Source organism: Alnus glutinosa, chromosome 13, assembly GCF_958979055.1.
Source record: "Alnus glutinosa chromosome 13, dhAlnGlut1.1, whole genome shotgun sequence".
Classification (NCBI taxonomy): domain Eukaryota; kingdom Viridiplantae; phylum Streptophyta; class Magnoliopsida; order Fagales; family Betulaceae; genus Alnus; species Alnus glutinosa.
Window position 1 is genome coordinate 4,753,294 of NC_084898.1, and position 70,248 is coordinate 4,823,541.

The 70,248-nt window shown below is 36.5% G+C and overlaps 7 protein-coding genes, 1 long non-coding RNA gene and 1 other non-coding gene across 14 annotated transcripts; 6 read left to right on the top strand and 3 right to left on the bottom strand.

Moving 5' to 3' along the window:
* Positions 1-4,484: 4,484 nt before the first annotated feature.
* Positions 4,485-7,514, top strand: LOC133854630 (receptor-like protein EIX2). Its single transcript, XM_062290874.1, has one exon. The coding sequence runs from the start codon at positions 4,485-4,487 to the stop codon at positions 7,512-7,514; it is 3,030 nt and encodes a 1,009-aa protein (XP_062146858.1).
* A 4,682-nt stretch (positions 7,515-12,196) lies between these two features.
* LOC133854712 (uncharacterized) lies at positions 12,197-13,169 on the bottom strand. The gene is made up of 2 exons (XR_009896844.1): positions 12,830-13,169; positions 12,197-12,681 (listed from the first exon to the last, which is right to left on the bottom strand). It is a non-coding gene; the product is annotated as an uncharacterized LOC133854712 (long non-coding RNA).
* Positions 13,170-15,067: 1,898 nt separating this feature from the next.
* Positions 15,068-17,471, top strand: LOC133854057 (ASI1-immunoprecipitated protein 3-like). The gene is made up of 3 exons (XM_062290088.1): positions 15,068-15,589; positions 16,299-16,361; positions 16,986-17,471. Exons 1-3 carry the CDS (start codon positions 15,197-15,199, stop codon positions 17,331-17,333), a joined length of 804 nt encoding a protein of 267 aa, XP_062146072.1. The 5' UTR covers positions 15,068-15,196; the 3' UTR covers positions 17,334-17,471.
* A 432-nt stretch (positions 17,472-17,903) lies between these two features.
* LOC133854056 (ASI1-immunoprecipitated protein 3-like) lies at positions 17,904-26,479 on the top strand. 2 transcript variants are annotated; one of them, XM_062290087.1, is made up of 8 exons: positions 17,904-18,503; positions 19,146-19,208; positions 20,476-21,345; positions 22,297-22,380; positions 24,963-25,022; positions 25,125-25,211; positions 25,795-26,032; positions 26,261-26,479. In XM_062290087.1, the coding sequence occupies exons 1-8, from the start codon at positions 18,150-18,152 to the stop codon at positions 26,329-26,331; spliced, it is 1,827 nt and encodes a 608-aa protein (XP_062146071.1). In that variant the 5' UTR covers positions 17,904-18,149; the 3' UTR covers positions 26,332-26,479. The 2 variants fall into 2 exon arrangements, 1 of the variants encoding a protein (XP_062146071.1); XR_009896763.1 differs by having other exon boundaries at positions 17,905-18,503; positions 25,795-26,166.
* A 3,868-nt stretch (positions 26,480-30,347) lies between these two features.
* On the top strand, positions 30,348-34,655 carry LOC133853632 (uncharacterized). 4 transcript variants are annotated; one of them, XM_062289623.1, is made up of 4 exons: positions 30,348-30,365; positions 30,618-30,718; positions 31,354-33,208; positions 33,784-34,655. In XM_062289623.1, the coding sequence occupies exons 3-4, from the start codon at positions 31,370-31,372 to the stop codon at positions 34,111-34,113; spliced, it is 2,169 nt and encodes a 722-aa protein (XP_062145607.1). In that variant the 5' UTR covers positions 30,348-30,365; positions 30,618-30,718; positions 31,354-31,369; the 3' UTR covers positions 34,114-34,655. The 4 variants fall into 4 exon arrangements, with proteins under 4 accessions (XP_062145607.1, XP_062145608.1, XP_062145604.1 ...); XM_062289624.1 differs by lacking the exon at positions 30,348-30,365 and adding an exon at positions 30,889-30,984 and having other exon boundaries at positions 30,407-30,718; XM_062289620.1 differs by lacking the exon at positions 30,348-30,365 and adding an exon at positions 30,889-30,962 and having other exon boundaries at positions 30,407-30,718.
* A 2,533-nt stretch (positions 34,656-37,188) lies between these two features.
* LOC133853659 (uncharacterized) lies at positions 37,189-43,804 on the bottom strand. Of its 2 annotated transcripts, none has more exons than XM_062289656.1 (10): positions 43,647-43,804; positions 43,034-43,142; positions 39,986-41,310; positions 39,718-39,836; positions 39,415-39,539; positions 39,005-39,104; positions 38,671-38,748; positions 38,412-38,495; positions 37,879-37,964; positions 37,189-37,675 (listed from the first exon to the last, which is right to left on the bottom strand). In XM_062289656.1, exons 3-10 carry the CDS (start codon positions 41,241-41,243, stop codon positions 37,438-37,440), a joined length of 2,088 nt encoding a protein of 695 aa, XP_062145640.1. In that variant the 5' UTR covers positions 41,244-41,310; positions 43,034-43,142; positions 43,647-43,804; the 3' UTR covers positions 37,189-37,437. The 2 variants fall into 2 exon arrangements, with proteins under 2 accessions (XP_062145640.1, XP_062145641.1); XM_062289657.1 differs by lacking the exon at positions 43,647-43,804 and adding an exon at positions 43,458-43,618.
* Positions 43,805-47,413: 3,609 nt separating this feature from the next.
* LOC133855098 (small nucleolar RNA Z247) lies at positions 47,414-47,552 on the top strand. Its single transcript, XR_009896936.1, has one exon. It is a non-coding gene; the product is annotated as a small nucleolar RNA Z247 (small nucleolar RNA).
* A 7,117-nt stretch (positions 47,553-54,669) lies between these two features.
* On the top strand, positions 54,670-59,785 carry LOC133854095 (mitogen-activated protein kinase homolog MMK2-like). The gene is made up of 6 exons (XM_062290125.1): positions 54,670-55,057; positions 56,458-56,587; positions 57,208-57,345; positions 57,470-57,802; positions 58,875-59,058; positions 59,201-59,785. Exons 1-6 carry the CDS (start codon positions 54,888-54,890, stop codon positions 59,371-59,373), a joined length of 1,128 nt encoding a protein of 375 aa, XP_062146109.1. The 5' UTR covers positions 54,670-54,887; the 3' UTR covers positions 59,374-59,785.
* Positions 59,786-59,984: 199 nt separating this feature from the next.
* On the bottom strand, positions 59,985-60,715 carry LOC133854096 (probable polygalacturonase). Its single transcript, XM_062290126.1, has one exon. The coding sequence runs from the start codon at positions 60,685-60,687 to the stop codon at positions 60,079-60,081; it is 609 nt and encodes a 202-aa protein (XP_062146110.1). The 5' UTR covers positions 60,688-60,715; the 3' UTR covers positions 59,985-60,078.
* Positions 60,716-70,248: the final 9,533 nt, after the last annotated feature.

Sequence of the window (70,248 nt, forward strand, 5' to 3'; positions counted from 1 at the left end):
CCAAAAAAAAAAAAAAAAAATGTGAAGGTTTTGGCCGTTGGGGTGGCCAAACCAAAGGCCAAAACATGATATTAGAGCCATAAATTTTCACTATCACATTATTAAGTTGTATAACAGTCATCTATCAAATATCATTACTCTTTTTTGGAATAAGTTGTACATCTTTTAACATGATATTAGAGCCAGATTTTGATTTGTTACTCATTTAAATAATTTATTTCTGTTTAGGTTTTTTTTTTTTAATAATTAATAATTTAGCAGCTCTTTTATATATATATAATTTTGTCCATACTTTTCTAACGTGCTAACCCCGCCTCTAATTATGACACCAACTACTTTGTTGAATATTCTTTAATATTTTTCCAAGATGCAATAGAGCCCAGAAATCTTCTGTTATTTAGTTGCATTTTGCACAAATGAAAAGTAAACCCGAATATCCTCAATATTATTATTATTATTTTTTTATAGCAAGAGATGAAGACTTAAAATTTAAAGTGCAGAAGATATCATAAAAAAGAACAGAAGATGAAAAAAAATTGTCCTGTATATTTAATAATTGGACTGCATTTACTTTTATATTGTGTTAAATATCAGTTATTTTCATAGATAAAAATCAACTCTTCTCTTGAACTGATACTGAAGAGTGTTGCATGTGGTATGGAATTGACCGTGACGTATTATCTAGATCCATGAAACTTTTGATAATCATTTCCCAAGTCATTCATACATACAACTCCAACTCCAAAGACTTCAAAAGGGGCGGCTACTAAAGGGGACAAAGTATTTATACATTGACTTCGCTTTTCCAAGTCATGCATAGGAAGTCACGGATTACACCAATCTTATTGGGTAATGGATATTAATGGCAGTGGGTCCCTCGATTTGCAATTGAGACCTCTAACTTTATGCATAGAGATTTTGACAAGCGTTGACTTCACTTTTCCAAGTCAAGCATAACAAAGTCTGTGTGATAAAAGTAAGGAAAAAAAATCTGAAATGCTCCGGAGGTGCAACATAACATTTTGTTTTTTTTTTTTAAGATATTATTTGCTCCCACCAGAAATGGTAGGTAAAGAATTATAGTAAATTTTTTTTTCAAGCTATAATGGAGCCCAATTTTTTTTTGTTATTTAGTTGCATTTTGCACAAAAGAAAACTAAACCCGAATATCCTCAGATTTTTCTATTGTAGCAAGAGACAAAGACTTAAAATTTAAAGTGCATAAGATATCAGAAAAGATGATAGAAGATGAAAGAAAATTGTGATGTATATATATTTTATAACTGAATTACTGTTACTTCTATATTGTGTTGAATATCAATTATTTAATAACTGCTAATCTAACCATCATAAACTGCTATTTTAGTAGTTATAAATTGCTATTTTAATGGACACTTAATTCTGACAACAAGATCAAATATCTATTAATGATTATTTAATAATGACCATTAGATCATAATTATTTAAAATAAAAAAAAATAAAAAAGAGAAAGAGAAAAGAACAAGAAAGTTAGCTGAAAAGATATAGACAACAAAAGTCATGGAAAATGGCGATCGGAAATTATTATAATATTAATTAAATAATTAAATTAATAATTCCTTATCGGTTTAAGTTTTTGAAATTAATAATGCTATTTACTAGACACTTTTACGACTGTCATACAATTGAGATGACTTGATAATGAAAACTAATCTTTTATTTTTTATTTTTACAAGTGTTAATATAATAGCTAATTTTTATTATCACATCATTAAATTGTATGACAGTCGATTATTAAATATCATTACTCTTTTTTGGAAAAAATAGTGCATATTTTAAAATGATATTAAAGACATAGATTTTGATTCGTTACTCATTTAAATAATTTATTTCTGCTTATGTTTTTTTTTTTTTATAAAATCATATATATATATATATATATATATATATATATATATATATATATATATATGTCTCTAATTTTGTCCATACTTTTCTAGCGCGCTAGCCCCACCTTTTATGACCACAACTACTTTGTTGAATATTCTTTAATCTTTCTTTATTTTATTAAAAAAAAAGACTATTAAAAATTCAAAACTACTACAACAAAGACACACATTGACTTCACTTTTCCAAGTCAAGCATATATATGGCTCCAAGTGCTTTTTGGCACCATTTCCATTTTTTCAAAGGTGGACAAATTTTCTGAAAAAGTACAATTCATATTATTGAAAAAAAAAATTTAGTGTTCTAGATTTGTAAACATTATTACATTTACATAATAGGAGACGGGAAGCAATTTCACCCATCTGACAATGGATTCTGCTCTTCTGTTGAGCCACCCCCTTGGCTGCCTGCAGTGTGGGGGGTGGTTCGGCCACCCTTTATGGTTAAAGAGAAGAAAAAAAAAATGATGAAAATTTTAGCCCTTGGGGTGGCCGAACCACTAAGTTTTTTATATATATTTTTTAAGTTTTATTAATTTTAATTTTTTAATTAATTTTTAAAGATTTTTAATTTTTAATTTTTTTTTTTTTTTTTTTTTTTTTTTTTAATTTTTTTTTTTTTTTATATTGTGCCATGGTCAACACTCAAGGGTTGAAATGTGGCAAGTCATTAAATATTGGATGGAAAAATATATGGAGGTACCAAATTCGTATTTTTCCAAACCACAAGTATCATCTGCTATATGAATGAAAACACAGGGGATAAATCAAGTTTCCAAATCACAAGTACCAATAAGGTGTTTAACCCTAAAAGAAAACACAAGAACGAAATGTTTCTACAGTGCGTTACAACGTTTCTTTCCTTAAGAAATTATTTGTCCCTACCAGAAATAGTATGCATAGGATTAAAGTAAATATTTCTCTAAGATGCAATAGAGCTAAAAAATCTTCTGTTATTTAGTTGCGTTTTGCATAAATGAAAACTAAACCCGAATATTCTCATTTTTTATTTTATTTTTTTTATAGCAAGAGATGAAGACTTAAAATTTAAAGTGCAAAAGATATCATAAAAGAGAACAGAAGATGAGAGAAAATTTCTCTATATATTTTAATAATTGGACTGCATTTACTTTTATATTGTATATATTGAGTATCAATTATTTTATCTTCTCCCAACCCCAAAGACTTCAAAAGAGGCGGCTACTAAAGAGGATAAAGTATTTATGCATTGACTTCACTTTTCCAAGTCATGCATAGGAAGTCACGGTTTACACCAATCTTATTGGGCGATGCATATTAGTGGCCCTGGGTCCCTCAATTTGCAATTGAGACCTCCACCTTTATGCATAGAGACCTTGACACGCATTGATTTCATTTTTCCAAGTCAAGCATAACAAAAGTCTGTGAGATAAAAGTAGGAAGAAAAAAAAATCCAAAATGCTCCAGAGGTGCGTACGATATAACATTGTGTCTTTTTTTTTTTAAGAAATTATTTGCTCCCACCAGAAATAGCAGGTAAAGAATTATAGTAAATATTTTTTCAAGATATAATGGAGTCCAAAAATCCTTTGTTGTTTAGTTGCGTTTTGCACAAAAAAAAAAAAAAAAAAAAAAAAACTAAACCCGAATATCCTCAGATTTTTCTATTGTAGCAAGAGACAAAGACTTAAAATTTAAAGAGCATAAAATATTAGAAAAGAGAATAGAAGATTAAAGAAAATTGTGATGTATATATATTTTATAATTGGATTGCAGTTACTTCTATATTGTGTTGAATATAAATTATTTAATAACTGCTAATCTAACCATCATAAACTGCTATTTTAATAATTATAAATTGCTATTTTAATGGACACTTAATTCTGACAATCAGATCAAATATCTATTAATGATTATTTAATAATAACCATTAGATCATAATTATTTAATCTCAACCGTACGTTAGATCAAAGTTTGTTTGACCTTACAATTTACTCTAGTGATGATCCAGTAAATTCAAAGACTGGATCTATCTAAGAAGCATCTTGTGGTATAAATTAAACTACCAAATCGAATGATCATAACTGTCCAAAATTGAATAGTTATGATTAGATTGCTACATGCTCCAATGCTTCGTGCCAATTGCTCCATTAATTAAGGAGCTATTAACGCCCTACCGCGCGCGTGTGCGTCCGGTGTGTACTAAATTATACACATAACTGCATACACCCAAACTTTACTTTAAATGCTTAAAGTTTAATTGAGTCTTATAAATACCAACTACACTTTCCCTTTTTTCCTAGTGACTCTCTTAATTTTGTGCTTTATACCTTCCATTTAAAACATTCTTAAAACACAAAATAAATATATATATTCATATTAATTTTGAAAATGCTTTAACACAGTCATGGTTGGGACATGCAGCTGGCCAAATTAATAACATTGACTTGAAGAACCTAATTTTATGTTTGTTACGTCAAGCGGAATCCTCACGTCATTTACTTATATATATGGACTGTGGTCTCACGTTTTGAGGTACCAACTCATTTTTGTAAAATTTCCTCTTTCAATATTGTACTATGGCAACGGTTATGGACAGGAATACCACTTTTGTGGTCCTCCTTGTGCATTGCTTTCTTTCCTTGGCTACTCTAACATGCATGTTTGCATATGCGGGTGGCAATCCAAATGTGCTTTGCAAAAGCGGAGAAAGAGATGCCCTCCTCACCTTCAAAAAGGGTATCGTTGATCCTTACAATCTACTCTCATCTTGGATTGGCCAGGAGTGTTGCACGTGGAAAGGAATTGCCTGTGACAACATAACTGGGCATGTCATCCACCTAAATCTCAGAAATCCATATGATTATTATGACGACTTTGCAATTGATGATTTTTACCAGTCAATGCTGCGTGGGCGGATAAGCGATTCCCTACTGGAATTAAAGCATCTTCACTATTTGGATCTAAGTTCGAATAATTTTGAAGATAATCATTTTCCAAGCTTCTTTGGTTATCTTCGGAATTTGAGATATCTAAATTTATCAAGTACGGGTTTCGTGGGTACAATTCCTCATCAGCTGGCAAATCTCTCCAACTTGCAAACTCTTGACATTCATCAAGATTTTTACTATATGCAACTGCAAGTTGACAATCTTGAATGGTTATCTCATCTTTCTCTGTTGGAATTCCTCGACATGAGTTCAGTCAATCTTAGTGAAGCATCTAACTGGTTACAGGTGATGAACATGCTCCCTTCTCTATCAGAGTTACACTTGTCTAATTGTGGACTTGATAAATATGATCCAATTCCTTATGTTAACTTTTCATCTCTCACTGTGCTCGATCTTTCGGGCAACAACTTTGTTAATTCAACGTTTGATTGGATTAATAGTCTTACATCTCTTGTTACACTTGATTTACAATACACGGAGATCAAGGTTCCACTACTTGGAGTTGCTGTCCAGAACATGTCTAGTCTTAGAAATCTACATCTGAGTGGTAACAACTTCTCTTACACAATACCTAAATGGTTATATAATATGACCGCTCTTGAAAGACTTTATCTTTCAGGAAATAAGATTCAAGGTGTACTTCCTAAAGCTATTGGATGTCTTTCACAACTGATGCTTCTTGACCTGTCACACAATAGACTTGAAGGAAAAATACCAAGATTTTTGGGAAATCTGTGTAATCTGCAACATTTAGATTTATCTTGGAACAACCTTGGGGGAGGTTTGTATGACCTTTTAGGAAATTCTTCTTCATGCAGAACAAAAAATTTAGAATTTTTAGATTTAAGTGGGAATCGACTTTCAGGTACTTTGCCTGATCAACTAGGGAAGCATAAAAAACTCTATGTTCTTTCACTTGACGATAATATGCTTTCTGGTCCGATTCCCGTGTCTCTAGGAAAACTGTCTTCATTGAGGATGCTTTTGGTCGGCTACAATCAATTGAATGGAACAATTCCTGTAAGTCTTGGATATCTTTCAAATCTTGAAGAGTTAATGATCTCTTCCAATTTTTTAGAGGGTCTTGTTTCCGAAAAGCTTTTTTCCAACCTTACAAAATTGAGAAATCTCGACGCTTCTTCGAACTCATTGACTTTGCAAGTAAACACTAATTGGGTTCCTCCATTTCAACTTCAAAGGTTGTGGGTGGGATCATGGGAATTAGGGCCAAGATTCCCTACATGGCTTCAATCACAAAAAGATCTTCGAGAACTAGATTTCTCAAATGCAAGTATTTCGGATGTCATCCCTTCTTGGTTTTGGAGCCTTTGTTCCCAATTCTCTTGGATGGATCTTTCTCAAAACCAATTCCGTGGCAATATTCCAAGTTTATCTTGTGGAGAATATATCGTTTTTGGTTCAAACAACTTTTCTGGCCCTCTCCCCAATGTTTCTTCTGGCATTATGTATTTAGATCTTTCCAATAATTCATTCCATGGATCTCTTTCTCCCCTCATTTGTGAACAGAAAGATAAAATGGGAGGAAATCTATTTTTTCTTGATCTGTCCAAAAATCTTCTATACGGAGAACTTCCTAACTGTTGGACGAACTATTCTGTGTTACGAGCGTTAAACTTGGGGAGCAATAAGCTAATAGGAAATATACCGAGTTCCTTGGGTTCTCTATCTAACCTTGACTTTCTGTTGCTGAGCAAAAACAATTTGTCTGGAGAATTACCATTGTCCTTGCAAAAATGCGAACAGCTAAGGATTGTAGATCTCAGTGAGAATCATTTGTCGGGCGGCTTATCCATTTGGTTGGGAAACAGTTCATCTCATCTTTTGATAATTGTGCTTCGCTCAAATAGGTTTCATGGTAGTATACCTCAAGAGTTATGTCACTTCAAATCACTTCAAATCATGGACCTTGCACATAACAAATTATCGGGAACCATTCCGCAATGCTTTGGTAATTTGAGTGCCATGCAGAGACAGATCTCCAATATAATTGTATACATTTTTTGGAGAACAATATTCTTGACATTAAAGGGAGCAGAGTATGAGTTATATGAAAACACATTTTCTCTTATCACAAGCATGGACCTCTCGAGCAACAATTTAATTGGAGAAATCCCTGAGCAACTCACTAGTCTTCAAGGCCTACGATTCTTGAATTTGTCCAATAATCAACTCCAAGGAAAGATTCCACAGAAGATAAATGCCATGAAATTATTGGAGTGTTTCGATGTCTCAATGAATCAGCTCACAGGTGAAATACCTCAAAGCATGGCGAGTTTAACATTCTTGAATCATCTGAATTTATCGTACAACAACTTCTCTGGCAGAATTCCCTCCAGCACTCAGCTTCAGAGCTTTAGCGCATGGAGTTTTATTGGCAACCATGATCTTTGTGGGCCTCCACTTACGCCTAGCTGCGTTGGAGATGACTCACCCATTGAACCAACACCAAATACTAATGATGAAGGCAGCAAGGACGGTGGGTGGATTGACATGAAGTGGTTTTATATGGGCATGCCATTTGGATTCGTGGTGGGGTTCTGGGGTGTATTTGGTCCATTAGCTTTCAACAAGGCCTGGAGATCTGCTTTCTTTAAGTTTTTGGATGGCATGAAGTATAAACTCTTCAATGGTGTTTGAAAGAGTGAAAAAAAATGGTAAGACCATGCGCTCACATGGAGAAAGAGAACTGTTGTTTTTATTCAATAGAGCATTATTATCCTTTGGTTGTCCTTTCTATTTGCTGTAAAACTTTTGTTGTGGTTCAATATTACAATGCTTTGTTAGAATGTTCTTATCCATGATAGGGGCATTTTCTATTTTCTATTTTCTGCAGAATTCTTGTTGTGCTCTAATAGAGTTCGGATGCCTCCCTGAATTGGAATAATAGAACTATTCAGCGCCACAACTCTGGCGTCCATGGGCATTTTCTCTAATAGAGTGTCTCTTCTTTCAGCTAGTTTTGAAACTATTTAGTAATATTACGATTTAATTTATGTAGGTATCTCCAAAAGAGGACCTCGTATAGTGGTGAGAGATGATTCACTTTTCTTTTAGTTATTGTATTTATAATTCAAACTATATGAGTACATGGAATAGCTTAGATCGATTTGTTGAATTTTAATGTGCACATAATGTGTACAAAAATGGGGTCTATAAGAGATGCATGACAACCTAAAATTTGATCTTTTTTGCTTTAAAACATAATCAATATTTTAAATTTCGTTGGTCGATTTGGAAGACCAAATGCAAAAGGTTTGAAAAATCGCCTTAGAACATTCTCAATGACTTATGTAAATTTTTATGCAAAATAACTAACTAAAATCCACTTTTTTTAATTTAGCTAAGCACTTTTCAAGACCTGCATCCAACAACTAGCATATCTAAACTTTTTATCTATTTTTTTAAAATAATCATTTTTAGGAATTTTTAATCATTTTAATTAAAAATGGTTACATACCTATGGTTTAACAATTTCATTTTTTCCTACCTATGTTTCATTTTGTATAGTAGATCGTACCTACCTTATAACTAAAAACGAAAAATGATACTTCCGTCCCAAAATTGACTGAACTTCACGTCAACTCCCTTAAAAAATTGACACGTGTCCTATGCCCCATTAAAAATAAGAGGGAAAAATATATTTAAAAAATGAAAAGCCTACTCAACTAACAGCCGATATTAAAATAGCCTCATAAATTTTCAAGTGTGTTAAAGTCGCTCATCAAACTACCAAGGAGTGCCAAAAAGGCCACCTTTTTCCAATATTACCCTTATTCCCTTAAAAATTAAAATAAAAAAATAATAATAAATAAACTACTTTTTAAACAAAAAAAAAAAAAAAAAAGAGTTCATCAGGGTGGGCCAAAATAACAACTTAGTTCATTCAGTCAAAACAACTGACAAATTGTGTCACTCTTAGTAAAAAAAAAATGCAAAATTAGTTACTGTGATTTACTTGATTTACAATTAACTTTTTGTGGTATCAAAATGAACACATAAGTCCCTCTGGTATGCCAAAAATACAAATAACTCCCCCAAGTCAAATTCCGTCAAAACACTTGACAGATTCTGTTAGTGTGCAACGTCAGCGTCAATAAAATGATAACATGTGTCACTGTTAATATATATATATATATATATATATATATATATATATATATATATATATATACTAAAAAGTTAAGAAATTATAAACTTAAAAAACTAAAATTTTTAATTAAAAAAAAAAAGTGGCGACCACCACGCTAGAGGTGGCTAGGGTTGAGCCGCCACAACCTCAACCGATTCGGGTGGCCGCATGCCACTCCTGGCCACCCGAGGTGTATTGATATATATATACACTAAAAAGTTAAGAAATTATAAACTTAAAAAACTAAAATTTTTAATTTTTTTTTTAAAAAAAAAAAAAGAAAAAAGAAAAAAGAAAAAAGAAAAAAAAGAGAAAGTGGCAACCACCACGCCAGAGGTGGCTGGGGGTGAGCCGCCACAACCTCAGCCAATTCGGGTGGCCGCATGCCACTCCTGGCCACCCGAGGTGCGGGGTTTCCTTCGAGTCACCCCAAGTAGTGGCTCTAAGGTAGCCAGAAGGCCACCCCAGAGGAAGCCAAGGGTGGCTCGCGCCACCCCAGAGCGCCTCCAACCCATTGGGGTGGCCGAACACGACCCCTGGTTTCCTCTGGAGGGGGGCCTTCGAGCCACTCCAAATCGACCTCTAGAGGAAGCTCGCGAGCCACTTCCCATTTCGTGTGGCCCATGAGACACCCTTAAGGTGGTTGAAGGGTGGCCATGTCAAAGGGTGGCTGCTGAGTCACCCCTTGATTTTTTTTCTATTTTTTTTTAAATTAAAATATTTTAATTTTTAAAGTTTTTAATTTCTTTTTATTATTTTTATTTAAAAAAAAATAGAGTGGCCAGAAGGCGACCCCAAAAGAAGTCAGGGGTGGTGCGTGCCACCCTAAAGCGCCTCCAACCCATGGGGGTGGCCAAGCGCAACCCTCGACTTCTTCTATGGTGGCTTGCGCTACCCTCCATTTCGAGTGGCCCCGACACCCTAAAGGTAACTGAGGTGGCTCGCGACCACCCCCAGCCAAAGGGTGGTTGCCGAGCCACCCTTGGTTTTTCCTTCTTTATTTTTTTTATTAAAAGTTTTTAATTTCTTTAACTTTTTAGATTTCTACTTTTTTTTAAAAAAAAAAAAAAAAAGATTTTTATTAATTTTTTTCATTTTAGTTTTTAAGAGAATAAGGATATTACCTGGAAAAAAAAAAAAAGAAAAAAAAAAGGTAAAATTTTTGACACACCTTTCAGTAGTTTGATGGGTCAGTTTAGCAAACTTGAAAATTTATGAGATTATTTTAAAATCGACTCTTAATTGATGGGGCTTTTTTATATTTTTCCCTTAAGAATATGTGCCTCTCACATTTGAGAAGAGTAATGCTAGGCACCATCTTTTTATTCTCTCAAATTGATGTGACTTTTAAAATCATTAGATTTGGGATGAATTATTATTAGATTTAGATAAATAGTAATTTTAAAAGCCACAATAAATTTAAGGATTAAATACATTTTTGTCCCCTAGGTTTTAAAAACTTTTTTTTTTTTTCCCTTAGTCTTGCTTATGGCATATATCCAAATAGTACCTCTATTAATTCACCGTAAAGAAAACTAACGAAATTCCACATTAAACCAATCAAAATTTGACACGTGTCATATACCTTATTAAAAAATTAAAAAAAATCAATTTAAAAATCAAGAAAAATAAAAACTAAAAATAAAAACCCCAAAAGGGTGGCTCAAGCCATCCCTTTGGCCAATAGAGGTGGATTGGTCAGCCTCCCCCAAGGCCAATCTGGGGTTGGCTGCTGCGTCACCTCCAAAGGTTAAAAAATACACATATAAGGTAGGGGTTTGGCCCTTTGGAAGTGGGCGAAACACCACCATGGCCCATGAAAAAAATAAAAAAAATAAAAAAAATAAAAAAAAAAATAAAAAAGGGTAGAGGTTTGTCCCCTTGGGGGTGGCCCCATACTGGCTGTAGGGAATGGCCAAAACACTACAAAAAACTTGCTCATTAGCATCAATAGAAGTGCCAAAGTCGACGCTGTCGAAATGTGTAGTAAAATCATATAATGGGAGAATTACATATCCTACCGTGGAAACATGGCAAGAGATCAACTATTATTTCTTTTATTAAAGAATCAACAAGTTTGAGCAAATAAAGGTCAAATAGCAAATGAAAACAAAAAAAAACTGCTAAAGAAAGATGACCAAGTTGTGATGACAAATAAAAGATGTTACTTTGTCATGAAGGATGGGGTTGGAAATATTCTGTCCAATAAATCATAACAGTATAATGAATCAACATGCTTTTTTGCTTTGTTAAGATGAAGGTGATCATTGAGCATCACTTTGCCAATAGACCAGTGCACAGGTGCAACTATTTCCAACTATTTCCAATTCACATATACGGTTTCTTGTTACATGCTTACGTAACGTAGGATGAGGATCAATAAAAAAAGAAAGATATGTTAGAATTTTCGAGGAATTCTAGACCTTCTATTGTAAGATTTTTGAGGAATCCTAGACGTCCTTGGTTGAGCAATTAGAGGTGCTCGGAATTCACAAACACAATGTTTGATAATTTACTTCATTGATTTATTATTCAATAACAAAGTAGTATTTAAAAGAACGAAATACAATAGAAAATAGAGTTCCACATGAAATAGAACTTCTATTTGACTCCTATCTCAACAATCTAACCTACTGTCAACAAGACTTCTAAAAAATAAAGATAAAAGAGATAAACATGAGACCTCTAACCAAATACAAATACTAAAGACTCGTTTATAACTAAAGCAACAATTTAAATAATACTAATAATAATAAAATACGAACATATAATTCTAACAGACCTAATGCCTAACAAAGACTACGACTACGACTACACACGTAACATTTCTCTAAATGGTGTATACACTTATAGGGTTAGGTACTGACAATAAACCAAGATTGTAGCAATCTTGTTGTATACTTGGTAGGTAAATTAGCATATGGATTCATACTTACAAACATTTACAAAAAGTATAAAAGAAAGGACAATAACCATTTTACAAAAAAAAAAAAAAACAGCGAATTTATGACATGCAGGTACACTAAGAACAAGCATCAAAACCCAGACTTACATAGCTACCTAATATCCCTTTATCAAGCTCTGTCCAATTTAATATATTTTTTAGGATCAAACTCAGGGCAATTTTTTAGTGGGAATCTGTGGGATCGTCATTCAAAAACAATACATTGATACAACATCATACATTAAGTTTTTGGAGAGTAAATTTGCATTTCTAAATGCAAAAGTCATGCTTTTTTATAAATGGCACCATATTTAACAGAGCTATCTTAGTCATTAACAACTGAAAAATAACAGAGCTTTTTTGATGAATGAGTATCTTTTATCATTAACAACTGAAAAATAAATACAACCAAATCAGCAGCAGAGCAGCTGAGAGCACCAAAGGGACTACGTCAACAGTCGCCTAGCAGTAAGAATGTCTAACACATATCCAACTAACTTCATTCTTCAGTGCTTGTTTCTTTTTCTCAATTTCTATTAACAACGTAAATGTGAGAATCAAAAGCCAAAAGGCCAACTTGAATACTAATTGGTGCTTCCTTGAAGGTGCAACCCATGAAATCCCAAAGGAATGTCAAACACCAATCGGTATTTCCTCCAGAAATCGAACAAAATCAAACCCAACATTTTCTGAAAAATAACCCATCACCGTTCGGCATTTAAACAAACAACCTAAGAAAACACCCAAAAAAATTAATCCACCCACATCATCGGCTAACACAGAAAATACCCAATTCCAGTTGAAAATCAAACCCAAATCCAACAAAAGAAACAAATTAACGGGTACCACAAAACTACAAAGAATAGCTTGAATCCTTACCTTACTTGAGCCACCACCTACTGAACCCCAATATCGTCACCATCTCCGGAGCGCGCGTTGGGCCTCCAGTGGGTCACCATTGTGGAAGATGAACACGTGGAAGGGGAGTTTTCTCAGCATCAGATGTCTCTCTCTTGGTCTCTTTCTGTCTCTCTTGGTGTTGCAGCAAACCGAAGAGAGAGAGAGAGAGAACGCCGATTGAGAAAGAGAAAATTAGGACAAAGGACGGAATGATAAACAGAGAATGGGAGGAAGTGATAATAGGCATTCTCCCATTTCATCTAATGTACGAATCCCTGGGTGTTACCTCCCTTTTTGGGCCGGCCACCCGGGCTGTGTGAGGGGTTCTGGTAGGCCACTGACTATCGGTTCATACTTTAAAGCCCAATGTCTAGAGTGGCATTGCATATTGAGCTAGATATTAGTCCTTAATTTTTTGGCAAGGTAGTCACTATACTCGAAAGGTTCGACTGCTATCTTCGTGGGACAGTCGTTCAGCGAACGAGATACATTGCAGCTACAATGGTCAGAATACCCTAAAAAAAAAAAAAAGAAAAAAAAAAAAAGAAAGAGATAATTGGTGTATAAACTAAAAGGGGGGGCAGGGCGGCGGGAGATTAAAATAAAATTGTGTGAAAATTTAGGAAATCATGCCCTTAGATCTTGCATTATTTTTTGAACAAAACAATGTCGTTTTCGTATCAGCATCGACACATATTAGTCGACGCTAATAACCAAGACTATCAGCGTCGACTAATAAGTGTCAGCGCTAATTGTAATTTTTTTTATTTTTTTTAACTTATTAAAAAATCAAATTAGCTTATTAATTTAAAAAATAAATAAATAAAAATAAAACCTATAGTAAAAAAATTAATTATTTTTATAAAATTTCACTATTTTTATTTAATACATAAACACCATTTTATAAATTTGTTATATATATATATATATTATTTTCATTTTTTTAAAAATTTCATATATAGATTTGAACAATATTTTTATCAACCAAAGAATTCGATCTTGTTTGTCCCAAAATCTATAGAGTCAGATTGATCGTTTGATTGCATTCGATCAATAAATAGGATAATACAAAGTCCTTTGAGTTTAATTCATTAGATGTTCGATCGATTAGAGAAGTGCATTAATATTGATCGGACAAATACACTATGATTGATCGGACTAATGCACTATGATCGATCGAATGTTTGATCAATACTTAAATCTTATCACAATTAATTAGACTAATGCAAACATGACATGTCTACAAAGTGTACTTTGAGAAACCATCAATTAGTGACTTGAATAATTTGAGTATTTTTATTTTTATTTTTTTTGTTTAGTGGAGGGTGATGTGAGTATTGAGCACCCCTGTATACTAATCTTAATCCATATGACATGTTAAAGTCTCTTGATATTGTGAGAAAGAACAAGGATCCCTCATGGATTAATCTTATCTTGATTTAACGAACTAATGAACAATGATAGATAATACAAAATCAATAGAATTTGATCAATCAGACAAATGCACTAAGATCGATCGAACGTTTAATCGAACCTTCAATCATGTCAAGTTCAATCGATCCTAAATAATATCATGGTTTTTTTAAGACATGGATGTGGGGCTTAATGTTTCCTCTAATAGGAGGATGCTAGAGATTAGTCGGACTAATATGCAATGATAGATAATACAAAATTCATAAAATTTGATCGATCATTAGATCATGTCACGGTGGATTGAACTAATGCACAATGATTGATCAAAACAATGATCAATCATTCGATCTTACCATGATCGATCATACTAATACATAAGGATAATACTAAGGTTAAAAATGTGGGGGGATAATAACCGACCACATCCGCTATTCATACCTAACCGCTATCAGTAAACGAAGATACCGATGCGGTTAGCAAAAACTAATATCCACATATGCGGTTGTGGATAACTGGGGTGAAGCCATAAATTTTTTAGTTTGGGTCCGAACCAATATCAATATATATATATATATATATAGTTCCTTTATATGTTCACGCACGTATAAATTAAAAGCAGATAAATCTTAAATTTAACTTCATATAAAATTATAAAATATAACTGTATACGAAAATTACATGTCTACAAAATAGCTTTTTCTTCCCAATACAAAAATGTAATAGTTGCTATAGATATGTAAAAATAAAAAAAATAAAAAAAATCCGAACTATCATCATCAGTTATAAACACCGAAACCGCACCCTTTTTCGTCCGGTCCAGAGCTTCCCAAAGCGTGTTGCGTCACTTGCGTGTGTTCGCGGACGAGAGTCTCAGAGAGAGAGAGAGAGAGAGAAAGAGAGAGGGCTGGGATTGGCATTGGCATTGGCATAGAAATGAGGCACCGGAGGTTCGTGCAGATTTCGACGAGCGACGACGACGAGGAGGAGGAGGCGCCGCCGAGGCAGCAGCAGCAGCAGCCACAGTTATTGAACTCCGAAGACAAGAGCCAGCCGCGGCGGAAGAGCCTGAAGCGCCTGAAGCTCGCGGAGGAGGAAGAGGAGTCGAAGGAGAAGAAGCGCCTGAAGCTCGCGGCGGAGGAAGAGGAGTCGAAGGAGAAGAAGAGGAAGAAGGGGAGGGAAGCGTCGGAGGACGAAGAGGAAGCAGAGGAGGCGCCGCAGCAGGAGGACGCCAAGCCGATCGGCGAGCCGGCGAGGTTCTCCGGGAAAGGGAGAGGCCAGAGAAGCCACTACAAGGCGTTCGAGTTCAACAACAACCGATACGAGCTGGTAAGAGCTTGTCGTTTTGGTTGAATTGGTTAGGGTTTTGATTCTGGATTTTGATTGTAACTGTTGCTTGCATTTTGTTGGTTTAGTGGATGTATTGCGAAAGTAGTGTTGGGAATTTTGGTGCATTTTAGGGCTTGGTAACTTTTAACTTCTGTTTGGCTGCTGAGAAACGAGAGGGAGAGAGTCAATTGCCAGTAATTCAATGATTCGTTCTTGGTTTCCTTTGTGTTACGATTATAAGTTTAGAGGGATTTCGTGCCCTAAACATGTTCTTATTAGTGGTCGATGAATATAAGTCTTATGGGTTTATTGGCTTAATTATTTATTGTATACGAGGAAATGTTTGAGAGATGTGGCTTTCTTATCTACGTATGCTTTAATTGTTCATTAATCTTGTTCGTAATTTGACTTTGTAGGCATACATGTTCAAAAGAAGGGGTTTATGCTGAAAAATCATCAATGGCCATTATATTTGATTTTCTATCCAATATATTCTTACCTTCTCAATGATGTTTTGATGCTAGGATTTAGGCTTCCAGTGTCCTTATTTGATTAGTTGATGCTTTAGATTGAAGATATATGCATCCATGTGATTCAAAAAAATTGGGCTTTTGGGCTCTAGGTGGTTTTTTAGGGTGTACAACAATTTCTTGAGTGCCCTCCCCTCTTGCTAATGTTACTGTTTATTTCTACTTTGGTTGTCCTGCAGGAGGATCCTGTACTTCTAGTTCCTGAGGATAAGGAACAGAAGCCTTACGTGGCAATAATTAAGGTACTTCTTCGGTGAAACTTCTCTTACAGTTTGACTCTTCTGTGAATATTTTTGATATCTGTTGAAGTTTTATCTTCAATGATCTGTGAAATTTTGAACGCTGTCTCGCTGAAATGCATCGCATGTCAACTTGGAGTTGCATTCTTGAGTTTCAGGTTGATTGGTACGTTTAATTAGCAATTACAAGATATTCAAGTAGTAAGGTTGGGAAGGAGTTTCTCCTTGAAAATTGTTGCTATTTTATTCGGGTTTGTTTAGCAACACAGTCTGTTGCAAAAACATGAAAGTTCTGTCTATGTCCACAGTTGACATAGAAAACACAGTTGATCATGTACATTAACATATCTTATTCAAATCTCTTACTGTCAGCTATTGCCATGTGGACCTTAGGCAAAGGCATGCTATCTTGCTTTTCTGTGGACTAATACTTAATATTACATTTCATATGTAATTGTTGTGTGTAGTTATGGTTTGGGTTGCATATGGTTCTTGGGATACATTCTGATTTCTTTTCACATAAATTAGTTGATAATTCCTTTGACTTCTGTTTCTAGGTATATTGTCTTTGTTATCCCCCTCTATCTACCACCTGCCTTAATTATGAAATTGTTTCTCTGTTGGTAGGATATTACTCAAACCAAAGATGGGAGCATGATGGTAACTGGGCAGTGGTTTTATCGCCCTGAAGAGGCTGAGAAAAAAGGTGGTGGAAGCTGGCAATCAAGTGATACAAGGGAGCTGTTTTACAGTTTCCATCGTGATGAGGTCCCAGCAGAATCTGTGATGCACAAGTGTGTGGTGCATTTTGTTCCCATAGACAAGAAGCTTCCAGATCGTAAACAGCATCCTGGTTTTATTGTACAAAAAGTGTATGACAATGTTGCAAAGAAACTGGGGAAACTGACTGATTCAGATTATGAAGAAATAAGGAGCACGAAATACAAGTCACATGCATCACATTCCATGAAATAGTAGCACTGCCAAATGTAAATAGATATCCCATTTATCATCGACCTTAAGGGGATCATAAAGATGATATGTATCTGTATATCAAACTAACTGTGAATTTGATCCACTTGTATAAAATATTCTCACGTCTCTGTTGTTCCATGAAGATAGTTTAGAATATGTTTGACCCCACTCCAATGTCTTCAAGCTACTGCATAACTGTATCTTGTTAGTAAGTTGACCGAAAAGGCTATATCAGGTCCTTGTGCAGCAAGATACATCAAAGTACCAATTACACTAACATCTTCTATCTCATTACTGTAAATCTAGTATTTCTGGCTTATTTTTTGTATGATTGTATGGGATGATCGAATGAATTGTAATGATAAAGTGTAGCATTTTTCTTATTTTATGGGGTCGGGTTGGTATTTCTTCTTCTTTTTTTTTTTTATTCAAAAATAAATTCCTAATTTTGTCCTGATTTAGACAAAATTTGAAAAGGAAATTTTATAATAATAATAAAAAAAACTTGTGAAGTCACACCTGACATTTTATTAGATTGAACCGGTGGAATTTTCTTAAAAAAAAAAAAAAAAAAAAAAACTGGTGGAATTTCTTCCGAGCTGTCGTGATTTGCCCCCACCCTTGCCTTATGTACTAACAGTGGTAAACTCGAATTTCCGAACCGCCACCGTCAGCTATAAACACCGAAACCGCACCGCTTGGCGGGCTTACTCTTTTTCGTCCGGTCCAGAGCTTCGCTGAGGGTGTTGCGTGTGTTCGAGGGCGAGGGTCTCAGAGAGAGAGAGAGAGGGGGTTGGCATAGGCATTGGCATTGAAATGAGGTACCGGAGGTTCGCGCAGATTTCGACGAGCGACGACGACGAGGAGGCGCCGCCGAGAAAGCAGCAGCCACAGTCCTTGAACTCTGAAGATGAGAGCCAGCCGCGGCGGAAGCGCCTGAAGCGCCTGAAGCTCGCGGAGGAGGAAGAGGAGCCGAAGGAGAAGAAGCGCCAGCAGAAGAAGAGGAAGAAGGGGAGGGAAGCGTCGGAGGACGAAGAGGAAGCAGAGGAGGAGGAGCCGCAGCAGGAGGACGCCAAGCCGATTGGCGAGCCGGCGAGGTTCTCCGGGAAAGGGAGAGGCCGGAGGAGCCACTACGAGGCGTTCGAGTTCGACAACAACCGATACGATCTGGTAAGAGCTTGTCGTTTTGGTTGAATTGGTTAGGGTTTTGATTCTGGATTTCGATTGTAACTGTTGCTTGCATTTTGATTTTAAGTTCTGTTTAGCTGCTGAGAAATGAGAGAGGCGGTTGCCAGTAATTCAATGATTCGTTGTTGGTTTCCTTTGTGTTACGATTATAAGTTTATAGGGATTTCGTACCCTAAATATGTTCTTATTAGTGGTCGATGAAAATAAGTCTTATGGGTTTATTGGCTTAATTATTTATTGTATACGAGGTAATGTTTGAGAGAAGTGGCTTTCTTATCTATGTATGCTTTAATTGTTCATTGATCTTGTTGGTGATTGGACTGTGTAGGCGGTGGACATGTTCCAAAGAAGTGGTTTATGCCGAAAAATCATCAATGGTCATTATTCTTGATTTTCTATCCAATATATTCATAACTTCTCAATGATGTTTTGATGCTAGGATTTAGGTTTTCTGTGTCTTTATTTGATTAGTTAATGCTTTAGATTAAAGATATATGCATCCATGTGATTAAAAAATCTTGGGCTTTTGGGCTCGAAGTGGTTATTTAGGGTGTACAAGAATTTCTTGAGTGCCCTCCTCTCTTGCCAATGTTATTGTTTATTTCTACTTTGGTTGTCCTGCAGGAGGATCCTGTACTTCTAGTTCCTGAGGATAAGCAACAGAAGCCTTACGTTGCAATAATTAAGGTACTTCTGTGAAACTTCTCTTACAGTCTTCTGTGAATACTTATGATATCTGTTGAAGTTTTATGTTCAATGTTCTGAGAAATTTTGAACATCATCTCGCTGATATGCATCTCATGTCAACTTGGAGTTGCATTCTTGAGTTTCAGGTTGATTGGTATGTTTAATTGGTTTTTTTTTTTTTTTTTTTTTTTTTTTTTTTTGGGTAAGTAAGAAAAGAAATAGCATTAAAAAGTGTAAAGGTGCCCCTAAGCATACAAAGAGTTTACAAGAAGGATACCAAAACAAAAGAAAAATAGAAAACAAAGGAAGAACACCCGAAAAAACCCAAAGACAGAAGAAAGGCTAATTTAAACGCCCAACCTCTTGCCTCTAATCCGGCCAAAACCAACACCCCTAGCATCAAAATTGATAGAGTATTCTAGATTCTTGACCTCTCTTTTCCCTTTTTACTTAGAAACAGAGATAGTGCTGCCCCTCATCAACTAAAGTCAAGAAAAATTCAGAAAACCTTACTCAGTCCCCTTGAAAGAAGCCCCCATCTTTCGAAAACACGACCTATCATTTTGCACTACCCTGGGGTTTACAACAACCCCTCCCTCAGGATCATCCCCCTTCAAAGATTCACCAACCTCGAAGACCCAGGAAGACTGTTGGTCCCTCCAAGACATACTAGGTAAAAACTAGGGAGAACACCCATACACCAAGGAGAACGGCCTCGGTGGAAACAAAACCCTCAGTAATTGCAAGATATTCAAGTAGTAAGGTTGCGAAGGAGTTTTTCCTTGAAAATTATTGCTATTTTATTCGGTTTTGTTTAGCACCACAGTCTGTTGCAAAAACATTAAAGTCCTGTTTATATCCACAAATTATAGCATCTGTAACTGTAGTTCATTTTTTTGACTTAGAAAACACAGTTGATCATGTACATGAACATATCGTATTCAAATCTCTTACTGTCAGCTATTGACATGTGGACCTAAGGCAAAGGCATGCTATCTTGCTTTTCTGTAGACTTATGATTTATGTGGCTGTCAATTTGTACTTAACATTACACATGTTATACTTAATATTACATTTCATATGTAATTGTTGTGTGTAGTTATGGTTTGGGCTGCATATGGTTCTTGGGATACATTGTGATTTCTTTTCACATACATTAGTTGACAATTCCTTTGACTTCTGTTTCTAGGTATATTGTCTTTGTTATCCCCCTGACCCCCTCTATCTACCACCTGCCTTCATTATGAAATTGTTTTTCTGTTGGTAGGATATTACTCAGACCAAAGATGGGAGCATGATGGTAACTGGACAGTGGTTTTATCGCCCTGAAGAGGCTGAGAAAAAAGGTGGTGGAAGCTGGCAATCAAGTGATACAAGGGAGCTGTTTTACAGTTTCCATCGTGATGAGGTCCCAGCAGAATCTGTGATGCACAAGTGTGTGGTGCATTTTGTTCCCATACACAAGCAGCTTCCAAATCGTAAACAGCATCCTGGTTTTATTGTACAAAAAGTGTATGACACTGTTGCACGGAAACTGTGGAAACTGACTGATACAGACTATGAAGATAATAAGCAGCATGAGATTGATCTTCTTGTTCAGAAAACTCTATCACGTTTAGTGGATCTTCCTGACATTGAAACTGAAGATACCGCTGCTGATCAAGAAGATCAGCTTAAGAGTAAACGAGCTTTAAGGAGAAAGAACATTTCACCTCTTGATGTTTCAAGGGAGGAAGAAGCAACAGCAAGGTCTGATCAGCATCTAAAATCTGACACACCTGGAAGCTGTATAACTAATAACTCAGAATACCGCTGTATTTTAGCCAATTTCAAGGCATTGACTGGAGAGAACCATCGTGATATATGCCTAGAGGCACTTCTTAAAGGAATTCAATACATGTGCAATTCTGTCGACAGCATGGATGGAGATGACAAAGAAAAAGTTAGTTCTGATGGCATTGGCAATGAAAGAGAGAATAAGTGTCACGAAGCTGCAAATGGATCTCAAGAAAAGTCTTTTCTCTGGCCAGATGCTGCTGTTCCATCTGTAACTGCTCTTGAGAGGACCGCCCATGAAATGTTTTCCTCAGATCTGAAGTATAACCAAAAGATGCGATCAATGGTGTTTAATCTCAAGGTTTGTAGGCTGTGTTTGTGTGTGTGTATTCAAACACTTCTTTGTGTGCGTGCGTGCATGCATTTACAAATTACAAACATGTTGGCTTATTGTTTAGAAGAGCCTTACGCCTTGGGATTTTCACACCTGATATGTAATAGTTTTAACAAAACCCTCAAACAAGATGGGTCTCACTTCTATTGAAGATTTACAAATTAAAACCTTGAAATTCTCTTAATTAACGGTTAATAAGCGCATGATTGGCTTCAAAGGTGGATAAATAGATGGTAATCGATCTATGGCTGTTTTCAGTACCCTATTTTATGTGTCTATGGGTGGACGGTTTTGCACTCCCATCTTCTTTTGCTTCGAAGAAATTAGACATATATAATATGGTCCAACCGGGATACCCTTTTAAGTTTCTTTTTCTCTCACCATTGAAACAGAGAAGAATTTGGTTATTAACTAGGGATTGAGGCTTCGTTGAGTTGAGTTGGTGCTAAAGGTTCACCGTTAGCTATGCCTAAGAAGCCTTGGCTATATCTTTCATTCTTTGAGGCATACTTTTACTGTGGTAACACTTAATAAAACCTGAGGAACGTGCTGGTGTACTAAATAATTCTTCTGGGATATATCTTATCGGTAGTACTATTGAGGTTAATAATATAGAAAATTAAAACTGGTTCCACATTTGATGAAATTTCTGCCTTTGCTTGATGAGATGAAGTCCTTAATATTTTTGGACATGGTTTGCGTGAGGACTGGAGTCCTTCAATAAATGTAAGGTTTGTTGGTCTTAGGGTCCATAATACACAAAGCATGTTAAATTGGTTTGAGGGAAACAGCATGTGGCTTTAGATATGCGTACATTTTGCTGCAAAAGTTGTCACATTTGTCTAGCTACTTTTATTAACTTCTGTTTTTTTGTTTTTATTTTTATTTTTTAAATCCCTTTCTTTCATTTCTTGGTAGAACAATGCATTACTGGCCCGGCGTCTTCTAAATGGAGAATTGGAACCATCGAAAATACTGAACATGTCACCGAATGAGTTAAAGGTATGCTGTTTTCACGGTTTGCTACTTGTGCTTCCAATCATTTTATACATTTCAGACATAAATGTTTCTGAAAGGCTAATCATAATCCCCATGCAACTTTAGCTGCAGTTAGTTGGCTTCAGATAATTCATTTTTTAATGCTGATAATTCTATTCCTTCAATTGTAAGTGATAGCTTTCACATGAATAAAAAGTTAATCTTGTGGTATCTCAATTGGCTAAAAGTTGGCATTTTCATGCATTTGATTTGCCAATATGGTTCCAAAAATTTAACCTTCTCATACATTGCTTGCGTAGTTTGCTAGTGTGTGGATTACTATATGTATGACCACATTTTTTATAAAATATTTGGTCTTATCATGGGCTGCGTGTTATGCTACAAAACTTCTTATTTTGTTCGATATTCAATTGGAATTAATGCTAATTATTAGAGAAAATGACAATGGTTACTGTTTCTCTCGTAGAAGATGGCATCACATTTTCTCTGTAGCCTTGTCAACATGGTGTCTTTATAAGTCAGTACTATTTTGCTCTCTTTTTTCTTTTTTTCTTTTTTAATTTTTTTTTTTTTTTTTTTAATTTTTTATTATGCTGTAGTGATTCTATTGGATCATCTTTCCTCTGTTCCTTTTATTGAACTTGGGACACTCGTTTATTATGATGAATGCATAACTTTTTTGTCCTGCTAACTCTTCATGTGCCCTTTCTATTTAAAGATGTGTGGTCTGGGAAGGTGTTCGATGGTGAGGGAAGATATTGAGGATAACTAATGACCACGGATGTTTTTGACATCTTGCATTAGGGTTATGGTAGTTATTTTAGTAGCTATTTGTGATTCTTCCTCCAACCTGTACACAAGCCAAGGCTTCTCGAAGTCAAGTACATCAAAGGTATGGAAAGAAAGGGTCATCACCATGCCCTCGGAAAAACTAGTGATGATTGCCATGAATGCCGCCCTCTGAACATGGTGCCTCTTTCAGTAGAGGGGCATGAAAACGCCGTGGAAACTTTGACCGAATGAATACAAATCAATTGATAGACATTTTGACTGAGGAAGATAATCCAGGATGAAAGCTTTTTTCATTCACTATACGATAAATGGATGCATGAAACGAAACCCTAACTTAGGACAAAAATAACCGTTAAAACATCCTAAACTGACTTAAAATCGTAAAAGAAACTCTAAATTTTCTGCCCCCACACTCGTTCGAATGGTAGTGCTCATTCGAATGGCAGTGCTCATTCGAATGGTGACCCTACAAGCATGGTATTTAAGAGATGCCCTAAATCTTGCATGATTGGTCGACAAGGTCGATGAAAAGGACCCTTGTTACTTGTTGCTGTTGGTGAAAATGTATCAAAGATAGTTCCGCAGGAGGATGATGATAGAGGAGGCTTGGGAGACTTGAGGTTCCTTGTAACAAGGATGGAGAATGAAGCAGGGGTTAAAAAACAACACTAGAGGAGCACCCGCTCTGATACCTTAAGAAAATGTGAGTGAGGGAATGAATGAATGATGGCTCAGGGGTAGTAACGAGGGATTCCTTGAGATCGATTCAAATTGGACATGCAAAATATTTAATTTAGCGATACTATATGCATGCAAGATGTATTAGAGGTACAAAAAGAATCCTTTTCTTTATAGTCGTATCTCTTGTGATAAGAGAGTGCTCTTAGTTCAGTTCGGTAGAATGTGTTATCTCTATTTGTCAACAAATGCAATCTCCTACAGATGACCACTTTACTGCAATAAAACATATCTTGCCTTATCTCAAAGGGTCTGTCACACTTGGTATTCAGTTCACTAGAGGACCTTTCACTCTTAAGATTGGGCGGGTGATACTTGTGATCGTTGGTCGGTTAGTGGCTATTGTAAACTAATTGCAAATTAACAACAAACAAAATCCATCCTCAATCTCGCTCGCTCAGATGGTGAGTTTCGGTTCAATTGATCGCTTCAAAACAGAAATCAGAGAGATCGAGAACTTGTTGAAGTCAGGGTTGAGAGGGGGCAAATGGTTTCTCTTAATGAACAGCCCTTGTTTACGGGATTGAAACGTCCGAAATTGACGTTTTTGCGAAGGGAAACGGTGTTTGAGTCAAAGTGTGAAAAAGGTGTGAAACAGGGTTCCTTAAACGCAAGTCCAAAACTAACGTTTTGGGAGGGGATGACTTTTTGGAAGGATGGTTTAAACGCAATTTTTGATTGATTTTAATTCAAGCGACACTTGCCATAATTTTAAGATGCCACGGGAAGGGATTATTAGTCTCTTGTGTAGGAACCCAAACAGAATATGTAAATGTTTGGTTCGAAGATCTGCATGTTAAATTGATGTTTATAACATGTAGAAGCACAGCTGCATGTATTATTTCTTCTTGCTTCAAGTAGAAGATGTAGGTGCAAGATTGGGAAAACTCCCTCTGGGACTAGGTGCATGTGTAACCTACCGATCATCAAAAGAAAAAGGACCTTTTACCAACCAATATGTACTCTTTCTCATGCTTTGCATTTTTCATTAGTGCCTTTGTATTTTTGATCAAGTATAAGTAGGAAAAGATCTCAACTAAACTTTTGAACTTCAGGAGGGTTTAACAACGGAGGAAACAGCAAGAACGGAGCCTGATGAGTCAGAGCGCATGCAGGTCACTTCTTTATTTCCTCAATTTGGTTTCAACTATTAGTTTCTTATTATTTATTTGCGCATTAGATATGTGTTCACTGTTTAATTATCGCTCATGAAACAGATGACGGATGCTCGTTGCTCAAGATGCAGTGAGTTTAAAGTTGGTGTAAGAGACATTATCCAAGCAGGACATGGAGAGCGCTATCAGGTTCACAAAATATTTTCTTCTTCCTTTTGATTTCCTAAAATTTTCTTGTACAAGCTTGATGTCAGTGAAGAAACCCCCCCAGCAAAAAAAAAATAAAAATGAATGGGCTGAGTAGATACGAAAAGCTCATGTATCATTTATGTATGTATATATTTATAATGTTTTTGTGTGTATTGTACATGAACGTCTCTGTATGTGCGTGTTCAGTTGTTTTGTTGATTAGATTGCTTGTGTTCATGTTTGAAAATTTCTGACCACGCATAGGCAGCATGACATTTAACACATATAAATGCTCTGTAATATCTTACTCTCATTTTGGAGCAAAGAACAAAATTGAAAATAATATTTGAAGCACAACAGAAGCCTATTAAGACGAGCAACATGAAGAACAAGAATATTATTTGCAGATAATCCTATTAGGAAAGTTGCATTGACCATGAGAACCTTTGGTGCGGTTAGTCAAGAAGGCTTAAGATTCAAAGACTTTCTAGTACTATTTTTAACATTTGTGCGGGTTTGTATCCATCTATTGCTTCTTTTAACCGCCATTGACTTCTTTTTCCCCTGGATTTTGTGGATTCAGTTGGAGTGTATTGCCTGCGGCCATTCCTGGTATGCCTCTAGGGATGAGGCATCCAAACTGACAATAGATGCATCGAGTACCCATGGAAGCGTCGGCACGGCCCCTTTGGCCACTGCCAAATTTGAAGATGTAGAGAAGAAGCTGGTGAGTCCCCGTGAATCTGACAAGCCAGCCAATGACGTTTACAAGAAAACAAGTGAAGCATACATGCCTGTCCTGGATACACAGAAATCACTTGGTAGGCCCAAAAAGGATGAAAAATCTGAATCTCCTTGAAATGCCTGAGTAGAATATGCCGGCCCTTGCAGTTTTGGGCCACATACTTAGTATTTTTGTCTTGAGAAATTGCCCCCTTGTACAGTTAGATTATAGGTAGGTCTAATGCAATGCTAAGCTGCGGCTTCGTTGTCTATAGCCTAAAACATATTACAAGTTGTTTCCTCATATACATCTCTTTTTCCTGAAGGTTACGATGGTGCTGAGACCCCTTCTGTTTCCAGTTCTATTCACGGTTTGCTGTTAGAAGTGGTTTCATGAAAGAAAATGCCGATTGAAGACACTGATCAATTCAACGAGGAATGCTACTCATCACATCCATTTATGACATTCATGTTATATCGGTTGATGTGACGAGTTTTTAAGTGGCTTTTCCTGGCACTCATATAAAAGAAACATGCAAAATCAATTCTTGTGTTTTACCTAATTTACATTTAGTTTTACGTGGTATCAAAATGAACTTAAAGGCTCTTGGGGTATGAAAAAAAAATTACTTTCTGCAGTTAAATTTTGTCAAAACACTTGACGGATTTCGTTAGTGTATCACATCAGTACTAATAAAATAACATGTGTCACTCTTAATAAAAAATATATAAATATATAAAATTAAATAAATTAAAAACTTATAAATAATTAAATCTTTCTTTAATAAAAAAAGAAAGGGGTGCTCGGCAGCCAACTTTAGTTGGGGGAGGCCCTCTAGAGTTGGCTTGTGGGCCACTCCAAAGGTAGGGGGTAGGGGGGTGGCCTTTGAGTCACCCCATCTCTTATTTAATTTTGAATTTTTTAATTGCTTGGTTTTTATTTTATTTTATTTTTATATCTTTTTTATTAAGAGCAACACTTGTCATTTTATTGGCACTGATGTGGCATGCTCACAAAATTCATTAAGTGGTTTGACAGAATTTGATTGCATGAAGTAAATTATTTTTTTGACATACCTTAGGACCATCTGAGTTCATTTGATACCATAGGGAGGTAATAAATCAGGTAAACTACATAGACTGATTTTGCATTTTTCAAAAAAAAAAAAAAAAAAAAAGCTACTTAAAATATGTCATGTCAATTAGTGTGACATGAGTATGAAGAGTAACAATCCTCCTGTCTAATTTCTTTTATGGTCCATTACTATAATAAGAGGATATCATTCCTAGGAGCAACTGTTATTCTTATGTCATCATTAAATTTGTGATAGATCATTATTGAATTTTGATCCAATGACAATTTTAAAAGCTATCTCATTTTTAAAATGACACAAGAGTAACACGTTACATTACTCTTTCAACCCGACACCTACTTAGCCCACTTCAGCATGCAGTGTAAGATTCCTAGCAAAAGAAAATTGCATCTTTTTGGGCCTTGATAGTTGGATGATATTTTGTTTTAAACAGTAAAGAAAGTTGCTAGTAATTATACTCAGAAAACAGGAAAGAAAGTTATTGATTCAAGCTAATAGACCCTGCTCATACTTATGTTGCCAACTGGTGTCTTGAATTTGTGTAGTTACTGTGTTAGTTTAACCCAATAAATAGTGCTACAGATAAAGAGAGTGTTGCTTGAATCTAAATCTACCATAGTCTTTTTTGGCTGTCATCGTTGTGGATTTGTTGAGTGTAGTTGGGGGTAGATCTCCTCTTCTTCCTGGAGCTTTCTACCTCTTCTGCAACACACCTCCCATCTTAAATGTGTATTTACCTTCTTAATCAAACCCATTTAATTAGTATTAGGATCCTCTCCCGTTCAAATGAATCGAGGAGTATCTAGTTCCTTTTAATGTAGGGGTATTTTTGTCAAAAAAAATTGTGAAAAGACAAAAATAATCTTGCATTATAAAGAACTAAATACTAAATGAATCAGAGAGGATCCGTTTCCATTTAATTGGGGTAGTAGATCCTAAGCAGAGCACTATAGATGAATCAATTAATTGTTGCTCGAGTGCTTTTGGTCCCCCAGTTTCACCTTTTTTTAAACAAAATTGTGAAAAATGTCTCAGTTTAAGAGCGCATTTGAAAAATAGAGCGATTCAGAAACGTGAAAAAATTTACCGCGTTTAAAAAATGCACAATTTTAAAGGTTTGACCAGTAATTTTACTAAATGCTAAACCATATTTTTAAAAATTATGATTTCATTAACTATATTTTGAAATTGTAACGGCTTTGTTTGTTAATGTGGTTTGTTGAGGCTTTTTTTTTAGATATGTTAGTTGCACAATAATGCGGATGTGTCTAACATTTTTAATTTTATTTTTTTAAAAAAATGCTGAACATATGAGCATTATTATGCAATTGTTGTGTAAAAGTTACGCATTTTATGCAAAAAAAAAAAAAAAAAAAAAAAAAAAAAAAACTCCTTTTAATTTTAGTTTTAAAAAAATGTTATGATGTGAGATAAATATAAAAATTGTTTTTTGTGTTTTTAAGAGTATTCTGTATATGAATTGTTCACTAATTTTTTTTAAAAAAATATAAAAATAAAAATAAAACTAATTTCCTGAATTTGGACGTCTAGTATCTTAACGATTTGGTCTTTATGGAGCACCTGGATCCTTTCTAGTTGAACGCAATTGAAAATGAGCCGATTAATTATACATAAAAGATATTTTGATAATTTTACATTATATAAAATTATCAAAATACTCTTACTTACAACTAACCGGGAGAATTTTATGGCCTTTACATAAGAACAATTAGACCCAACCATTTTTTATTTTTTATTTTTTTATTTTTGTTTTTAGTTTAGTGTTGATTAATGGGAGTACAACTCTACAAGATTCCGTGGGTCGGATTTGGTTCCAATCACATGCACACATTTTCACGTTAATCTCCTTCACCATCAAGAATTCAAGACCCCTGCTACTGCCCTTTTACCAGTGATTTTACAGCATTACCCTTGTACGTATTTCGGCCCAAAAAAGAAAAAGACCTTCCTAGTTTATTATGCCTTCCATATCTTCAATAATTTTGTGGTTATGATGGATAACAATTCGGTAATAAATATAAATAAAAAAAAAAAAGATTTTATGGATCTCATTTACTCCGCTAAATTTTGAACGGCGGCCCGCTTTTTTCTTGGAGTAAATGGGCTCCATAAGAACTCTCTTACATTTATTATTGAAATTGTTAGCAATTCAAATAACAAATTATTGAGAATTCAGATCCCTTGCAATTTAGCTAAATTAGCTAAGCCAAATATTTTTAAATCGAGCTTAAACATAGCTTTACTTTTTCTTTGCAACCAAAATGAAAACTTAAATCAACAAATTAAAGACAAAATGTGCCGGTCTCTTAAGAAAAATGTTTGGTTTCATTATCTTACACATCTCTTGTTCATCTCCGTACAAAAAATATGCAAATTCACCTTTAAATCTATAAAACCACACCTGTGTTTCACAGATTCAATGATAAATTCGCAAAAAAAAAAAAAAAAAAAAAGGTTAGAAAAAATGACACCAAACATATCTCGTCTTTTATATGATAATCGGAATTAAAACAAACTTTTTTACTCTCTTTATCTTGCTTAAAAACTTTCCATCAAATTTTAAGCTGAAATCAAGTTTGAGAAAGTTGATGCTGTAATAGTCATCCCCACTTTACACATCTTTGATGTTTAGGACCACCCACAAAATTGATGGTACCAAAATGAGTCTTTTCCTTTTGCTTTAAATGGCTTTGCAAATTTGGCAGGATGATAATAAAGTCTCATCATATATTTGATGGGCATTTCTGTCCAGGTCTTAAAGGATTAAGGGCTCTAAAGTAACTTCAGTTTAGTGTGAGATCTGCAATTTACAACGTTAATATATATATATATATATATATATATATATATATATATATATATATATTCAATAATAGTTAATTATTGGGAAACAGCCAATTAATTGTAGGATTCCGGGCTTGATATATGCAGTTCCCGAAGCCTTGAGATAAATAATTTTGTGCCAGTGATTTGGCCACCCACTTTTTTTACCATTTACTTCACTTGCCAACTTGCTTAATGACCATATAAACCCAGAATTACCCACTAAGCTAAAATCATATAGCTACTGTTTAACAAGGATTTCATTGTCTTTTCCAATGGGTGCTCTCTCCAATGCAGTCCAAAAAAGTGTAAAAAGAGATAAATTTTAAATCTTTTTTTGAAAAAGAAACACACACTATTAACATTAGCCGGCATACATGATGATGGCTTGAAGGAGATAGCTTTGTAGACATGAACTGTAGCTCATCAGCAGCTTGTCGCCCATTGCAACCCTGCCTCATGTGAGAGAGATTCACTCATATCAGATTATCAGGCATGCATTCTCTCTCTAACATTGTCTTACCTCACACCCTTTCTCCCCCCCTCTCTCTCTCTCTCTCTCTCTCTCTCTAGAGTTCACTTTTTGTGTTTATTATGCAGCTATCTATGCTTTACTGCTCTTGGCATACTTCTGGATATCTTTTCTTTTCCCTTACACTTTGGTTGATTATTGGGGAAGTCTTTGTATTATACTGGTCACACCTTACCGTTTGTTAAATTCGGTTGTTGGGTTTTGCTCTTATAGATTCATGGTGGCTTTCAGCTCAAGAGACTGGAGGATATGATTGCATCTGCTTGCAGTTTGTTGGGTTTTTCTTTGAGTTCACTTCTCTGAGATCTAGTGGGGTATGGCCATTTTTCTTTTAACAAGCATTTCTTCTAATTTTGGCGTGGAATGCCAGAGAAAAAAGTAAAGTTGTTGTTTTTCTTTTTATCAGTAAACTGTAGCTTTTGTGTCTGCTACTTTACTCGTTTTTTTGGGTCTATATAGATCACAAGATTCCTTTGTGTTATAGGGGTTTCAGTTTTTTGGGATCAAGATTGGGTTTTTGAGGTTTTTGTGATCTTAAAGTTTGGAATCACTAATGGGGTGTGTGCCTTTTCCAACACTGGTAATTTCTGAGGTTGCATATCATTGTACTCTTGCTTCTAGATTAGAAAAATCTAAATTGTCTTATTTTGAATTATTTCTTATATGATTAGTGTATCCATTTCCATAAGTTATGAATACAGATTTAATTCTGCAAATTGAATGCATTTGCCACTGAGTCTCTCTCACTTCATGGCCAATAATTTCCACATCTGACAGAAATTTGCTGCCAAAAGCTTTTATTCTGGCATGTTGTGATGAACCTGCACCAATACATTAGTTTCGGATAATTGACTGAAAATCTTTATTTAGTTCATATTTCATAATCAGATCAGAGGATAGCTTCTGTCTTGCATATGGAATTCATGATAGTTTTTGGAATTTGTTGCAGGATTGGGCTTTTATCAATGGGACTAGAGATGGAGTTGGAGTTTGATAAAAGTTGCAAGATTGGTCTGAGTCCTAACACTGTTCTTCCATCTCATCGACGTTGCTCCAATGTTGCAAAGGGAAACACAAAAGGGAAACCAATGCGTAAAGATGATGTACTGAGCCTAAAGGAAGACTTCATAGAGATAAACGTTGGTCACTTTCGTAGTTCTTCTTGTAAAAGCATTCCATCTAGACCCGTTGGAGTGGAAGGTAACATTGAGCTCAAGCGAGGTTCCATTTATCAAACTTCCAAAGAGGTAAGGAAAATGAAGAAAATAGGCTCTGTTGAGGGAGGGAGAAATATTGAAATGTCTCGTAGTAGTGACAACTCTTTCTCTTTTAGAATTGTTGACTCATTATGTGGTTCAGATGAGGAAGACCTGAAGAAGAGATCTCCGGTGATATCTCCGGATCAGAAATTTAGTCTGACAGATGTTAGCGAGCCTTATGCAGAGCCATGCTCATCAGATGGCTTTGTTGGAATTTGTCTGAATTCAAATGACATGGATAAACCTGCTGGTGCTCTGGGGAAAGATTCAGTGGATCTAAAGTTTCGAAGTGATGAAGCGGTTCGCACATTCCACAAGTCGCTCTCTGCGAAGGTGGAAATGCCGCATTCGCCTTCAACATCCGAAAGTGATTACTCCTCCAGAGCCAGCTCGAAGTCCAGATTCAGCCCCATCAGAAAGATGTTTGATCCATTCAAGAAGTCCAAATCTTTGCGAAGTCCTTTAGGTTGCATAGTGGAATCTGGTGGACTAAAAACATCTGGGACAACGAACATGAGGAGCAGAACATCTAGGAAATCTTTGCTGCATGATTTCTCAAATGCAGAAAAGTTATCAGAACTTAATCCTCAGTTTGTCGAGAGAGAGAGACACCATTCAGTTGTTGCATGTTCACCAGTTCACCTACATGGCTACCTCAAGTTGGAATACAAACATGGGGTGCCATTTTTCGAGTTCTCTTTGAAGTGCCCAGAAGATGTTTTTGTGGCCAAGACATGGAAGACGGATAATGCTTTTAATTGGGTTTATACATTCCACTCCATTGATGGTAGAAAGAAGAGCAATGTCAGCGGATGGAGATGGAACAGCAGTGAAAAAGATTCCTCCATGGTGGGACAGATGCAAGTTTCCTGTTATTTATGTTCAGAACTAAAAGGTGGTGGAGTTGTTGACAATTCTGTGGTGACAGAGTTTGTATTGTACGATATTGCACATGCGAGACAAAGTGTTGCAGCCCTAGAAAATGGTAACCCTGATGCTGATAAAGCTGTCAAAGGTTCTAATCCAGGCTTGGTTAAGGAAACTTTCGACGATGATAGGTCTGCTCCAGTGAAGCTTAAACTACAACAAAGACAAGCCTCTGAGAAAGGTGATTTTGGTTGTTCAAATTCCTACCCTTGGTCCTCTGCAGAATTGCATCCAGACCTTGAAATTGCAGCCATTGTTATGCAAGTCCCATTAGAAAAGAGAGAGAGCTTTACATACAAGGGCGGGGATAAGGTTACTGAGAAAGTGATCCCAAACCTACTTAATCGTTCTATGATTGAGCAGAGGAAAAAGGACCGCCATGACAGCAGAAGTCCAGAAAAAGTGAAGGTGTTAGTTCCAACTGGAAACCATGGCTTGCCAAGTGCTGAAAGTCGGGGCCCTTCATCATTATTAGATCGATGGAGATTAGGTGGAGGCTGTGACTGTGGTGGCTGGGACATGTCCTGTCCCCTCACTGTTTTAGGCAATCCATGTGTTCAATGTGCTGGAGATCGACCACTACTGGACAATCAGCAGCCTTTGGAGCTTCATGTTCAGGTAAGCATCTTGTTTGATGTAATTTATTTTTCATGATATCATAATTTGGTTGGAGAATAAGGAATTCTACAATATAAGTTGCTGGGTCCACATGCAAGGATTCCACCCAACATATCTTACAGTGAACAAGACCCAATAAATGGGGTACCCTATGTTTTATAAGTGCTTGCTGCCTGACATTCAAAACAAATTGTGTTGTCTAACGATGAGTTGATTCAGTGATGTATCATTACTCTTATGAAAAAGACAAGAGATTCCTCAAAGTAGAGTAATCAAGCCCTTATCTCCTTTTGGAGACTCTAGCAACTAGAAAACTATAGACAGTATTTGAACAAAAAAAAGTCTTCTTCAGGTTGCAAGATAGACTACCAGTTCCAAGGCGGCATGCTGTAACTCAAAACTACAGGAATTTTGCAAATAAAAAGTAATGCCAAATACTACTTGTGCCCATTAAAAAGCAGTGTCACTAGAATTCCTCCTTCATTATTCTTTCCTGATGCAGTAATGTCCAGACTTTGTTATGGCTATACTTAGCATCTCACAACTTTTTACTTGATTTTGATTTTTGTATACAGGGAGCGAAAGAGAATACACCGGCACTGACCATGACTTTTGTTGAAGAGGGAGAGTATGCAGTTGATTTTCATGCACAATTATCCACATTACAAGCATTCTCCATTTGTGTTGCCATTTTGCATGGCACAGAAGCTTCCACTGATGCCAGGAAGGACAGAAACAAACAGTTATCTCAAAGCAATTCATTGAAAGTGCTTATTGATGATGGAGTGGAACTTTTGATTGAAGCAGTCACTAATGAGGAAAAGACAAAAGTCACTAAGATGGTAAAAGAAATCCCACCGTCTTATGTGCTTAACCCACCCTTTTCGCCAATTTCTCGAGTATAGAATATCGACTCGACCAGCTTGCTTCGAACACGGCAAGGGCATCTCTGGAGGCTTGGATCCCAGCATATGTTTAGAGATGACCCCATGACTTCAGAGGAAATATGGAGGAGGAAAATCTCCAAATCTCCCTAGATGTCCACAGGGGTGCCAGTTCCTGGGGTTGACACTCAGCTTCGGGGGGTGTCAATCTCTTACTGCCATCGGCTCAACAGTCAGCAGCATGCTCATAAACTAAAAGCGTGTCTTAGAATCTGTGGGACTGTTTGGAGATGTGGGGGTAGCTGAGGGCTATTTCCATAGGGTTGTCAAAATCCTTTTGTTATATTATTCCATTCATTCTTCAATTCTATAGTAAAAGATTAAACAGAGAAAAGAACATTGTCCATATTGTAACTTGATAGAGAGGGAATAGAAGTAATCATTAGATTGTCAAGAGCTAGTAATCCTTTCTCTTTTGCCTTTGTTTTTTTTGTCTCAAGAAGGATGTAGTGCTAAGGAAACTAGATCGAAAGATTCGAAACTTTGTTCAGAAGAAGTTGTCAATTAAATTGCCATAAAATCTCGAGATTCCGACCATTAGACAGGCATTACATAACTATGTGCAAATTACAAGGCGAAAAATTAGGAAACACCAACAGGGAATACACATTAGAATCTCGAAAAATTAGGAAAATCTACGGATATTCATCCAAAATCCTACATAAGATGGCATAGCACCCAAAAAAAAAACCCAAAATTCTACTGAGATAATTTCAAAAAAAAATTGTTTATTAACTGTTGCAGGTACCTCTTTTTGCACCTGCCATTTTGAATAATTTCCTGCAGTTGCTTTATGTCCAACATGCTTGCACTGTAATGCCCCAAAACTAGGTAATCATTTTTACTTAATATTGAGAGTTATTGGTGGTTCCATAATAACTTACCAGAGTGAAAATTGTGCAGAAAGCGGAAAAATATGATTATGAGATTCTTAATATAATTTAACCTTAACGTAAGTATAATCAATTACAGACCTAGAGTTTTCAAATATCATTACTAACTCTAACAACCATACCTGCTACGACGAGCCATTCACTTGGCGTCTTCATTGTAGTGAATTTTTCAATATTAAATACTGGTAACTTACTAAATTGCAAAAGCCAAGGTGTTTAACGAGGAAAGAAAAATATTGCGCAAGTCTAAAATAGTAAATAAATCATTACGAAACTAGTTCTGTAAAAAACTTTAAAGTGACAAATAAATTATTGAAGGTATATTGCCTCCATTATTATGCCAAGTAAAATGGTTTAGTTTGAAGAGTTATTGGGCATAATTCTGATGAAAAATAGTAATATTTTAATGTTTCTACGTTAGTTGGTTAGCACAAGCTACAAATGGAGTAATATTAGGAACCATCTTTTTATCACTTAGTCCAGACGGAGTACAAATGGAGTTTATCACTTAGTCCAGACGGAGTAATATTAGGAACCATCTTTTTATCGTCCAAAAATAAAAAATAAAAACAAAGAAAAATGAAAATCCAAGGGATCGGCCCAAACTGAAAATAAAATAAATCAAAAACCTTGGTTTTTTTTTTTTTTTTTTTTATAAAAAAAAAAAAAATTAATTTTTTTTGTTTATTTTTATAATTTTATAATGTTATGAAAGACATTTTTGTCATTGTGAGGCACATTGACATTATTTGGTAGTTTAAAATGGATATTGACATAATTGGTAATTTGGGGGGCTCATTGATAAGGGAAATGATAGATAAGGGACGGTTGTCCGTCCCCTGTCCATCTTTTAATAATATAATAATATATTATATTTTTTTTTTCATTTATCCTTTCTAATTTTTTCATTTTTTGTTTATATAATATATTATTTTATTATCAAAAGATGGACAGGTGACGAACAACCGTCCCCTGTCTATCATTTCCCCATTGATAATTATGTAGTAGTTTACGGGGAGTATATATACTTTTCCCTAAAAAGATCAATATATTCAGCCTAAGCATTGTCGCAACCTAAGGAAGGTTTGGCCATCATATCTATGCCATACACTAAAAAGGACTGGCCAGAGTTATAACTAAAGTTCCTTAGAATGATTTATATAGTTTAATATCACATAATATACAAGAAATATGTTGGACTTGGTACATGCATACCTTTATAGCGTAATGCCCCAGCCAGGGATAGAACCGTGATGTTAAGGTATTAATTTTATGAGAAATAAATGATGGAAATGATGTTAAAATATTAATTTTAGAGGAATATTAAACATTCAAACACTTTTTTCTTTTTCTTTTTTCTTTCTTCTTCTTCTTCTTCTTTTTCTTCTTTCTTTTTTTTTTTTTTTTTTTTTTTTTTTTTTTTTTTCAGAATTTGGTTCCAACATGATGTGTTATAATTCCATGAGATTTATCATTTTGAAAAGTGTGCCATAATCTCATAGGATTGTGACACATCAGGTTGGAACCAAATTCTGAAAAAAAGTTTTAAGATGTCTAGCATTTCTCTTAAATTTAGCCCTTATAATTGTTTTCCATTTTCTACAATTTTATAATTTTATTCACTCTTATAGATGTTAGCCGGTAATTTTCTTTGTTAATTATAAGTTATTTAATTTGAAAAGAACTTTCACTTACTTTCAGGTTAATTACTCTTATTAATTAAAGTTGAGGGATTACAAATTTAACATATGTGTATCTGTAATTGACAACACGTTCTTGTGGACATTCAAAGTCCCCTTCATGTTTTTCACTCTTTGATTCTATATGGATCTACATCATTTTATAGAGATGATTGCAGCTTATTCTACTATTAAAAAATCACCTACTAATGAGAAAATTATAATCACGCAATTATTATATAATAGGACCTAAAATAAAGAGATTGCAATAATATGAAATTATTATGATTACAGGCTATATATATTAGGAAAATATTATGAAAATTTGATGGGATTCACATCGGGGATATACTGAATCCAATATTGGAGTACAATTATTATAATTAGAAAAATGGTAAAATCCACGTACCCCTCAAACTACTACCGAATTGACAACGTCCCCCCAAACTACAAAAAATTGTCAATGTTCCCCAATGATAAGCTTATTCATGTTTTATTGCACTTCAATGATACAATCAGATTCCTAAATCCTTCTTTTCTCGTTAACAATTTCGAGGGGGAGAAAAAAGTTCCAATCAATGGTGTTCCAGGGGTTCTCTCAAATAAGCTGAAGACCTGGATTTCCTCATTCCTTTTTCACCCCATTAGTCTAAGAACAAAATTGTGTATGCCGTACCCAAAAAGAAAATCTTGTGTATGGATCTCTCAAATCATCATGAATGTAGACTGTGCAGTTTTGATGATGACGAGGAGGAGGAGGATGATGAAGATGATGATGCTGACAGGATTGGTATTTTTAATGATGTATCATCTTCTGTGCTTTGGTTGTGTGTTATTCTTTGGACATTATGTTGTGACACATCTAAACAAAATACCCTCTTGAAGAATTCATATGATGCAAAGAAGATGGCTCCTTGAGACATATACATGACCAATCTTGGAGTCAATCCCCTGATTAGAAGGACAAGAATAAGAATAAGCAGATCATAAGATACAGAAGCATATTACAGTAATAGTTATGAAAAGGAGACCAGTACTTCCAAGAGATTAGCAGCAGACTATCAAACCCGGCTCTCGTGGGAATGTAAGGACTAACAATTCAGACAATTTCCTTGTGAAAAAAATGATAATCTGCAGATCAAGGGAAACCGTACCTGTAGAGGCCTTGCAAGCCTTCGTTCTTGCCTATTTCTCGAAGGGCATGAAACACACTGTCATATTGGCTCATGGATCCTGGAATCTGCATAACATCCACTAGGTGAGAAGCAGAGACAGTTCTGTATGACAATAATCCCCAGAAGATATAGAACATGGAAAATTTAAACCTAATTGTCACATAAACCAGCATGGATGTCCAGGCAGGCCTTATTTCTGAACTCACTGGTACTAGTGTACAAGAAGAGTTGGGCATTGGGATATGACATTAAAGGAAAACATCCAATCTGTGAAACTCTAATAGGGAAAAAAAATTGTCATTTCCAATATTTTTCTAACTTCTACTGAATACCCATTCCAATCTAATCAAGCCAGAGAATACATTAATCCAACTTCGAAGTCATCTCAGAAAGCTACTCCAGAGAACTAGCATAGACAATGCTCCTGTGCATGATTTACTTAAAGGTGTGCCAATTGTAGCAAAGAATTGCATGAAAGGGCTCCATAAAATTTCTACAAACAAATTACGGACCTGTGTCTGTAATCTCGTCTTCACTACATCGAAAGGAGTAGTGAACAAAGCAGCAGTAGATCCAGCCAGTCCTCCACAAACTAACTGCAGGGATGGAAAAATTGCCTTAGCATATCCTGCGTAACAGTGATTTGAATAGAAAGGAAACACTTTGCTAAAAGCAAGTCACCTAGTAGCTAGATTATTATTAAAAAGAGGTATAATAGAATGGTAGGAAAAAGATGCTCAAAGTGGAGGCAGGAAGAAGGGACGAACAAACCGTTTGCAATGTGCTAATTGGAGGATTATTTTGTCCTGATGACAACATCATTTGCTTCAGGCTCTCATATGTGTAGAACTGCACATAATGGTAAAGACAACCTCAAAAATCACATGTTCAAGTAAAAGGAGGACTAATAACAGTGGGAGAAGAAACATGTGTATAACAGCTTGTCCTATACAATGAACATAGGAAGCTTACTATAACATTTATATGATATAGCCAGGTCTCTCTCCAACTCATTATCACTGTGTGTGCGTGTGTGTGTAGCTTCATGCCGTGATAGTCCCCCTACCAAGTGCATGAACCCATCTAGCATGTAGGAAGACCTGACCTTGATAATTGAGTGAGGAACATTCCTACAGAGTACTGCTCCCCACCCAGCATACAATGACCGTAAACCACCATTTCCAATAATTCCAACTAATGCACTCCTGAAAAAATAGAAAAATTAGTAACATGGAAAGGGCAAACTAACAAAACATAAGTCTCATTTGGACAAATCATGGCAGAACCAAAGCATCTTAGAAAATAAGAGATATTGAGACTTAAACTTAAGATTTGGATAACCATATAGAAAATGAAAATCCAGAAAGATGCAATGTGTTCAGGAACAATTGAAACTAATTCATAGTTGAATGAATTCCAGAAAAAAATACAAGATCAAATCAATGCATAATCTAAAGCAACCAATGTTAAAGTTGTAATATTAACAAAGATAATACCAGGATCTTATAGTTATACCAGCAGTTCTGATAGTGTGAGCCGACTTGCATCTGCTGCTTTATACGCTCACTAGGAGTAAAAATAAAAGAAGTCGCAACGCTTGCACAACCACCTGCCATGCAATGGGCAAAAGAGTAATACTCCTGCAAGAAAGAAATGGGTGAGACTTGAAAGCCAACAACCCCTATAGTGTAATTATGATGCTTCAAATTGGGCTTCTAAATGTGTTCAACTCAACTTTTCTCTCCTACCCCAACCCCCATTAAAAAGGAAAAAACTAAATGATAGGGAAACACACACATATACAAGACAAAAAGTTACCTTTGGGAAAAGAGGAAGCAGAGCTCCTTTAACTGATTCATATGTGAAAGTGTAAACTGCAGAAATTGGAGCCGAAGATGCAATATTGGTAGCAATTCCACGATAAAGTCCAGTTAAACCTGAAATCAATCCCTAACAATTGTCAAAGTGTCATTTAGGCAAGTTCACAAATCAAAATAGAAAGCCTTCAAGCTCTCATACAAAATAAAGATGTTCTGTTAAGATTCTAGTGAGCACAATCGCCTTCAAGTCTTGTAAAGAAACTTACCTCTATCAGAAACAATTGACTTTCCAATGTTACAGATAGACTTCTGCTCTGCACGGCAAGATTGAATGACTGTCTTAACCGTATCAACAGGATGTAGACAAAGGCTAACAAATATACCAGACAATGCCCCTGCAAAGGCATGCTCTTGCTTGGCAAGGACATATTGAGGTTTTTGTGGTGCTGAAGCGTTAACTTGCATTCTACATTCATCCTCGATAACAGAAATTTGAGACTGTTTTCTGTTGTTCTCAGGAAGTTCATTACCACCAGTCTTACATTGGCATTCTTCAAATGCACTATTACACGAAGCCAAAGAGTTAATATGATAGTCTGCATATATACTGGAACTTGGGCACCTTGAAACACCACCATCTGCCGGACTATCCCAGATTGACCCAAGGAAATAATCTTTACACAGAGAGGTCGTTTCTGTTGCATTTATTGCTGAATTTACAGTATTAAGTGAAAGTGAATCTTTACATTTGAGTAAATCATAATTACGGCCAGAAAAGTTTGCAGGACTAGCCATATCTCCTGAAATACAGCTGCCTGCCGGGTTAGTTATATCTCCCGAAATGCATCTCTCACTAGTTATCTTGTTCTCAATTTCAGTACGTTTCACAGGATGCTTCACTCCAGGAGGAATGATTTCATTCCTCCATCCATATATATTTCCCAACTCATAAGATATTTTTAGACTTGAAAGCCCCTTTTCCCGCCACAATTCATTAGACATGTTATTATGACCTTGCAGAAAACTCCAGAATAATGAACGAGTATAATTTTCACTACAACTATCAAATATTGACATCTTCTGGGTTCCTTTAGGATAATCTGAGTTTGGATGCACCATGGGTGAAATATGGCCAGCAGTCGTTATTTCAAGACAAAGGCAATTACTATCAGCTGAAGTAGGTACCCTGCCATTTCCTTCCACACCCAGATTACCCAATATTTCCTCTTTCTCGAAGTCTTTGTCATTGTAATTCAAGCTCTTCTTAGCTTGGAAAAAAGCAAGAGGATGACTTGCACAATCCCATATCTGACCAACTGCTGAGATAAGCTGAGCTGTAGTCAATATCTCTGGGGACTTGGGTTCAGATATTTTATTGCCTTGCTTACTTCTATTGTCACAGAGGGTGGGGGAATATCCTTCATGAACAAAATCAGCAAGCGCAAAGGAGACCCCCTTGACTGGGATAGACCTGTATTTGATTGAAGGTTGATCACTTCTAGGTGGTTTACTACACCCAACCATTTTCTCAGATCTTTTAAGAATTTCCTTGAAAAAGCAGATACTACAACAATATCTGATAGAAAAGTAACTGCAACACGGAATTAACAAATTGCATCATTGAATGCGAAATAATACTACATTCTTAAAACCCTTTTAATCTCAATTTATTTATATTATCATGTAAACCAAAATAGAGGTCTTAAGACTAACGACATCAACTAAACTCAACATAACTTTAATATATTATTTGTATTGGCTATATAACAACGAGATTAATAGTAAAATACCAGCAAGGAAAAATTGGGTCCATAATAGAAAGAAAGAATAAAGACAACCAGATCTAGAGATCTCATATACAAAAGTAAACCTCTATATCATTTAGTCTCAGGAAAAACAATATGCACAGACATATAATCTTCTTTAAATAACTAAAACTTCAAAAGAATAATGCCTACCAAAATCAAAAAACAGAAAAGAAAAAAGAAAATTAGAGTTTTATCAAGCTATGCTAAAACCCCCATAACAATCAACCAAAAATGAAAGAGGGGGGGGGGGGGGGGGGGGGGTTTACAACGATTATGAAAAAAAATAGTTGTCAATATGTCTATCTTTTTTTCTTTTTTCTTTTTTAATATCACTTTAACTTTAAGACCAATGACTGTGAATCACCTCATATAAATTTATAACCACAAACAACAGACTGTAGAAAGTGTATATTAAAGATGTCAAATATTCTCGAAGTATTCAGAATTTCCACAAAAAATTCAGATATTGGAGAAGAAGAAAAAAAACATGTCCAACCACTTTTCTCTTGAAAAAATTGTGAGATAATGGGAAAGGGTAAATGTGAATGATAGAATTTTCAATTTCAATCAAAATGAAACATAATAAACAATCTTCAGCAACTTCTCATCTTCTTATATAAATGGTCTTCATACCAGTACTATCAATTCGAAGAAGAAAAAAACAAAAAAAACAAAAAAACAAAAAAAAAAAACAAAAAAAAAAAAAGAACAAAAAAAAAAAAGAAAAAAAAAAGAAAAAGGAAGAATAAAAAAAAGAAGGAAAAAAAAAAAAAAAAAAACCATAAAGAATTTGTAAGACAAAGCATTGAACCAGTGATCAATCAAACTCAAAGGATTCAACCAGATTCAATCTCAATTTTTTTTTCTATGACGAAGAATCCTCAAAGGCAAGGCCACTTTGTGTACCCACCCTTGTCAGGTAAACCTCAAACCCGTGTAAAGCGCATCTTCCACACGGATCGGGTAATACTCCAACTTCGCTAGCGGATTGGCCACAAAATAATTGTTTGCACCCAATAAGATTTGAACCTTATACCTCATGGGACTACAACAAAGGCCAAGGCCCTTATCACTTGAGCTTAGTAAACAAATGACAATCAAAATATTTTATAAAAGATTAAAAATTCTAAAAACCTTGGTCTTGGTAGCATTTTGTAGTCAATCATGGGCAATGCCCGAGCATTTTCTCATATTTTCCACATTTCCTCCTTCCATAGGTTTGCTGAAGTAACTCTCAATCAACTTCCCTATTTAGAAAGGAAACCATTTTCAAAGCTCTCGTTTCCTTTTCCTCATTCTTATAAAGGATTTGCAGTAGACAAAACACTATCTTTCTCTAGACAGACTATACCCGAGATTGATTGCTTGTAGAGATAAAACCCTAAACATATTATAGGCAGGATTTCACACTACAATAAGCAAAACAGACAGGTAATTCCACTGATCAATGAGATCAAAAACATCTTGAGTAGGAATAGTAGTAGAAAAATTGTCACACTCACTTACCAGTCAAGTGCCTCCCATTTCTATTCGATGTAGATCGAGTCAAAATTAAAGATATCCAGCTTCTCTTTTCCACAGGAAATACAACGAACTGATTACAAATGACCAACCCCTGACGTGAAAAGAAATTTCACAAGTTAAACATTAACACACACTAATCTAGACCTCCAAACTACATTAAAAAAAAAAAAAAACCTTTACACACCAAATACAGCCTTCTACAATGTGGTTCAATTCACGAAGTATATCCAATTCAATAAAAGTATTAACATGCAGCAAATTAAAGCAATGGAATTGAAAACTTGCACAAGAATCAATTGGAAAACCCAATATCCAGCACATAAAGAAATGATTATACATGCTTTCTAAATTCATTAAATCGCAAAATAAGCTGAACAGTGATTAAAATAAGATCAAGAAACGTAACTGATGCTCCGTTTGGCTACCCAGAAATTTTCAAGCTTTACATAATTTCACAATCCAACAGAACAAACGCCAGAGCCCAAACTAGACTAATTCAACTCTATAGTAGCTAACACTTTCTTCTATTTATATTTCCCTTAGTTTTCTCGACAACCAAACAGAATGTGGAACTTTCAAAGCCAAAAATACAAACCTAAATGTGGAGTTTTGAGAAGTAAAGCCTCGAAAATACAGAGTGTCTGTGATTCTAACATTCATTTTCCCGAGAAAATTCAGGGGGAAAATTTGCAGGAAAGTTAGGGTCTAAAGAAGAGTCTGGTGGGTTTATATAGGAATTGTTCGAGGAATAAATTCAAATTATGATGTGCTACAGTGCGCCTCTCTTTTTTTGCCACTTAGGAAATATCCTAAATTCTGAAAAGGGCATGTGCTAACGTGAGCTAGGTTGGAAACTGCGAGGAAGGTTCTGGTGCTGCAAAGTGTACCGTATGTATTTGACCTTGTTCGAGAAGTGTTAATCCTGTGGTTAGGGGATATATTTAGAACGGTGGCGATTGGTGGATTTGGGTTTTTGAACGGTTGGCGAGCCAATCAGATTGTGGTGTTGGAGGGTTCAGTGTGTTGTGGGTAGTAGGTGATTAGTTTTTGGACTTGTAAGTTGTATGGAGCAGCTTCCTTAAGGATGCTCGGAGTGAAAGAAAATTTTTGGAGAAGCTTCCTAATCGGGTATGTTTAATAACTTTTACTTATTTATTTATTTATTATTTATTATTTTTGGGTTTTAAAAAGTGTTTTTGATGTAAGAAGAGGGCTACGAGTAATGCTGAAATGAAGACTTGTGTCTGTTTTGTGTCTTCTCAAAATTGATGTAAATTTTAAAATTACCATTAGATTTGTGATGAACCACTATTATATTTTTATCCAATGGTAATCTTAAAAGCCATATTAATTTTTGGAGAATACAAGGGCGGCATGTGTCTTCATTCTAGCATTACTCGGAGTGTTGCACATACTCACAAGTATTCACTTTAATTGATCACTCCGTGACGTCACAGTGAAATTTGCTATTAGATGAAATAACAAATGAAAGTAAATGTATTATCTAATGGTGATTTTCACTATCACATTAGGGAGTAAACGCTTGGAAGTAAATACTTAGGATCATGTGTAACATTTCTCCTAATGTAACAAAGAACATTTACACTTGGCTAGGTAAAGGTTTTTTTGGCCGGCCATGATGTAAATATGGATGAAAATGTAGCTTCAGATGACTTGCTACTTTAGCCCAAAATCGGTGAGCTGCTATAGTGTTCACCAAAGATAAAAGAAAAAAGTGTTTCTTGATTTCTGATAAGACATACACATGATTTATAAATATAGGTGTTTTGAAAATGAACAAATATTTAAATTGAGTAATAAAAGTTGATAGTTAAGAGAGAATGAGGTGTAAGTGTTTTGAGAAAATGGATAGCTAAAATAGAAAAGACAGTTTTAATAAAGAGAAACTCACCTTATTTATAAAAGTATTTTAATGTAATATAAAGAAAAAATGTATTTTTTAGTAGGATTTATATTTGAAAATTGTTTTATATTTTAAATGTTTGTTAATGGTTTTTAGGGAAATTTTTTTTTTTTTTGGTTTTTAAAAAAAGAAAGTGAAATCAATTTCGATGAAGCTTTCATTTTGGACTTGCTTTATTGATAAACTTACTAATTCTTTTTCTTTTTCTCTGGCCATTTTTTTTTATCTTTATTAATTGATACCAATAGAAAAAGATTTAAAAACAATTACATAATTATTATTTTCTTCTAGTAATTTTTCTTTTACCATTCTCACACAAATTAAAACCAAGTTTCAAGAAATTCAATATTATGCAACTTTAGAATTTCTCACACTATATTGGGCTTTCTAGTTGTGGGATTGCCGCTTGCTGGGACCCTAAACCTAAAACGACGAGTCGTAGGATTTTAACGGTGAGAAATTTCTGAGTCGTTGGCTTTTATATTCTCTCCAAACGGTACAATTTCAACCGGCATTAGATACCGGTTCTTCTAACTCTCAACGGCCTAAAAAATTTGAAAAAATGACCGACATTCTATATAAGTCCCACTCACCTCACATCTTTCTCTTCACTGCAAGAACCTCAAAGAATCATAGACGTTTTCTTTCTTCGTTTTTCTCTTGGAGTGATGGAGGGTCCACTTCCTCTATACTACAAACCCATGAGTTGTGCCTTGTGGTCAATCAATGAGAGGAGCATTGGGTTTATTTTGCAATCCCAAAAACAGAGACACCATGATGGCCATGGAGAAAAACTCAGTCGTTGCAGCTATTAAGCCGATGAGTGAAGACTCAAAAGGAAACAATGGCGAAAAGAGCCAACTTTCGTTGGAATTGTCACTTTGTTATGAGGCTGCCAAAACAAGTGATCATGAGATTAGTTATTCTTCTTATGAAAGTAACGAGAAAGAACCCATCTTGTTTGATTTTTTGGCTACTATGGAGAATAATGATTTCGAAAAAAGAAGATAAAATAAAAGGCAATAAAGCAATTGACATATATATTTGGTGACGAAGTGGATATTGAATCTCAAGCAACCAGCAGGAAACATGGAGCAGGAAACATGGAGCAGGAAACAGCCAACAGGAAACATGGAGCCCAAACTTTTCCTGATATTTAGGCTCCACTTGTATAGTGTCTCCTTTACAGTCTTTCTCTCCTATTTATAAATATAGAACTGAGCAGACAAGCTCAAACAAGACAATTAATAAAATCTTCTCTTACATTGTCTTCGTTATATGGTATCAGAGCCTGAAAATCGACCAACGTCGTCTTCCTTTTTTTTTCCATCACTCAAAATCTCCTCAAAATCTCCATTAAAATCCAAGACTGAAACTTCCTCGCCATAGATATATTCTGTGTTCAGTCTATTCTTCAAATCTGCACCTGCCATATGCTTGTCTTCCTTTCTCATCAACCTTTTATCAAACACACGATACCCACCTCACCAAATTCTCTCTTCATTTTTTTTTTCTTTCCTGGACCTTCCGTCAAGCCACAGAACCAGTGAGCTTTCATCAGCTCTTCCTCAAAGACTCCTTTCTGAGTCTCTCGTATCTCAGTCTCATCTCTGAGTCTCAACTTTCTAGTTCTGCCTTCTTTCCATACCGTGGGGCCCACAACCACCAGCAACAAAACAAAAGCCCAAACAATCTCTGCCAGATCTCTTTTCTTTCTCTCTTTCACTTTACCTCCTTCTTTTCCTCTAGTTTGTCTGTTACTATTTAGTTTTTAATTTTCAAAGCTCCAGACCCATGCGCTTTAGCTTTGTTTAGCTTTGAGAATCTTCCTTTTGCCCCCCACTAGATTAGGCCTTATTTTTTTTTTATTTTTTTTTTTCTCTTTCTCGATTTAAAAAAAAAAAAAAAAAAAAGTCATTTTCTGTTCCTTTGCTTTTAACATGTCTACTGTTTCTAAAACCTCATCCTCCGCTCTTCCATACTCCCTTCCTCAGTCCCTAAACCCCAATCTCAAACTTACCCGTGACAACTACACTTTATGGAGCACTTTGATTGTCCCCTATCTAGAAGGACAATCTCTTTTTGATTATGTCACCGGAGACACACCCTGCCCTCCTCAATATCTCCCGTCTGCCAGCAACACTGAATCATCTCTTCCAGTTCTCAATCCAGCATTCTCAGCATGGTACCAACAAGACAAACTCATCCTCAGCATGCTCCTCTCCACTCTCAGTGAGAGTACTTTGACTCATGTTGTTGGCCTCAAAACTTCTCATGAAGTTTGGAAAGCCTTGGAGCGCATGTTTGCCGCCCAATCCCAAGCTCGAGAAATGCAATGCCGTTATCAACTTGCCACCTTAAAAAAAGGAGCTTCTTCCATCTCCGATTATTTTCAAAAAGCTCAAACTATTGCTCATACCCTTGCAGCTATTCATACTCCTCTCCGAGACTCTGAGTTAGTCTCCTATGTGTTAGCAGGTCTTGGCTCTGACTATGATCCTCTCATCACCTCTATTACCACCCGCATTGATCCTGTCTCTCTTGAAGAACTCTATGGCCATTTACTCACCCATGAGCAACGCCTTGACCATGCAACCTCCACTACTGATCTTGCTGTTTCAAGTGTTAACATTGCTCAAAAGAACAATTTCACCACTGGACGTCCTCCATGCCCATTTTCTGCTTCTTCAAGACAACAAACTGTCCCTTCTTTCTTCAACCGTGGTCGTGGACGCCGGGGTCGTGGTCGTGGCTCCTTCAATCATTATTCCTCTCCTCGACCGACCTGCCAAGTCTGCCTCAAACCTGGCCACACAGCTGCTAGGTGTTACCATCGATTTGACCATGCCTATCAAGTTGAACCTGCCCCTCCATCTGTTTATTACACTGCTTCTTCTGCTCCATCTGATGTAAACTGGTATCCCGACACTGGTTCTACACATCATCTCACTCATGATCTGTCCAACCTCACCATCCGTGCTGATAAATATCATGGTCCTCACCAAATTTGCGTCGGAAATGGTCAAGGTTTGCCCATCTCTCATACTGGTCTCTCTTCCCTATCTACTCCTACTCGTGTCTTTAAATTATCTCAGCTTCTCCATGTACCCCAAATTCAAAAAAAATCTTATCTCTGTTAACAAGTTTACTCGTGACAATCAAGTGTTTATTGAATTTCATCCCACTTTTTTTTGTGTCAAGGATCTATACACGGGGACCTTGCTTCTCAAAGGGCCGAGTAAGGATGGCCTCTACCTTTGGCCTGCTTCTCCCTCGTTGCGTCGCTCTCCTGTTGCCTTCGTCGGAGAACGAGTCTCTCTTCATCAATGGCATTATCGCCTTGGTCACCCTGCTTCTCCTGTGGTTCAGCGCATTTTGTCTAGGACTGGCCTTCCTATCGCTCCCACCAAGCAATCCTTTGTATGCCCTGCATGTCAACAAGGCAAATTGCACAAGTTACATTTTGGTTTAACTTTCTCTGTCTCCAAGCATCCTCTTGATCTTATGTTTCTCGATGTTTGGGGTCCCGCTCCTGTTGTTTCATCCAATGGTCACCGTTACTTTCTTAGTGTGGTTGATGATTTCAGTAAATATATTTGGCTCTTTCCTATGACATGCAAGTCTGATGCTACTTCTGTCTTTATCAATTTCAAACGCATTGTTGAAAATTTCTTCTCCCGCTCCATTAAAAGCATCCAAACCGACGGTGGGGGAGAGTTTATCCCTCTCCAACGTTTTCTCCACACTGCTGGCATCTCTTACCGTCAAACCTGTCCTCACACTCACCATCAAAACGGTAGTGTTGAGCGCCGCCATCGCCATATTGTCGACACCGGGCTCACCTTACTTGCCCATTCCAACGTTCCCTTTAAGTATTGGGACGATGCCTTTGACACTGCATGCTATTTAATCAACTGTCTCCCTTCTCTGACACGTCCAAAATCACCATTTGAGCTTCTCTTCAACAAACTCCCAGATTACACCTTTCTCAAAACTTTCGGATGTGAATGTTGGCCTTATCTCCGTCCCTACAACTCTCACAAGTTCTCCTATCGTTCTAAGTCCTGCCTTTTCTTAGGCTACAGCAAACCTCACCTTGGATACAAATGTTTGGATTTGTCCACTGGACGATTGTACATTGCTCGCCATGTAATTTTCAATGAACAAGTCTTTCCGTTCAAATCTCTCTTAGGTCCTCCTCCTTCCTCTGCCCCCCTGCCAGCCCATCCTTTACCTACCAACATGCGTCTCTCCTCCCCTGCTATATCACCCTCTGTACCTCCTCCATCCTCAAATTCAGATGCCTCTCCTTTGGCCTCTATGCGCCTCTCCTCCCCTGCTATATCACCCTCTGTACCTCCTCCATCCTCAAATTCAGATGCCTCTCCTTTGGCCTCTTCTTCTCTTGATTTTTCCTCTCATTCCTCTACTGCTCCCACGCCTCCTGCACCTTCCCCTGCTCGTGCTCATCCCATGATTACTCGTGCCCAGTCCAACATACACAAACCACGTCAGTTCAATGATGGTACTGTCCGGTACCCTCTCCCACGGGCTCTCACTACTTCTCTTGTCTCTACTAACCCTGATCCCACTTGTTTCTCTCAAGCTGTTAAACAGGAAGTCTGGCGTACTGCTATGGCCGAGGAATTCCATGCTCTCCTCAAGAATGGAACTTGGACTCTTGTTCCTTCCCAGCCCTCCATGAATATTGTGGGCTGCAAATGGGTTTTCAGAACTAAGCGCAAAGTTGATGGCAGCATTGATCGGTATAAGGCTCGCTTAGTTGCTAAAGGCTTCCACCAACAATCCGGCATTGACTACACTGAAACTTATAGTCCAGTCATCAAGCCTATTACTATCCGGACTGTTCTTTCTCTTGCTGTCTCTTATGGGTGGCCTCTCAAGCAAATTGATGTGAGTAATGCTTTCCTCCATGATTCCTTATCTGAAAAAGTTTATATGGCCCAACCCCCTGGCTTTGTCCATCCGCAGTACCCCTCGGCTGTCTGTCTTCTCAAAAAGGCTCTCTATGGCCTCAAACAAGCCCCTCGTGCATGGTTCTCTCGACTCAGCTCCCACCTCTTGGAATTTGGTTTCTCTGTCTCCTCAGCTGATAGTTCCTTGTTCTTATTCAAATCTGCTCATGTCCAACTCATGGTCCTTGTATATGTAGATGACCTCATTCTCACTGGCTCTTCCTCTGCGGCCTTAGATGATCTCCTCCACTCTCTCTCGGCTGCCTTTCCTGTCAAAGACCTTAGGCCCTTAAGTTACTTCCTTGGCGTGGAAGTCACTCAATGTGCTGCTGGCCTCCACCTCTCTCAGCATCGTTACATCACTGATCTTCTGCATAAAACTAATATGGCACTAGCCAAGCCCCTTACTTCTCCTATGGCAGCTTCCGCCTCTCTTAGCAAATTTACTGGGATCACCTTGACCGATGCTACATTATATCGAAGCACTGTTGGAGCCCTTCAGTATTTAGCCATAACACGTCCTGATATTGCCTTTGCCGTCAACAAATGTTCTCAGTTCATGCATGATCCCAGAGATGTTCACTGGACTGCTGTGAAACGCATTCTTCGATATCTAAAACACACAATAACCCATGGTCTTCTCATTCAACCCTGTCATAATTTTCAGCTTGTTGCCTTTTCCGATGTCGACTGGGCTGGCTGCCCTGATGACCGTAAATCCACTTCTGGATTTTGCACATTCCTCGGTCCTAATCTCCTCTCTTGGCACTCCAAGAAGTAGCCTACCGTTTCCCGTTCAAGCACTGAAGCTGAGTATAAGGCCCTTGCTAATGCTACTGCCGAATTGACCTGGTTGCAATCTTTGCTCAAAGAACTGGGTGTCTTCTTAACCTCTGCTCCTGTTCTATTCTGTGACAACATTGGTGCCACCTACTTGTCCTCTAATCCGGTCTTTCATGCTCGAACTAAACACATCGAAATTGATTACCATTTTGTTCGGGACCGTGTAGCCCTCAAAACTCTCATTGTTAAATTTCTCTCTAGCAAAGACCAATTAGCTGACATCCTCACCAAACCACTTACCTCTGCTCGATTTGCTCTTCTTCGGGCCAATCTAAACGTCTGTCCCAATCCGTTCAGATTGCGGGGGTGTATTGAATCTCAAGCAACCAGCAGGAAACATGGAGCAGGAAACAGCCAACAGGAAACATGGAGCCCAAACTTTTCCTGATATTTAGGCTCCACTTGTATAGTGTCTCCTTTACAGTCTTTCTCTCCTATGTATAAATATAGAACTGAGCAGACAAGCTCAAACAAGACAATTAATAAAATCTTCTCTTACATTGTCTTCGTTATAGTGGAAACTCTTTGAACTCAAAGAGAAAAACCACTCCGGAATAGCCAACCCAGCAAATTATTAATAATGAAGAATCCGAGATCATAAGATGTTAATACTCATAAAACCTTTATAGTTGTTACACTCTTGAATTATAACTAGTGAACCACTTTTATGCTTCTTTCCTAGAACTTCTAGAGAGTTCTTCTTCTTGATCTCCTTAACTGGAACTCCGGTGGGCTTCAATTGTTCAAGGTTGATGGTTAAAAAATAATCAAAACTCTAATAAAGATTTAACATTAACACTTCAAGTCTAAAACCCTCTCTTAGTACACAGAATTTCAAAGTAGAATTCTTAACAAACTTCTGCCTAGAAACCTCTTTAAATAGACTACAGAAAACTTAGGACAAAGTCAATAACAGATTTGTAGGCATCGACGTCTGGACACATCACCCAAAACAAGGACTTTCTGTAAAACCTGTCCAGACATGGTTAACAGCCGTCCGGACAGGAAAGACTAAGGAACTCTCAGGAGAACCTGTCTGGACACACAAAGTCTTGGTCGGGCTTCTAGCAATTCGGACAAAGCTTCTAGCTGTCCGGACAGGAAGTACCTTCAAATGTCTCTAGAAGAACTGTCCGGACAAATTCATAGGATGTCCAGACACCAAAGTTAAAAATGCCTTCTTTTAGTAAAACCTTTATATTGAACTCAGACTTGAGATTTACAACAAAAAATGTTTTGACATTGAATTAGCCAATATTAAAGCCTAACAAAGTACCTCTTTGGCAATTTAGTGATAAAACTGTATTACAACAAAAAGCTCAAGTTAAGAACTAAAAACCCAAAAACTAAGATGAAGATCTGAGTCTAACCTATTCTCTAAAACATGAACAAACCATTAAACATATAGAGATTTGAAGTACTAAAAATCTGATTAACATAAAGATGAGTAATTGAATATGTATCAAATGAACAATTATCACAACTATGTTAATCAATCACAACAACAAAACAAATAGTACTCCATACTCCTCCCTTTATCAGGGACATCAAACTAAACTCAAACCTCCTCCTCATCTTTGTCACGAAATGACAAAGGATGTCAAAAGAAAGACCAAACACATTGTCCAACAACTACAACTAAGACTCACTATCCTATAATCTCAACCAAGATCATGAACAATGTACAGCAACATGAATGAAATGCAAGACCATAAGCAAAAGAATATGAGATTCTTCCCCTCAGGGTTTTTCAATTTTTTTTTTTTAAATTTCGTTTTTTTTATATTTTTTTTAACAAATTATTTTTAGTATTTAAATTATTTTAATAATTTTTATAATTTTATGAAGGATATTTTTGTCATTGGGGGAACATTTATATTTTTTGATAGTTTAGGAGGACATTAAGACAATTAGTAGTTTGAGGAGCGCATTGGCAATTGGTGGTAGTTCGAGGGGAGTATGTGTACCTTTTTTCATATAATTACGACACCTATGTTGTAGTTTTTTAAGGGTTCAGATTTAATTATACTTTTTCTTTATTTTTCAAAGAAAATTTGAAATTAAATCTAGACTATTTAAAAGGATACATCAGTGCTGGAAGGTTTATATATATATATATATATATATATATTATTTCATTACAACATCTAAGCCTATTCCTATTACAATTGAAACTCTTAAAAATCACTTATAAATCATTATCTCATATGATAAGAAACTAATATAGGAGTTGACACTCATAAGCATTGTTGGGAAAATAAATCACATGACCTCACTCAAATAGCACACTCCGTGAATAATAACTTCCACTACATGAAAAATAATTGCATTATTAATCAGACAACTACAGCCGCCATGTGGCAAGCATCCAAAGGCCAGAAGCCCCTCACCTTAAAAATGGCCACTTTCTTCAAAAATAAGGAGGATGTTCACATGCTCTCTCTCTCTCTAAACTCTTTTTCTATTCATATACTTTGTCAAATAATGTACTGACATAAGCACCGGAAGCTCCTACGATCACTAGGGGCTAGTAATTTTCGGTGATTCTTTTTCTCGTCTTGCAGGAGCCCAGTCATAAGTACTCCCGTTCAAAAAATTGCTTAAACAAATTATCTTCACAATCCACAAACTCTATATATACCGATAGTCTATCCATTCAATTTTAAAATAACTTTTTGAGAGGGTCGCAAAGACACTTCCAAAAAGAAGTAGAGATATCAAAGAACACAAGAATACATTGAGAATAATCAGAAACTTTGTATTGATGAGAAATAAAGTGGAGTGGTTGAGATTGGAGAATATGATTATCATATTTGCTTAGACTAAAATATCATGGGGGGTTGTGAGTTGACTCAGTTGTTTAAGGAGACTGGTAATATAATATTGAAATGAAGACCAAGTAAATGGTTGTTTCAAGAGCCGTGGGATAGTCAAAATTAAGGAGATAATTTATTTATTTATTGACAGAAAATTAAATGAAATCAATATTTTTTGACCAGTCATTTGGTAAAAAGATTGTTATCTCATTCAGACTTCCAAAGGGGTTGCCTTCCACGCATATTAGGTTAGAAAATTCACCCATTGTGGACCCCTTTTTTCTTTTTCTTTTTCATATTAATTAATTGGGCCTCTAAGGCTATATTATACCCTTTAATATTGTAGCTTGAAGGTATTTATTATGCATATCATATTTATTAACTTACCTTTTTCATAACAATTGGTTTGTGACTCTCAATTTTGCTTTATTAAATGAAGATTTTTTTTGAAATTCAAAAACATTATCCTATCTAATTTACCATGATAGTTCAAAGATAGTTATTGCCGAAACCATATCGTATCAATTTTTTACTTAATCGTTTTACTAATTATAAATTGACATATCAATTTGTAAAAAACCTTATAATGTAAGCATATGACCTGATGAACAATAATCTTTTCTATTTTACTTGAAATGAAAAAGAATTATTTCACGGTTAAAATTTAATATTGTTGTATTTGATGATGTAAATGATGTCAAGTTATTTAAATATTTGAATAATATCTCAACATATTAATCATGTGATATTACTTGCCGTTAGATATAATAATGTTGTTATTAGTTCGAATCTCTCCTCCCTTCTTATTTAGACATGTAAAAATAAAAAATAAAAAATTAACAAAGTTAAATCTTAATTACGAAATAATCTCTATTTCCCCCTTAAACCAAGAGGATGCTATTCCGGAATTGGGACGGTGTTTCTAGACAGCTGCAGCATGGTCTCTCTCTCATTCATTGCGTGACAATTTGCAATGATATAGCCTTACATTTATTTATTTGATATTACTACAATATTTTATTCAAAAATGTCTCATTCACTTCACGGATTTTCAGACCGTTTTCAGATGAAAAGCTTGGGGAAAAAGAGGAACTTTGTGTTGATGCAGTGGATTCACACTTTGCCAAATTTTAGCCACCAAAATACTGAAAGGTCCACAACCCATTAGTGGGTTTTTGGAGACAAAAAGAAACAATAAGAAAACAAAGGAAGAAAAATATTTGAGGAGCTTCATGTGTGGGTGCTGACTGCTGATCTTTGAACTTTGAACTTTGGAAATGGCTGCCAAAGAGTCAAGCTCTGCTGCGACGGGAGGTACAATCAAAAGGGTGCTTACGCATGGTGGTCGATACGCTCAATACAATGTTTACGGGAACTTGTTCGAGGTCTCCGCGAAGTACGTGCCTCCCATTCGCCCAATCGGTAGAGGGGCTTATGGTATTGTCTGGTAAGATTTGTGAATGATCTTTGATTCCAAGTTTATATTTTTTTTTGTTCTGGGTCACTTTCTTTTTTCGTTTCTGGTGTTGTTAAGTTTGTATTTTTGGTTGATAAGGCTCAAGGTTGACGTAATGTAATTTGATATTTCTATGGAATACTTTTGCTTTAATCTCAAGTGGGTTTTGGAATACGTTGTTGAGCAACTTCTTTTTGTTAATCTGCAGAAGTTGTATTCTGAATGATATGATACAGTGGATTTTTATTTTTGGCGTTGTAAAATTTCTTTCTTTGTTTTTGATGTAATGTAATTTGATATTTCTATGGAATATTTTTGCTTTAGTTTCAAGTGGTTTGGAGGTTTAAGGTACTGTGTGGTGCGATCTATGAAAATCTAGTTTTGTTGGGTAATGATATACATAGTTAAGGGACCATCTTTCTGTTAATCTGCAGAAGTTGAATGAAGAATGATATGATGAAGTGGAACTGTGCTCGTTACATACTAGCAAATAAGGCTCTCAATTTTTCACACAAATCTTGCAAACTCATCACGAAATTAACCCGTTTAATTAATTGGATCGGGTTAGGATTGACCTATTTAGTCTTATACTTATGCATCGACATGACTCGAACCCGACACACAACATTTAGGGTTGACGATTTTTTACACGACTCCTGAACCCGTTATGAACCCAATAAGAAATTAGTAGGTTAGAGTTGAGGGGTTTGACCTATTTAATTAAAAGGGCCGGGTAATAGTTGACCTATATAGTCTTATACCCATGTCTCGACACGACCCGAACTTGACATGCAAACACGAATTGCCACTCCTAGTAGCAAATACAAGTGCATGTTATGCCCTTATATCTTTAGTGTAATCATAAAGAAGTATGTATTGCTCTCTCTACTTCTCACATTTGTCTCAATTGTCACTTGTAATTTTGTGGATCTTCATGCATTATTTGAGCTCATTTTTCTGTGGAGATGATTTAATATCTTGGCTTGAAGTCAAGTAGTGGTGTTATATGCAAGCATAGGATGTTCTACTGATGAAGAAAAGGCATACGTTTATGGTTTTTATATGCCACAATTCCTTGATCATTTATTTTCTGTTCTGTTGGTATCAATTTAGCATGTGGTAGTTGGTTATCTAATGTCATCGGTACTTACTAGTCTATTTTGTTGCATTCTATATTTAGTAAGTGCTACTTTGATATATTCTCTTTTGTGTTATTTGCTGCTTGAAAATTGAAACTTTGGTAACTGTGGCTTCCTTGCCCTGCTTCCGCTCATCATGTGTTCTCTACAATATATGAGTCAAGCTGCTGCTCAAGAAACTAGAAAAGAGTGCTTCTTAATGTATTTACTTGACAAGTGTTATGTTTGATAACACGATTTGTTTCTTTCTAGTGCTGCTGTGAATTCAGACACACATGAGGAGGTGGCCATAAAGAAGATTGGTAATGCATTTGACAACATAATAGATGCCAAAAGGACATTGAGAGAAATCAAGCTTCTCCGCCACATGGAACATGAAAATGTAAGGATGGTTACCTTTATAGTGCCTAAAATAAACTCTTATATTTCCGGTTTCCTAAAATTTTTCATGATGTTTATTCTTCAGTTCTCCTGGGTTTGCACACTGAAACATTGTGGAATATCTTCGTACACAATAACTTTCATATGATTTATTAAATAATATAATAAGGTACCGCCCCATGGCAACTTCCACCCCCCCCCCCCCCCCCAACACACGCCAGGTGGCCCAATCGCAGACCATCTGAGCAGGTGGCTTTCCCCCCAAAAAAAGAAAGCAAAGTAAATTTATATAAGATGTGTTGGTGCAAAACCTGCATGCTATTCAACTTACCATGCGGATATTATATCAAATGGAGATCTTTGCAATTTGGATTTACCTTATATTTAGCCTTAACAAAATTTTCAGGGTTGAGAATGTCCTGCTAATAAAATGGCTAGATTGCTATATTCTTTTCCTTTTCTTGGTCAGAACCAGTTAATTCATATGCTTTTATCATTGCACTTTCCTTTGGATTAGTTTGTAGGTTTACCCTGATATGCTTGTTTGGAAGTGGCTCTACATAATTACTCATTTTATCTGCGTGTACTTGGGAATTATTCTTCAGCTTTCACCTTTTTCAGGTTATTGCCACCAAGGACATCATACGACCACCAAAAAAGGATGCCTTCAATGATGTGTACATTGTATATGAACTGATGGACACTGATCTTCATCAGATTATTCGTTCTGACCAACAACTTACAGATGATCATTGTCAGGTTTGGCACCTACAAAATAGTCGGGGCTTTATACCTTGTCATTTAATTTATACATTTCAACTTATTTTAAGTATTTAGTTCTAAAAAACGTGCTTGGGATTGATACATCGTGAAAATTATGCAGTACTTCTTGTATCAGCTGTTACGAGGATTGAAATATGTACACTCAGCCAATGTTCTGCACCGTGATCTTAAGCCCAGTAATTTGCTTCTCAGTGCGAATTGTGACCTTAAAATTGGAGACTTTGGATTGGCAAGAACAACTTCTGAGACAGATTTTATGACTGAGTATGTCGTCACTCGATGGTACCGAGCACCAGAGTTGCTTCTTAATTGTTCAGAGTACACTGCTGCAATTGATGTATGGTCGGTTGGTTGCATACTCGGTGAAATTGTGACTAGAGAACCTTTGTTTCCTGGGAAAGATTATGTTCACCAGCTGAGGCTTATCACAGAGGTATGCTTTTTGGGACTTCCAAGTGAGTTAATATCTGCTTAATCTTAATCATTGGTGGATGTTGCTACCGTTTTACTTGATCAACTATGATAGTACTCAAAAGGAGAGATGGGTGCTCAACATGCCCACTATTTTGCCACCAAAAGATGAGGCCAGTTGTCTCTACTCATTCTTTGGGTCTATTATTCTTGTCACAGCTAGTCTGATTAGTAATAGGCGATTATACAATAACAATAAAAGCAACTAAATTTCTCATTCTTATCGTAGGCTGTGGCTGTGTAGCTTGGTGCTTGAAGTGTCAAGAATTATATGTCAACATATTGAAATCATGTGTGGTTTGTAGAGAACAACTCTTGGCACTGCCAATTTTGCATTTGTGGCATCTTAGTAGACCTGACGTTGGTTTTGAAGGTTGTGCGAGTATATATCACTTGCATACTGCATGGAGTCCACTTCAATCCTATTTGCTATGACACCCGGAAAAGTTAAATCCTAATTTGACTACTAAGTGAGACTGGATGTCTACTAAGTGAGACTAGGCTATATACGTGACTTTAGAGTGCTCCAACTGTAACTTTGACTAGTCCTTTTTGATTAATAGCATAGCTGTGATTAACGGTTTCTTGGGTTATGACAAATGATATTAGAGCTAACCCAGTAACACCATATGATGGTGGAGCTCTACAGCGTGATGCAAGCCCTAACAAAAATGTCAAAGATTTGAGTGGAGAAGATTATGACACCTTGGAAAGCTAAGTCTTATATTTGATGGGTGGATTATGAAGGCGTGTATATGCAAAATCCTACATTGGTTGTGTATTAGATGAGATTGAGTTTTATAAGCGACCCTAGGGTGTTCCAGTTTTTACTTTGATTAATGCTTTCAAGGTAATAGCGTAGCTGTGACAATCACTTCCTTGGTTTATGACATTTGCACTATCTAATATGATGTTGCTTGGATGGTGTTATATCCCTTCATGAGCTTGGAGAAGTCATCCTATAAAGTAAATTTTCTCTTTATGTTGATGCATAACATCATACATGTGCTGAATATTTTGTTTTTTTCCTAAAGCTACTAGGTTCACCTGATGATGCAAGCCTTGGATTTCTCCGAAGTGATAATGCTCGAAGATATGTTAGACAGCTTCCACAATGCCGGAAGCAACAGTTTTCAGCTAGATTCCCTAGTATGTCTCCTGGGGCTTTGGATCTGCTAGAGAAAATGCTTGTCTTTGATCCCAACAAACGCATTACAGGTACAAGAAAAGAGCTCAAATTTTCATGTGGAATAACTCTTAACAACTGGTTGTTTCAGGTCTTTTGTTTTGTTTTGTTTTGTTTTTTTTTTTTTCACGTTTTCTCCAAATTCAGTTATTGTACTTTTGAATCTGTCTGCAGTTGAAGAGGCACTTTGTCACCCATACTTGTCATCTCTTCATGATATGAACGATGAGCCTGTCTGCCCTACGCCATTCGGTTTTGATTTTGAGCAACCATCATGTACTGAAGAACACATCAAAGAGCTCATCTGGAGGGAATCGGTGAAGTTCAATCCAGACCCAACCCATTAGGAGAAATGCTTTGCATATGCAGTGGAGATGTAATGGGAAGGACTTTGTTCCCCTAAAAGTAGTGTTATAATTCATCACATTCACTGAAGTAGATATAGTAGCACCAGAGTCTATATACTTGTAACTTGAAGTCAACTAACAAGCAAGGAGCTGAAACACATCATTCAAGGGATTTGGGTCCCTCAGATGTCAGCAAAAACCCCAAGTGGACAGCCGCTTTGGTTCCTATATGAGCTGTTAGAGCTCCAAAGTGAAGTTGAAGCGAGTTTGGTAGAAACAAATGGTGGACATCTTTCTGATGAGTGTTAGAAGTAAGGGTTTGCTTCAAAGACTATGGATGTTATATTGCTTGGATATATTTTAGGTATCGAGTAAAATCAGCATATTAATACGAAGATATTTTTCGCATGTCTATTTGTTGTTTAAATCTTGCAAATTTTAATTTGCAGTTTGCAGTTGCAGTACTAAATGGTTGAAAGTGCTGTACATAATCCTTAATATAATTCTCTCCAATTTGATGCTTGCTATTTCGGGAGAAAAAACTATTCTTTAAGTTATAAAACTTCATGGGTATATGTGAATGAGTATACATGTTTCACCATTGAAGCAGCTGGTTCAATTGGTCGGATTGTTTTTTATTGGCTTATTGTAGTCAACCTTGAATAGAGGAACTAAGTTCCTAAAGATGGAAACTTTAGTTCAGTGTCAGAAATACTTTCTGTTGTAAGTACACATCTGAACTTGAACATTATCAATTGGAAGTCTGTCTTCTGGGAAATTACATGCTGTTCTCTTCTCTGGCTCTTGGTCTGGCAACAATTCACAAGGCTGAGGAACCACAGCACTTGAAACCCCAGCAACATCTGTACAATTCCATGGTACCTTCTTTGCCTTCTTTGCCAGTTCAATTGTAACATTTGATATGCAGATTCCAGTGAATGGATTCCCAGGAATTCCTTCCAGTCTAGCTGCCATTGTTACATTCTCAGCAACCATATCGTGATCGTTAATGTTCTGGATCACAGGAAGTGCATTAGGATCATAGTTGTTATCTGCATGAGAACCATAATTCCCTGTCATCCAAAAGGCCCATTTCATGGTTTTCATAGTCATTCCTCTTACATATATGTCTTTCACAAACCCTCCTCTTCCTACTGCAGTTTTTATCCTCACTCCTGATTCTGAATCGATGGCTACAATTTCTTCAGCCCTCACATCCTGGATCCCACCAGACATCTCACTGCCCAATGCGATCACTGCACTGAAGGGAGAGATGCATGTGAGCCGTCTGATTACCAGCTGCTTGTTTGGCATTCCATATGCAATACCATACTCATCCCAACCACAGTCTTCCCCAGTCTTCACAATTTTGTGTAAAATTTTATTAATTCGCTTTGAAACTCCACGAACGCCTATTAATTGTTAATTGTTATATTAGAAAACTCGGAAAAGGTAAGAAATGATGGAGATAATATTCTCATCCTAAAAAAGTAGCCAGTGTTAGTGATCGTTGTAACCCAAACATGGTTTAATGTCGTGGTTGTAATCCAAACAGGAAAATCTTAATCATAATCTCATTTTCACACACACACACACACACACACACACACACACACACACACACACACACACACACACACACACATATATATATATATATATATATATCTGGTATTCTGGTGTTTTAAGCTCTAGAGAATACTAGATATTCTCGGGCAAGCAAGTCACATCACTCTCAGCAAATTGTACTCGATCGTCAGAGAATGGAAATTGAAACCGCGACGATGGAAAAGGCATAGACCACCCAAGTGATAATTTGAAGATAACAGGGGGAATGGTATCGTAATGGCTGTGAATAAAGCTGTCACCGCAAAGAAGACCCCGGCAATATCGAGCCTGCGGGCGAGCTCAGGGAACTTGGACTTCATGAATTTGCTTAGGAAGAAAAACGTAAAGCTTAATAATAATTCAAAAGATAGGAAGTGGAAGGTTGGAGAGAATGTGGAGTAAATTTGAGCATACGTAAGAGGTATCGCTGGTGCGAATGCCATTACAAAGGTGATCATAATATTAGACCAGTAGCTAATATGATCATGAACCCCAGCTTCGAGATCGGGAGCCGCCTGCGGCGCTTGAGGGTGAACTATGCCAACGATTTGGTGGAGCAAATTTGTGAAGATGGCCATTTTATTCTAGTACCTTAGGCGAGCTCTTTGGCCTTTGCAGGGAGAGTACTCGCTTTTGTACTTTTATAATGGTGTATCTGGCGGTAAATAGCTTATGCGACGCCATAGGCCATAGGCTAAGTCCACAATTAGCCTATCGCGTCGGTCAGTGAAATTACTTGGCACCTTCCTTTTTTTGGTGCTTGACTTTCTTTGCATACCGCGCTGAGTCTCTCTTTGTCAATATGATATTTCTTATCGCCATTGTTTTCTCTATCAACAAGCATCATGACCTGAGGAATTCTGGAGGGAGGTCGGGTCCATCACATCTTTTTAACCCCATTCAAAGGGCTGTTCGTTCTAAAGCTGGCCGGGCAATGTTGTTGACGTGTCTTTATAGCGCAAGATTTACCTTTTACACTATACTGGCATATAACCCGCGTCATGCGTGGGATTTTACGATTTAAAATTATGTTACGTGCATATGTTTAAAAAGTAATAAATAATATACATAGTAGTTTAAAAAAGGTTTTTAGCTACATTTAATTTCAGAAACAAAATAAAAATTTATGAATAAAAATAAAATTAGAAAGTAATAAATGATATACAAAGTAGTTTAAAAGCAAAAAACAAATTTCCTGTTAAATCGTCTTCTCGTATTCACTCCGGGGCGGTTACCAACGGTTAGTGGCAGTTTTTTTTCTCTCTAGGGCGATTTTGAACCCTGGAGGAGAGAGTCGATTTTTCTAGTCTTCTTGAGGACTGAGAAGACCATCTTGACTTGGTTTCGAGTGCTGTTCTTTTGTTTGGATCACTGTTGGTTCTATTTGTTTGTTTTGGTTTTAATCTGTGTAGAATTATGGATGATGCGTTACCAAATCTATGGAGAAAACTTTCTCTCTCGGAGGAGGAGAGTCTGGAGGTGGAGGGGACAGTTTTGGGGCTGGAAACTATGGAAGATCGAAGCCAATCCTGTCTAGTAGGAAGGTTATTTGCTGACCGTATTATTGGAAGAGACATTATTAAATCTACGTTGATTAGGGGGTGGAAACCTTCTGGAACCACTATTTTTAAGACTCTTGGGCATAATCTGTTTCTAGTGGAATTTGAAAATGTGTGGGATAAATCTAGAGTGCTTGAAGGTAGACCGTGGATTTTTGAAGGGAATTTGTTTTCTGTTGAGGACTATAATGGCCTTATTGCACCTGACAGAATGGAGTTTTCGAAGGTTTTGTTTTGGGTTCGTATGTTTCATTTGCCGTTAGCATGCATGAATGAAACAATGGGAGTAAAAATAGGAAGCTCGGTGGGAGAAGTGGAAGAGGTGGAGACAGATGTTGATGGTATCGGATGGGGGGAGTATTTGCGTGTGCGTATAAAGTTGGATATTATGAAGCCATTGGCGAGGGGCCGAGTTTTGAAACTTAACGGGGAATCGTCATGGATTGAGTTCCAGTATGAAAGATTGCCCACGTTTTGTTTTCGTTGTGGGGTTATACAACACGGAGCAGGGGGGTGTTCAGCCAAATATAGGGCTTTCTCTCCTACAGAGTCCTCACAGGCGCAATTCGGTACCTGGCTAAGAGCGTCTCCTGCTTACAAACGGCATGGAAACGGTAGAGGTTGGACTGAAGGAGTACATGGATCCCCGACCACAGCGAGAGGAGAAGAAAGCCAATCTGGGGCTGACAGTGGTACTGGTATTCAACGTCATATTGAAAAACAGGGTACTGCAGAAATGTACATGGGTGACAGTCAGTGTTTGGCGGTGGAGAAGGTGGCCACAGGAGGTTACAGTTCAGTGGCGAGATCTAACATACCTTCACTTGCGGAAAATATGGCCGAGTATAATGGGGATGATATCCTGCCAGATCAGATCAGTCTACAGAAGGGGGCCTTGCTGAAAGTGGAACCGTTGAAGATAAAGGATAGAGGCAGTATTTCAGATGACAGCGAGGGAGGTTCGTGTTGTGTGAAACAACAAGTTGATGGGGCTACAGATGGGCAACTTGCAACTGTTACTCATCCTAGTGTGGGCCTAATTTCAACATTGGAGATAAATGACAGGGGAAGTTTAACAGGAAACATTCAGGGAGGTTCGGGCTGTTTGCAACAACAGGTTTCTGGTGAGAATATTGTTCCAGATGGTTTTTTGACAAAACATTTGGTGGACATACCTATTAGACAGGAAATTGAGGGCCATGTCCAGCCTTCTTTATTGGATGAAAGGGGTCAATCGGTTGAAAATGTTGTGGGTGAAACTCATGTCAGTGCAGTCTCCCCATTAAGAGAAACAACCTGGAGAAGAAAGTCGCGAGTCATGTCGGAAAAAAACTCTACGGCCAATTTATCTGTGAAGATGAAGACAAAAAGAGGCAGAAAAGATATAGGAGAGGCTCACGAAGCTGGGGTTTTATCGGTGAAAAAGGGACGTGGGACGCTATTAATTGCAGAAACCTTTGAGGCGGAGGCTGATATTCAGCCCCGCCGAGCATTATGAGTATATTAAGTTGGAACTGTCGGGGGCTTGGGAACCTTCGGACAGTTCGGGATCTTTGCCGGATGGTGAAGGAAAAGCGACCCGATATGGTTTTCTTAATGGAAACTAAGCAAAAAACAGCCCGGATGGAAAGTTTAAAGTTCAAACTGGGTTATGACTGTGTATTTGTGGTGGATTGTGTTGGCAGAAGTGGTGGCTTGGCGTTGTTCTGGAAGGAGGATTTTCAGGTAACAATTCAAAACTATAGTCTAAGGCATATTAATGGGGTAATTTTTTCTGAAGTGTTTGATTGTTCATGGAAATTTACGGGGTTCTACGGACACCCGGAGGTCCATAAGAGGAAGGAATCTTGGGATCTTTTGAGACACTTAGCCAAGTTATCACCTCTATCATGGTTATGCATGGGGGATTTTAACGAAATAATTGACGATGCAGAAAAATGGGGGGGGGGGGGCGTCGCGCTCGAGCTCAAATGACGGCTTTCCAATCAACATTGGAGACATGTAGATTGGCTGATATGGGATTTTATGGCTCACGATTCACGTGGTCAAACAAGCAGTATGATGGTATGTTTATTAAGGAAAGATTAGATAGAGTCTTGGCTACTTCATGCTTAGCTTTGAAATTTCCGAATCTTTCGGTGGAAGTCCTTCCTGCTCGAAGTTCGGATCACACACCCCTGTACGTATCTCTTAATACTTCGGCAGGTGGTCTTTTTAAAAGAAGGAACCAATTTCGGTTTGAATCATGGTGGCAAAAAAAAGAAGGGTTTAAGCAAGTGGGTCAACAGGTTTGGAGAGTTAAAGTCCCTAGCCATGATATTTGGGAGGGTGTGAAGACAAAAATTGGGAAGAGTCAGATTGTTTGCAAGCAGTGGAGAAGAGTCAATATTGATCCTAATGACCGCCTGATTACAGAAAAAACAAAACAACTTGGTAAACTCCAAGTTGATGAAACTGAGGCTGAGATGGAAAATATCAAACAGTTGCGAAAAGAAGTAAATGATTTGATTGAACTGGAGGATTTAAAGTGGAGGCAAAAAGCTAAGCAAGATTGGCTTCAATTTGGTGATAAGAATTCAAAATATTTCCATGCTTGTGTAAACCAGAGAAGGAAGAATAATCAGATAAAGCAAATTCAGAACCGATTGGGGGTGGTATGCAGAGAACAGGAGACTATTGAGGAAGCTTTCGTGGATTATTTCAAGACTCTGTTTCAAGCAACCCGAATAGAAAATGTGGAGAAATGTCTGGTAGGAATGGAAAGCAGAATTACAGATGAGATGAATGAGCACTTGTTACAACCTTGTACTCCAGAGGAAGTCAGCCAAGCATTACAACAGATGGGCCCGCTAAAAGCCCCAGGTCCAGATGGTTTTTCGGCAGATTTTTATCAACAAAATTGGGGTACAGTTGGAGATGAGGTATGTCGAGCTATTTCTAAATTTATTAGCATTGGTGTTATGGATTTGGAAATTAATGCTACCCATATTGTGCTTGTCCCAAAGAAACCAAAGCCTACTTCAGTTTCAGATTTTCGCCCTATTAGCCTTTGTAATGTTATTTACAAGCTTACCTCTAAGGTATTGGCAAATAGGCTTAAAGGGGTTTTACCTTTTATTATCTCAGCAAATCAAAGTGCCTTTATTCCAGGGCGCTTAATCTCTGATAATATTCTTGCTGCATATGAAACGTTGCATTCCATGCAAAATCATCATTGGGGGAAAGTGGGCCATGTTGCGGTTAAGCTTGACATGAGTAAGGCTTATGATAGAGTGAAATGGAGGTTCTTGGATGAGGTTATGAGAAGAATGGGGTTTGCACGTAAATGGAGAGAGTTGATTATGCAATGTATCCAGTCGGTTAATTTTTCTGTTCTCATTAATGGACAAAAAACAGAAAATTTCCAACCCTCTAGAGGCATTCGACAAGGAGATCCTCTTTCTCCTTACCTTTTTATTATACGTGCAGAAGCACTGAGTAATTTACTAGCTCAAGCTGAGAATTCTGGATGGCTCTCGGGAGTTCCTACATCACCTAAGGGACCTTGTTTAAACCACCTATTTTTTGCAGATGACAGTCTATTGTTTTGCAGGGCCATTTCGAGAGACTGGGGGAGGTTATCTAACCTTCTTGAGTGTTATGAAAGGGCTTCGGGTCAACTGCTTAATAAAGAAAAGACTTCTCTTTTCTTTAGTCGGAATACAAGCCAAGATGCTCGAGAATATATCCAAAGATTATCAGGTGTCCCCAGTACGCAAAGATATGATAAGTATTTGGGGTTGCCAGCTTTGGTGGGCAAATCTAGGGTGCGGGAATTTCAGAATATTAAAGATAGGGTTTGGAAGAAACTGCATGACTGGAAAACAAAATTTCTCTCTCAGGCTGGGAAGGAGATATTGCTTAAGGCTGTGATTCAAGCTATTCCTACATATAGCATGAGCGTATTCCTTCTCCCAAAGAAACTTTGTATGGATATCAATTCCATGATGCAGAAATTCTGGTGGGGGCATAAAGAAAATGATTCAAAGATCCACTGGATGAGCTGGAAAAAGTTGGGTTCCTCAAAGTCAAATGGAGGAATGGGGTTCAGAGATTTGAGGTGTTTTAATACAGCTTTATTAGCAAAACAGGGTTGGAGGCTTCTTCATAATCCCCACAGTTTGGCAGGCCAAATACTAAAAGCAAAATATTTTTCAAGGGTAGATTTTTTGGGGGCTTCTCTCGGGCGACGACCTTCGTTTGCTTGGAGAAGTATTATGTCCTCAAAAGCTTTAATTCAAGAGGGTATGAAATGGAGAATTGGAAATGGTAATTTGGTTAAAATTTGGGGGGATAAATGGTTACCTACCCCAACGACGTATAAAGTTCAGTCACCTATAACGATTTTGCCTGAGGAAGCAGTGGTGAGAACATTAATAGATGACGAATCTAGAGGGTGGAACAAGGCTCTTGTCAATTCAGTTTTTTCCAAGGAGGAGGCTGATATAATTTTTTCCATTCCTCTTAGCAAATATGGAAATCCTGATATGCTGATATGGCGGGGGTCTTCAAATGGAGAATTTACCGTTCGGAGTGCCTACTATATTGAGAAAGATAGGCAAGAGGTAACACGGGGTGAATGTTCTAACAATGGAAATGATCAAAACTTGTGGAAGTTGATATGGGGAATGAAGGTCCCAAATCCGGTTAAGGTTTTCATTTGGCGTGCATGTCAAAATATCCTTCCAACGAAGGATAATTTACAAAAGAAAGGTATTTCTCTTGACCCTTTATGTTTGTTTTGCAAGAAAGAATTGGAAACGGCGAAGCATATTTTATGGGATTGTCCTTCGCCGGTTGATGTTTGGGGGGCAGGGGGAAGACTGATTCAAAAGAGCTATGTTGCTGGCTTTTCTTTTGCAGAAGTTATGGAGTATCTTTTTGATAGGTGCAGTGGGGATGAGGTTGAAGTTCATGCAGAGATTGCTAGACGTATTTGGTTTAGGAGGAATTCGGTGGTTCATGATGGGGAGTTTATCCACCCAAATGAAATAATAAAGATTTCTGCAACTTTCATTAACGAATATCGGGACTCTCTGAAAAGAAAGGGACATTTTGAATCGGTACTGAAGACTCGGGCAAAAACATCTATAGTGAGATGGGTCCCTCCTCCTTCCAGTTTTTATAAAATTAACTGTGATGTGGCTTTAGACAACAAAAATGGCAGGATGGGTATTGGTTTGTTAATAAGAGATTCCAAGGGTAAGGTTCATGCAGCTGCTAGTCAGGTGGTGGATTTTATTTTTGATCCGGTTGTTGGGGAGTCCATAGCGGCTTTGAAAGCTGTTGAATTTTGTAAGAACAGAGGGCTGGACAGAATCATGGTAGAAGGCGATTCCCTTCAAGTGGTACAATCTATCAATAAACCAGGATTAAATTGGGGAAAGTATGGACACATTGTGGCTGATATTCACGAAGTCCTCCGGTTTTTTCGGGATTGGAAGGTTTGTCATACGCCAAGAGATGCGAACTCAGCGGCACATACGCTTGCAAAAGAGGGAATTCAGTTTGTCGCAGATCGAGTTTGGCTTGATTGTTATCCGAATAGTATTAGAGAGATTGTAATTTCAGAGTTACCTACTCTGATCCATTAAGAGTTTTATGCTCTTGTTGTTTACCCGTTTAATGAATGAAATCAGTATGAATGTTTATAAAAAAAAAAAAAAAAGCAAAAAACAAAATAGTACACTCACATCATTGGAATAACTTGTATTCAATATGTACAAACTGGTTAACTTGTATTAAAATGCTACATAAAATTTATCAAGTCTATAAACATGAAATTTGAAAACTTATAATAGAGAAATTGAAATATGTCAAGCATGAGCGTCCTCATTGTCGGAGGACTCAGGCGGTGGTACATTTGTCTCGTCCTGACACTCCAAATCAATCATTAACTTTAGGCGTTTGATGCAAGTGTTGGTAGAGACCTAGTGATGTTGCCCTCTTAGGATAAGAAGCGAACGCATGAGCGAATCCCCTATTTGATATCCCCTCTCGATGTACTTGAACACGTCATCCCCTCCCACGACTGATGCTAGGAGTCCTCACCATGAAAGGACGCAAACGGAGGACTTCATATCTCTCGTTCATCTTTCTTATGATGTTTGTCTGTCATGCTGCAGCCCAAAATATAGATTAAAGGAATCCAAAAGAAAATATTGTTAACAATTAACATATTTCAACTAAAGGAAATTGCACACTCACTGTAATCAAATAATGAATAATTAACAATTTATAAATCACCAAACATGAAGCGAAATATTATAAATATTATTTTTTTATTATTGAAATCACATGTATTGAATATTTACATGTACTAAATTTAATTCAAGAGAACAATTACATAATATTGTAATGTACAAAATAGTGTAAAACAAAAATAACTGGATAAAGATTAAAAAAATAAATAATTATCCATTTTATAAACTAATTTTTTTATTTTATATTTTAAAAATAGCCATCGTCAAGCACACCCAATCCTCCTTTTATATATATATATAGAGAGAGAGAGAGAGAGTAAGACTTTCATAATATTGGTTGTATATGCAATCTTTTAAATTTACAGATTTAATGTGCCAAATGTGAGTCATTTTCAATCTATCTAACAACACTTAATCCATATAAATTTAAACATGTAATAGTAGTTTAAATTGAAAAGAAATATAAAGAAAAAATGGCAAGAAGAAGACCTAGCTAGACACTGATTATTAAAACATTGATGGACAATGAACAGGAATCTATGATATTATTGTTGGTGTTATACCTATTATATTCTGGCCAATATGATTAAAACCCATATATATATATATATATATATATATATATATATATAAACATTCGAAAAAGAAAAATACATTATAAAAAAACCAAATTTGCAGAAGAAGATACATACTTTATTTTGTCTCCCTCTCAAACTCACAAAATTCAAAAAGTCCTTCAACCTATATTGTATACATAAAACTCAAGTTAAACATATACTATTATTTATTACTCAAGAAAATAATCAAAGAATGCAATGGTGAAGAGTATAAGTATATAACAATTCAATTTATGAATTCAATATTAATGTAGCAAGATATATATATATATCGAGAACATACATGTGTGTATTGCAATTTATTTGCAAAAGTAAGTCAAAGTAATGTTACAAAACAAATTGAGGGAACTTCTTTTATTTTGAAGAAGGAGAATAGGATCAACTTCATGTGTCTTGCAAACTATTTTGAAAGAAGAATTAGATAGATCGCTTGTATTCAATACTTTTAAACATTAATTAAGAAGTCATTGTACATAATACGGTGATTTGACCAAAAATAAAGATCAGGAGAAGAGAAAAATAGCACTTAAGCGTAAATTTGAAAATGCATGCTACAAATCAAAATAACTGAACTTAAGAATATAGTAACATTTTTTGTTATTTATTTCCATAAATATATATTTTTCCAGCATATTAAAGATGCCGTTTATTGTAATCCCAAAGAACAAAAGATAAAAAAAAGTTAATATCACTTTAGATGAAGATTTAATACAAATATCAAATAATGCAATATAGTACCACGCTATTTTACCCATTCCCCCAAATAGACGTTCCAGTAGAATAGGTACTCATCTTAAAAAAAGAAAGAAAAATAATAGGTACTCACTTCTTTTGAAGGCCTTATCTTTT

Excerpts from the sequence above, each read along its gene's own strand:
- LOC133854056 (XM_062290087.1), top strand. The coding sequence starts at position 18,150 with ATGAGGTACCGGAGGTTCGCGCAGATTTCGACGAGCGACGACGACGAG. Across the intron at positions 22,381-24,962 it reads TGTCACCGAATGAGTTAAAG|GAGGGTTTAACAACGGAGGA; the intron begins GTATGCTGTTTT and ends TTTGAACTTCAG. Across the intron at positions 25,212-25,794 it reads GACATGGAGAGCGCTATCAG|TTGGAGTGTATTGCCTGCGG; the intron begins GTTCACAAAATA and ends TTGTGGATTCAG.
- LOC133854096 (XM_062290126.1), bottom strand. The coding sequence starts at position 60,687 with ATGCCAAACAAGCAGCTGGTAATCAGACGGCTCACATGCATCTCTCCC.
- LOC133854630 (XM_062290874.1), top strand. The coding sequence starts at position 4,485 with ATGGCAACGGTTATGGACAGGAATACCACTTTTGTGGTCCTCCTTGTG.
- LOC133854057 (XM_062290088.1), top strand. The coding sequence starts at position 15,197 with ATGAGGCACCGGAGGTTCGTGCAGATTTCGACGAGCGACGACGACGAG. Across the intron at positions 15,590-16,298 it reads ACAACAACCGATACGAGCTG|GAGGATCCTGTACTTCTAGT; the intron begins GTAAGAGCTTGT and ends GTTGTCCTGCAG. Across the intron at positions 16,362-16,985 it reads CTTACGTGGCAATAATTAAG|GATATTACTCAAACCAAAGA; the intron begins GTACTTCTTCGG and ends CTCTGTTGGTAG.
- LOC133854095 (XM_062290125.1), top strand. The coding sequence starts at position 54,888 with ATGGCTGCCAAAGAGTCAAGCTCTGCTGCGACGGGAGGTACAATCAAA. Across the intron at positions 55,058-56,457 it reads GGGGCTTATGGTATTGTCTG|TGCTGCTGTGAATTCAGACA; the intron begins GTAAGATTTGTG and ends GTTTCTTTCTAG. Across the intron at positions 57,346-57,469 it reads TTACAGATGATCATTGTCAG|TACTTCTTGTATCAGCTGTT; the intron begins GTTTGGCACCTA and ends AAAATTATGCAG.
- LOC133853632 (XM_062289620.1), top strand. Across the intron at positions 33,209-33,783 it reads CTTTGGAGCTTCATGTTCAG|GGAGCGAAAGAGAATACACC; the intron begins GTAAGCATCTTG and ends TTTTGTATACAG.
- LOC133853659 (XM_062289656.1), bottom strand. The coding sequence starts at position 41,243 with ATGGTTGGGTGTAGTAAACCACCTAGAAGTGATCAACCTTCAATCAAA. Across the intron at positions 39,105-39,414 it reads TCACACTATCAGAACTGCTG|GAGTGCATTAGTTGGAATTA; the intron begins GTATAACTATAA and ends CTATTTTTTCAG. Across the intron at positions 38,496-38,670 it reads CAATTAGCACATTGCAAACG|TTAGTTTGTGGAGGACTGGC; the intron begins GTTTGTTCGTCC and ends CCATCCCTGCAG.